Raw genomic sequence first — 72,089 nt, forward strand, 5'->3', positions numbered from 1 at the left:
ATAATAACATAATAATAATAACATAATCACCAGTGCTTGTAATCAAAGAATTAGTTCAATCCTCTAAATAATAAATACAGAAATCTTTTGATTTTCATTATTTTTCTCTCATTCTAAGAAATATTCCTTAAAAAAAAGAAAGAAAAAAAGAAAAAAAGAAAAAGGATATGAAATGACCCTCAGAAACTTTATGTCTTCCCACCATTTATCAATCACCTGCCTGCTTTCAGTTCCCGTGTTTTGGCGTTTTCTTCATCTCCTTACTTTCTGCAGTGCTATTGAATAAAGCCAATGGCTTAATAATTATTTTTCTATATTTTGCTGTATTTTTACTTTTATGTTTTTACTCAGAAATAAAGTTTTTAGAATTATATCTAATAATATCTATTGCAGTATGTTTTAGTAAAAGGTAATAGTTCTATGGGGTTTTTTTTCCCAAATACAGTCATACCTTGGAAATATTGCAGGTTCTGTTCCAGACTGTCACAATAAACAAATATGAATATCATAATAAAGTGGGTGGCGTTAATTTTGTGGTTTCCCAGTTTGTATAAAAGTTATGTTTACACTATTCTGTAGTCTATTAAGTGTGTAATGGCATTATGTCTTAAAAAACAGTGTACATACCTTAATTTAAAGCTACTTTATTGCTAAAAAATGATAACCATCATCTGAGCCTTCAGCAAGTAAATAGTAGTAACATCAAAGATCACCATCACAGATCACTGTAACAAACATAGTAATAATGAAAGTGTTTGAATTATTTCAAGAATTATCAAAATGTGACGGAGAAACTTGAAGTGAGCAAATTCTGTTGGAAGAATGGCACTGATAGATTTGCTTGATGCCGGGTTGCTACGAACCTTCAATTTGTAAAATATGTAGTATCTGTGAAGTGCAATAAGACGAGGTATGCCTGTAATTATTTTCTGCGTAATATATGTTCATGTTAAAATTTTGAAAATAACAAAGGAAAGTATAAAGAAACTGAAAATCATTAATCCCACCACACAGGGATAACCACTTCAAACTTTATGATTTTCCAGATTTTTTTTCTGTGAATATATACTTCTCTTCTGCTTCACAAAATTCATAACTTCTGTCAGTTATGTATACTGCTTTTTTCTCACTTCAAAATCTTAACGGCTTTGCACTTCTAATTAGAAAACACATAATGAGGAATGTAAGTGAAATTAAACGTACCCGCTACTCAGTAGTATTTCACCTTGAGCAGACGGCAAAGGGTATAGAATCAGAGGAACTCTGCAGAATCAAAAATCATTTAAAAAAAAACAAAAAGGCACTATGAAGTTCTAACGGCCAACTCCTAGATGCAAACCAATAGAGCTCATCTGGTGACTATAAATCTCAATTAGGAGAATAGCTAAAGAACTCCGTGGATCTTTCAGAGATTGAAATTTTAGCCAGTTCCTCCACAAGCAACATATGGATCATCCATTGTGTGTTACAGTTCTACAGAGAAGCTATACAACTTCTGAATTAAGTTTAATCTCTTATGGGAAATTAATGAGACCATTTAAGAAATCATTTAAGATAGGAGCTAATAATTGAGATAGCAATCTGAGATTAATCTCTAGGAAAAGGGGCTCTCTTCCACAGCTCATGGGTTTCTCTGCAATTGATAAACACGAAGTATGGTTTCGAAGGTAACTGAATCTGTTCAAAAGTGAAGTTAATTTTGAACATGATAAATTCAGGCATCAAGACTTGTAACAGGGAAGAGAATGTGGTTGTAAAATTGTTATCTGAATTGTTGGGGCTGAAATGAAGGCAAAAGCATACTAAACTTAAATCCTCTGACATAGATTTCTTGTAAATAAATCTCCAGGCAATCTTACAAACAGCTTGGATATTGGTTTACTTTAAGAGAAATATTGAAAGGAAAATAGGAGATTACTTTAATACATTTGAATTGGAGAAGGTAGAAACCATAAAGAAAATAAAAATGATTTATTTGACTATGTTAAAAAATGGTCTATACATTTACATTTAAAAACCTACAAAGCAAAAAGGTAAGATAACAGATAAATGAAACAATGTTTAAAAGTTTTTGTATGTTTATTGTATCACAAAGAAACAGACTTTTCACTGAGGGGTTTTGGGAATGTAATTAAGTTTGTTGGGCTCAATTTATTCTGAGCCTTTGACCATATTGGCCAACCAACTTGTTTCTGGGTGGGAGACATGGATCTTGTAGAGGTAGGCCTTTGCAACGACATCAAATAACTCTAACAAGGTTTTTACCGAATACCAAAAATTATACTTCATCCGGGTGGCAAATAAATTACAAGGATGCAGGCTAGCACTGCTCAAGGGCACGCATGGCTTGAAAGACTCACAAATGTAGGTTTAAATTCTGATCCTGCACTTGCTGGCTGGCAGGTTATTTACCTTTCTGACCCATAGTTTTTAATCTGTGAAATGGACATAAATACCTACCACACAAAGGTTTATATGATGATTAAATAAGATAAGGTATATTAGGCCCTTGAGAGAGTACGTGGCAAACAAAACATTTCTAAATACACGGTCACTACTAAGATGCAATATTTCTTTGTGGCAGTCAATTAAGGAACAAACTATAAAAAAGGAGCATATATAATGAAGCTTAGGAGTATGGCTTCCACAGGACAACACTAAGGTAAAGTCTTCAGTACCAAGTCAATTTCGTCTCAGTAAAAGTATAAAAGCAATGGGAAATTTTTACAAGAAAAGGAAGAAATAGAATTTATCAAATATACTAGTGCATTCAGTGAACATGTTCAGTTTCTAGAAAAAGTGAAATTGTTGTTATTCTAAAATAGAAATGAAGGCCTCTGAATTTTATGATTTTAGGTTTGGGACAGACACAGCAAGCTAAGTCAGAGGTATGAGTTTTTGCTTTATTCCTTAGGGATTCTCCATCAAGAGAACATTTTCCAAGAAGGTTAGCATCTAATTGAAAGAAATTTAGGTGTGACACTGATAGACTTCATAGCAGGAGATGAAAGCTGTGAAGGGAAGCATTCAGCTAGAGAAGGAGACAGAAGACTGCAGCCCACATCTGACCGGCCACCTGTTTCTGTAGGACTGGCGAGCTAAGAGGAGGGAGAAAGCTTTTACATTTTTAAATGGCTGAAAAAATATTTTTTCATGACATATTAAAATTATATGAAATCAAATTTCAGTGTGCATAAATAAAATTTTACTGGAACGTAGCTACACTCATTAGTTTAAGTATTGTCTATGGCTGCTTTCCCGCTACAATGGCAGAGTTGAGTAGTTGTGATAGAGACCTTCTGCGTGGCCCACAAAACCAAAAATATTTACTATCTGACCCTTTGCAGAAAAATTTGGCTGACCACCGAACTTGAGATAAGCTGACCCGGAAAGCAATGTAGATGGATATTTTAATGATTTGGAAGTGGAGAAGGTCTTTCTAAGCACACAATCAAATACAATGCAGTTGTTAAAATGATGTAGACCCATATGTTTATTAACATAAAAAGATGTTACTACATTTTTAAATGAAAAAGGGGCAGGTTATAAACAGAGTACATAATATGACCACATTTTAAAAAATATAGAAATAGATCAACCAATTGATTGATGGATTGGAGATTGGAAAACGTTGATAGTCTACAGATTTTGCCACCTGTAGGTATGAACACGGAACCACCAGACTGTTGCCATTTGTAAATCACTGATATGGTTATTTATCAGCGTATGTCCCTGAAAACCAGTCCAGGATATAGACATATCTGCATAAACATTATTTGGAAGAATATACAATACATGTTAACATTTATTTGGTAACACTGTGGGTAATTTTCATGTCTTTTTTTATTTACTCACACTTTTCTATATTTTTATATTTCTTAAACTAACAACATTATTACTCTTATAATCAGGAAAAAATACTGTATGTTTATTTGGAAAGAGAAATAAAGCAAAGGAGAAGAAATCAACCAGCTAATCAACTAAATAGCACCATTTCCATAAATTGTAAAAGAGAAATGATGTTTGTTTCCTAAAATAATAAGAAATGCTTTGATTCTTAATTTTTATTATATAATTTTCCGACTAAAATACGTGCTTATCAAAGAAAATTTGGAAAATATAGTAAAACATAAAAAAACTTCCTAAAGATTAAGATATTGGTATATTTATTTTTTACACAAAATTGGACACATTGTCCATTGTTTGTAGTTTGTCTTTATTTCTTAATATTTAGATAAGGTGATATGCTATTATATTACCAATGTTCTTTGAAAGCGTTATTAATGGGTAATAATAGTTAATAATAATTAACTAATAATTAATAGTGAGCATCTACCATAATTTATTTATTCCTACATTCTTGGAAATACAGGGTTTTTTAAAAAAATTCTTCTCTCCTATAAATAACACTTTGAAAAAGAAACTTGTCTAAAAATCATCTCTGCTGTGGCTTAGTTTTCTGGGAGTGCATTTTGGGGGCATGAACGTTTTTAAAACGACTCTTGAAACATATTACTTAGTTGCTTTCCAGAAAGCCTCTTCCAATAGTCCCAATCATCTCAACTTACTTCATACCTGCCAATTTAAGGTATTATAATTTTTAAAAATAAATCATCCATTTTCTAGAATGTTTTAATTTCTATTTGAAAACTAGTTACACTGACTTATTTTTGTATGTTTGTTTGCCATATAAATGACATTTTGATGGCAAGTGCCATTATCATAGAACTATACTGATGACAGTTATCTAATAAATTATGGGCCAGAAATTTTATTGAAAGTTTTAAAAAAACGTTTTTTTTTAACAATAGCTTTTTAAAGAAGAACTTTATCTATGACTCTTTTTCTGCATAATTTTTTTTCCCAAAAAAGTGGCGGCGTTCTATTTGTCTACAAGATGAAAGTATTCTGATCTTACAGTATTTTAATTTCAGTTGGTAAAGTGGTATAGAGTTTTTAGTATTCATATTAAGCCTAGATCATAACCATTCTTCTATTAAATCATTAAGGATAAAAAGAACTATATTCAGTTTATAGCTCATGGTATTTGCCATTGATCCACATGTTTGTAAATTAACATTCAAAAGGATTTTTTTATTTCTGTGGAATATTGTTCATGCAGTTAGTATGTGGTAGCATCAGGTAACTGCAGTGGCATGTTTGTTTACTTTTTTAAAAAAGTTTAACTTATAATGTTTAGGCTTAGATGCTTTCATACACAGTGAGTTAGAAATATCGAGGGGAAAAAGTTTTGCAAAGAAACACACATAACTAACCTTTCTCACCAAACCTTAACTGCTACCAATCACCATTGAACATAACCCTGGTATCATTTCCAGTCTTAATTATAATGTTTTTTTTATAATGCTTTCTACATTACAGAAAAGCATTATAATGCTTTCTACATTATAGAAAAGCATGACAATGCTTTCTACATTTCTGTACATCTTATCTTAGTATCACACAGTTCTTAGGTCAGTTTTTCTATCTCTACTTCATGTGGGCTACTAATACTAACTAAAACTCTTTCATGGAATTGAATCAACGGCTTTGGTTGTCTTTTTTTTTTTTTTTTAGCAAGCCCTGATCACCTAGGAATAGGACAACTTACAACTGGCTATTCTCTCATCTGACAAAAGTAAAAACCAGGAGAAAAAAGGCATGTGGAGCTCACCGTACACTGCAACCGTAGAATAACTTGCTAGTTAGTAGCACTACCCAAGTGTCACTGAACCCACTCACTGTGATTCACTCGCCAGCAATTTCTAGTTTTACAAATAATTGGAAAGAGAATGTATCAGAAATAGCTTTTAGGGAGAAAATTTTATTTATGTAGAGAACATTTTAAGACATATTCAAATATTTTTATGAACAAGGATTTAATGGGTTCCACGATAATCGTCACATGAAGACCATTCCAATACACTAATGTGTAATAATTTCACAGAAGGGATGTCTATCCATTTAAGGAAATCTAGATTTCAATAACAGTTAACAACAAAAAATGACAAGTTTTTTGTGCATTGAAAATTATAAATTACTTGCTACTAACTCTCCATATATATATATACTGTATTGGAAAAATTGGTTGGAACTGACAGGTAATTTCATAGCAAGTTCCTAAATATAGTCTTGGACCACTTCGATGTGTCTTGAGCAGGAAGTACTATGAGTCATTTTAAAAACGTAAAAGGAAAAAGTTTAATTGCACATAGCTTCCCCTGGTAAGATAGGGCACAGCACAGCAACTACTGGTTACCTCCTGGCGAGAACAACTGAAAAATCAGCTGGGGGTTGGGCACGTGTGTTTCTCTTTTAAATGTTTGGGCATCCACCCAGCCCTGTAGCTACGACATTCCTGGGCAGGGTATGCTGGTAGTGGAAATATTGATGGGTATCCAAACGACTGAATTCTCCACTCTACAATACGGAAACTGGCGGACTTTGCCTCAAACATAAGTCCTCCACCCTCTTCCTCACCACCTCCACCCCACATCTAACATATTAGGTTAAGAATATAAATTACTTTAGGTCTTTCTTCCAGCAGGCACTCAAAGAGAAGCTTAAAAAACCTTAACTATCCTGATTTTGAGTGTTGTATATAGTGTTTATAGTTATCAACTTATAAATTTATACAAATTACAAGCATATAAATAGAAAAACAAATAGCCTCTATTAGAAGTTGGCAAGAATGAGGATGGTACAGTTAGGGATTTTTGTTTATCAAAATTAGCTTCACTGTGAAAAATTACATCTAGGATCAAAGATAATTTGGTGTTTTTCTACTACCAATATCCAAACCAGCAATTGGCAACACTTTTAGACTTAGGGGAGAGTTCCTGATCAGAAGTGTGAGGTCACAGATATCTCATCTCATCTTAAAGTAGGGTAAGAAGATGGGTCTCGTCTTGAATGCCAACACCAGTGGATTAGGAGTGACTGCCCATAGCACCTTATGGAGAAGGATTCTAAGGCTGTGTTGGTGATCAGTGAGAAACACTGTTTTCAGCCATTAGCTCTGTCTGCCTTAAGCGTGGGAGCACAGGGTGGTGGCACACTTACCTTGTATTTACCATTCCTGACTTAAGACATTAATTGGCGCACCCAGACTTGAATCAGAGTCTGTCGTTTAGTAGCTGTGATCACTTGGGCAAGTTATTTGATCTCCTTAAGTCTCAGTGTCCTCATTTGTAAATAGGAATAATAAAAATGCTTAATCTTACAGGGTTGTTTTAAGGATTAATAGATTAATGTTAGAAAATACTTAGGGTCTGGCACATGATAAGCACTCTATAAACTAAAGCTACTATTGTTATTATTAATATTATCATCCATGAATGTTTTGAAATCAAGTCCGTGGTTTAAACTTTTTTTTTTAAAGTACTGGGCCCTGAAAGCATAAACAAGTAGATAAAAGTGAAGCTGTTGTAGAGCTCTGGCTGAAGGCCCAAGGGCCCTACCTACTCTGCATCAGCTAACTCCACTCAGAGGCATCTTCAAAGAACTCCTAGGATCCCAGAGCATAGTTTGAAAATCCCTGAAGAAGGTTATTTAGAAGTGAAAACAATGCTCCTCTTTTGAGGTTTGCTCTGCATTTGTTAGCCAGTTAGGCTTAAATAAGAAAGGTCATAGTCAGGGCAAAATGGCCAAATTTAAGGCAGAGAGGAATTCACTAGAAAGAAACTGTTCCTGGTGGTGAGGTATTAAGAATCAAGCAGTAAATTTACATGGTTACCATTAGAATAAGAAATATTTAATTGAGATTATTTTCGGCATACAGAATAGGATTAAAATTCACTTTCAGTGATTTCAAGGATGAACTGGATCCTCGGTTTCATATTTATATCGTAAAACATGGCTAGATTTAGTTAAAAGAATTTAGCTACAAAAGAGTAACTTCCAAGAGTCAGCCAAAGATCAGATGAAGGTAGCAAAGGGGCTAAAGTAGGAACTCAAAAGAGTGAGTGGAGAATGTATGGAATACCTGTCAAGCACCAATGCAAACAGGGGAAAGAAATGTGCAAACAAAATGCTCACTTTAAAAACTCACGTTGTAAATAAGTTAATTAGATTTATAAAAAATGAATACTGTGACTAGCAATTATCCTATAAAGTATACTTTCTCTTCAAGGATGTATTTTAAAATAGAAATGTCTTGGTGTGTTTGAATAGCTTATGCTAATTAGTCACTGTGGAATACAACAGCATATATGGTAATTTAGATCACTGTTTACTAAAGAAAGAACAAAGGGTCTCTAATAGAGCTAAAGAAATAGACATGATCTAAATGATAATAATTATCTAATATACCAAATGGACTGGATACATTAAAGGAAAACATTCTTTAATTATTTACCAAATTTACTTGCTCAAACAAGTGAAGTTCATATGAAATTCTATAGTTTATTCTGAAACCTTTCTATATCACATCTACAGATCATGAAGACTTTTGCTTGAGGAATACTCTTTTCAATATACTTTGCCTCATAAGACTTATGTAAGTCCCTTCTCTAATGACCATAAATGAGAAAGCCACATAAATGTGTTATAACTTTACTTTTTAGAAACTTTGGAAAGCTTTCAACTCTGAAACTCAAATATAAAAGGCCTCAAATATGTGCCACACTCTAACTATTAATCCCACAATGAAAATACTTTGAACATACTTAAATTATTATGATGGGACTCAATTACATAGTACAGTTTCAATTGCTTACAATTTTTCTTTAATGGTATGATTAAGTTTTGCTTTCTGTGTGTACATATGGCTAAAAAATAAATTGACAGTCTTTCTTAGAATATACAAAATGTCGGATTTTGCCTTTGCAGTTGCCTCATTAATCATCTCCAACGACAAATTATGTTAATAAAGGTGGGAATATAAGAAAAAAGATTCTATTAAAATGCAGGACGTTAATAACAGGATGATATATTGAAAACATTCTCAAATCTGATTTTTCAAGTCACTTCATTTCCATTATATATGCAGAAAATGGACTTTTACAGTGGCAAACCAGCTAATGCAAATTTATTCATTTTTTGCTTGCAAATAATATTACATCTGCATCATTTAAGCTTAGTTTCCCAAAAAATAGCCATTCTGAGGTCTAGCAGGTTAGAGTCACAATGATACTATAAAGAAATTGCTCACATTAAATATAAAAGTTATAACAAACTGGCACGATGTCAGTGAGTTATAAATGCTTAAAGAGTAAAAACATCCCCCTTTTTCCCTCTCATATTCGTAAATGGCTAAAATTGCAATGAAATTCATCACCTACACAGGCAAAATGTCCTCGGATTCTCAGCTCACGTTCTTGGATTTTGTGCTGAAACAAAGATGAAGGATATGGTGGTAACTTTCAAACAGCATGCAGTAAACCTCACAAAAATGCATTTTGGGGTAACTATTTTTATGGAATTTCCTGACTCATAATTTTAGAGTTCAAACATTGAGAAGAAATATTATGCCAATGAATACTCAATAATGTTTAGGACTTAAACTGGCTACCTAATGAAGACAATATTCTCATTCTTCCATCTTGGTGACATAAACGCACCAGGACTGTACTCATAATCTTTTTCAAACTAAGTATAAAAATAACAAAGTAGTCATAATTATAAACCTATCCTGCTGCTTAAGGAGAGGGATGGCTTGGGGCTGAAGGACCTGAAGTTTTATAAGAATTTAATAAAAATGAAGTATTTATCACTTCTTTTAGAATATGATCTGAAATGCAAATAAAGGAAAAAATAACTCACATCTTCCTCGTAATACATTTTCTAAAGGGAGTTCAATCATTAAATTTATACATGTTAAAACTGTACTGCATTAAGAAATCAATTAATTATGAAACTCTTGAAAGCCTAGGATTAAGCAACGTTTAAATTTTTATATCAAGCTGCAAACTTAATCTTATCTTGGAGAAGCAAGTTTAATCTTATGTTAAGTGTTATATACCAGTGCCAACAAATTAATATTCTACTTTACAAGAAATATTTCTGGGTGCTTTTCTTTAAAATCTTGTTTTGAGCACTGGTTATTCATATTAAATATTTGATTCTTAGCTTTAAAATGAAGAGAGAAACATTAAACTGGAAAAGAGTGAACACTATGGATTTCTGACATAATATTAATACTTACAGGAATGAAAACAGTTTTCTAGCAATGGAAAAAATTTAAGGCCCTAAGTACTCCTCAAATATAGTGTACACCCCTTTCAAGTTCCCACAGTTGCATAGACCATTATGTGAAAGGATGTGAATCCATGTGGCGTTGGGAGGTGGAATAAGGAGACTTCAACTCAACTCAGTCTAGAGAAGAACTAATAAGATGGATCTCAACCTAATATGGCTGCTACGTGAGCTGGAAATGAACTGATGAACTGATGGGATGAGTTCAAGCAGAGGCTGGATAAACAGGTGTGGTTTTTCTCAGGTTCCTTCAATTCGAAGATTTTATTAGTCTGTATAGTTAACAGAGATACATACATGTTGATATGACATGATAAAGTCTACTAGACATCACCTCATCAAGTAGTGTTTACATGGCTGGCATGCATTAAATAGCTTCAGAAAAATCAAGGTTATAATTTTTCTAAAGGTGACTTTGCTATGCTCATGATGAGACTTCATACACCAAAAACGTACATCTAAAGACCCCCGAGGTCATCCATGAAAAATTAAAGAACAGTGACCCAAATTAGGATGTGATCGAAAATCCTCTGTGCATCAAACAACAATGCATGGTGTCATTTCTACAAATCTTTGTGAACACTGAAGAGAGGTCAACCAAGTCATTGTGATCATTTGAGACTAAGAACACGAAGGGAAAGAACACTGGGAGAGTGCCCTGCGAAGAATTAAAAGAACACCAACATTTACAGGGTCAAGGGGAGGGCTGTGTGAAGGAAATCAGTCATTCAGTCACAGTAGCAAATGCTGCAGAGGTGAGGATCGTGGCCTTTAAGAGGGTAGTTTCAAATATTTAAGTCACAGTCTAGGTTGCAGTGGGTTGAGGAGTGAATGGGATGCCCAGACAGGAACGCTGCTGTATTCTCAGAGTTCCATCGTATGTCCTTTCTGGATATATTTGACACTTCTGATGGGACAGTACCACATAAGATAGAAGAGGTACCAAACTTTTTCTAAATCTCTTAAAATCAGACCATCTGTTTTGATTAATTTTAACCTTAATTATAAGGAAAAACTGTTGGAATTATTTTAGGTCAATGTTGAAATTATGTTTTAATAGAAATTTTGACTCGGAAGAATCGTGCTCAGTATTTGGTTCATTTGCCATGTACTCGGGTCTACTATTACAAGAGTCTGAGCCACACAACGAAGATCGTCCTCAACGGGACTTACAATGGGGAATTATGTGCGTCTGAAACAATGACATGGGCTTCTGCATCAGTTTGATAGTCTTTAGTTCGGGGAATTTTCTTCAGTGTGATAGAAAAGTGTTTTTCAGGGCAGATACTTTGGCTCAGTTACTCACAAGCTTAGCATTATCAAACTGTGTCCAAGAAGACCGACAAGTCCAATTTACCGACACCTTTTGTAAGTGCAGATATTAATGAAAATCTCCCAAAATAGTTTACATTCTAAAGGCTATGGAAAGTCAAAGTCATAGTACTCAACTAAGGTTGAGGTCTGATATAAAAGAATCTTTTAACAGAGGATAAAGATAGGATTAAGTGGCAATAGAAGGGTCTAATTTAGAAAGGTACACATTTTTATCAGCAAGTTAAGTCTCCTCTTTCAAGCTCTGAATGTATTTCTGAACTGGACATATCCTTTCTCATTTAGCAACTGGGGTTTCGGGAGAGGGAACACTCTGTGGACTGGGGTATGGTATTTAACTGAATTCCTGTTAAGGTCTTATTGCATAATCACAGACTAGGTAGTATCTAAAATGGTGCCATCGAAGTGTTAAATCTTGTTGCTGGATTTGTAATTCTGGAAAGGAAATAATTCACTGATGTTAAGAAGGCACATCATTCTTCAATGAATATATTGAAGTATTTACTGTTTGGCCCTATACAGAAAAGGTTTGCTGACTCCTATTACAGATTATTAGACTCCTGACCGAAAAGCAAACTGTAAAATACACCCCACACACACGGAACGTGAATGACTGGAATTTTGAACATTGACTAGGTTTTTGATATTAAGAGATTAATTTTAGTGAGGCATAAATATGCTATGCTAAAAAAAAGCACATCAAAATTGAGCAAACAAGAGGGGAAGTGGGGTGGGGGGGTGGTAGGATGAATTGGGAGATTTGGATTGACATATATACACTTATATACACTGATATGTATAAAATAGATAATAAAGAACCTGCTGTATAAAAAATAAAATTCAAAAAATATTGAGTAAAGATCTTATAACTTTCATTAAGAATAACTTGAGGTGGGGCTGGGGACTACGGAAGCCTGTGATTTCAGCCTTTGAGAAGAGGTGATATTCTTTCCCTATTCAGAAAATATGTGGAATGAACATTAGCCCCAAGTTCCTACAATTTTACTGAACTGCTTTGCTGGATACGAAACCTCTAGGTCAAAGTCTTCATCATCTAGGTCCCCCAAACAGTAGGTAGACTCTACTAAGGTGTCCGTTTCCCTGAGTACACAGATGGGTCTTCCGAGAAAACAAGAGCTTGTCTAATCCTACAGACTTGTCCAGTATAGCTGAGAGAATTGGGAGGCACCTAGAAAGTAATAAATTTTCAAGGTGAAAGTATTCTTTCTCCTCTTTACTACACTGAAGAGGGACAAAGCAAAGTGCTGTGTATGCATTACTAACTTAATCTGCACTGTTTTATATCTTCACTCCACACCTCTCAATCACTAACTTTCTTAAATTGCTGAAATGAAAGGCCTCTTTGATAAAGTTCCCTGATTGTCTAACTTTGCATCTTTTCCCACCCCAAATGTCTTGTAGAATAGAGAACTGAATATACACTGTGATCCCATTATCCATCACAGGTAACTTTTCTCACAAATTGGTGTTCAGTACATCTGCCAAATACATGTATGACCAAAGAGGAAAAGAGTCCATTGACTGAAATGGGAACTTACATTTTGAGTGTTGCGTAAGTCACCAAGTAGTAACAAAGAAGGGCCAGCAAATAGACTAGGGTGCTAAAGAGTCAGCGACCTTCAGAAGGCACAAATAGAGCAAAAGTTTAGGATGATTAATGGCTCAAAAATAACTGCCTGAAGTCCAAGGTAGGATTCTAATAAACACCCTTAAGCCTATGAAATAATAAAATCTCAGCGGCCATGGCTCACGGGCCTAGCTGCTCCGCGGCACGTGGGATCCTCCCGGACCGGGGCACGAACCTGTGTCCCCTGCGTTGGCAGGCGGACTCTCAACCACTGCGCCACCAGGGAAGCCCAATAATAAGATCTTTTAAGGAAGCAAATCAAAGAAAAACTATACCTACATATATAAAACTCTAGTTGTTTACCTAGAACTAAAGTAATTCTTAAAATAATTTCTTCTCATTTCCTTTGCCATAGATGAGAAGTATAAGACCCTGCGTTAGTAACTCCTGGACACTGATCCAGTTCCTATAATTGCCATTCTTTGGAATGAGCTAATTGTTTTAAGTGGCAATTACGTGAAAATTTAGTGTGGCAAAACTTGCTTTGGAGAACCACTCACGTCTCTTATGTAAATACCACCATCTCAGTTTAGGAATCTAGGTGCTACCAAAATCCAAGTGGATGACATAAGAACATGGTACAGATAAACACACATTTGTTTTCATATGGTAAAATATAAATGCAACACCCAACGTTCCTCTTCACAAATACCAAAAATTCGTATCAGTAAACTAAAACATCAGATCCAAATATCTTTATTGATGCATTGTTGCAGTCTACACTACATGAGGGAATAAACTCCAGTAGGGTTTTCTTCCTAGTTTTTTCACATCTTCCTTATATACACTGAATATCAGACATTTAGATGTTAGTGGTGGCTATGCCAGTCATTAAAATTTTGCAGCAAGTGGCTCATACTTAATCTTGCCACTTGTTATGGAGATGGTGTAGGTTAAAAAAGAATCACAGAAGACTACTTGCATTGAGATGTCTATGGTAGTATTAGCCAAAGGTTGGGTTTGGTCATTGTGCCTTTGGGTATGGACACCTATGGTGGTGTTGGGATAAAGGGCCCCGAGGGCTCAGTGTGATCCCTGTGCATGGCACAACACAAACTACTTCTAAACAAAATTAGCTTGAGAGCTACAAGCCACGAGATACTAGCAGGCAAAAGCCTTAAAAATGTTGAGGTCTTTAAATAATCATTCACTTAGAAATAATTCCGAGCTCAGACTATGTGCCAGGAATTTTATCTGAATATAATTTGTAGTCTCTAATGTGGAAGTTTTCCCAAATGTTAAATACTTATTGAATGAGTTTGTTACGGGGAAGATAACTGAAATGAAAGCTGAGGAGCCCTGGTCTAAACTTGACTGCAAAGTCCTTATAGTTCCCTCTCTGGGAATCAATTCTGTATTAATTATCTCCTAAATCTTTATATATTGTCCTCTCAACAGCTGTTGGGACATGTGTCAAGAAGGCTGTCTTTTGCATGTCTTTCACTAAGACTCTAAAACAGACCTAATGATGCGTGGAAAATTAGTATTTTCTTATTGCCAAACTGATTCTACTGGAAAAAAGAAAAAACATTCAGAAGGTAGTATTAATAGCACGTAAGGCACCATGCAACTACGGAGCCTATCTTTTATTCACTTCAATTAACTGAATAGATTTCCTGTAGTCCATTTTTAAATTTCCCTTAGTTCAAAATTCACTTAGGACATAGACTAAGATCTGAAGGACCTCTAATTTTCTTATCTAACTATATAGATAGATCCAATAACTGAATTTCCTACACCAGCTTCCAAACATTGGTCTGTGATGACTTGTAGTGAAAAAGAAAAAAGCTCAAGTAACAATTTTTTCCATAAAGATAAACATGATTTTCTAAGTTTCAACTGTGCTCATTTTGGTGTCAAAATATCCTTCATGAGATATTTACACAAAATTTTATCAACATTCTAAGCAAAACAAAAAGTTGATAACTACAGTGGTCAAAACAAATTACAACAAAAAAATCCACCTTGAAATAGAATTTTTTGGTCAATACTGCCTTAGCCAAAATGCTTCTCAGGTAATCTTTCATTTTATTTAGGACATCTCCAGTGGTGAGGGGTGGGGGTTGGTTTTTTCCGGGAGCAATCCCACTGCTTTTTTTTTTTTTTTTTTTTTTTGCGGTACGCGGGCCTCTCACTGTTGTGACCTCTCCCTTTGCGGAGCACAGGCTCCGGAAGCGCAGGCTCAGCGGCCATGGCTCACGGGCCCAGCCGCTCCGCTGCACGTGGGATCTTCCCGGACCGGGGCACGAACCCGTGTCCCCTGCATCAGCAGGCGGACTCTCAACCACTGCGCCACCAGGGAAGCCCCCACTGCATCTTTATTTATTAAAAACTGCTTTTTAACCTTGAGCACTCTGAGCAGTTCCAATTCTAATCCCTTGGAACCGTAGAGAGTCTATCTATATAAACCAATAGAATATATCTAATTCTGCCACATGACAGTTCTTTTAAAAGTTTAGATACTAAGAATTATATGCAATACAGGCATCCCATCCAGTAATTCACTGTTTTCCAAACTAAATCAAAACTCATTTCTTTAATAATTAAAAGTCTGGATATCTAGTTATTCTATGATTTCCTTTGGGCTATTACTAATACCACCACCACAAAAACCTTTTAAAAGTATGTTTTTTCTGTATTATTAAAAAGTTTCAAAGACTTGAAATTTATATATTTACTTATAATCCATTAATCCACTAGTATGCAGCAAATATGAGATGAAGTAGTTCACCTTTGCTTTTCAACCCATTTCCAAAAGTATGTACATTTCAGGAGGAGTATTTCAATGTTTTCTACAACCTGTAGAGAATTCCAAAAAAGTAATAAAGATGAAAGACAATATGCGGATTACAAATCACTGCTATTAATTAAAGCAGCTCTCCAAGCATTACTAGGAGGTAGTTTGGGTCTTTTATGCACTTCACATAAAAAGAGACAAACCAAAAAACCCTTAATAGTCTGCAAGTCAAACTTGTAAACCTTAAGTCCAGAGGTATCTGAATTATACATAAATCAAAATTTACAAAGGTGTTCCCGACCCCAATTAGTCTAAGTTAGTATACGTTAAAAGCAAGGAAATCTGAATTAAATGTCAGAGTCAACAAAATTCACAAAGCCAGAAGCAGTTCAGTGCTCACAAGTTTATATTTTTAGGTTTGATAAAGATTCTTGTGTATTTTCTAAATACACAGACAAAACAGTTGTGGAAGTTTACATACATGTCTTAGGACACTTATACTAGGTAGGTAAATTACATTAAAAAATTGGTCTTCGTAAAAGATCTTCCCAAAGAGCTTTTACAAACAGCAGGCAGAAGAAAGTGTTCTTTTATGTTTACAGTGTTTAAAATGCTGATTCTCCCATTTCATAATGGCCTCAACCATCCCTCTCCTAAACCCAAAATTTTGTTCTCAATAGCCAGCATATTCCAAATTTTAAGTACCCAATGTCATAAAATTCAGAGCTAGAAAACATCTTTTAAAGTGTGCTTATCCCTAATACGTTTTAAACTACCTTGAACAGTTCAACTTCACTTGAAAAGTAGGGATACAGCAAGAAAAAAAAAAAACCTTTCCATTTAAAATCCTAAAGTGACTAAGAAAAAACACCTGTTAGTTCTAAGCATGTATATTATGTACCATAGTTAAGTTTAAGGATCCGGGTGACTGAACGGCACAAAAACTGGGGTTCACATCTAGTTCTTCAGTTAAAAATCCTTTTAAAAATGAAAATGCTATAGCCAATTAACAGCATGTGCTACACTGAGGTTGGGTATCTTGTTTATAATCATGTGATACAACAATTGCTGTACTAGGAGGAAAAAGTATTAAGGATATTTGGGGGAGGAAGGATTAGACATTCAAATTGCTAACATAGCTGTTTCACAGGGAAAAGATGTCTCCACAGACAGACCCCTTTACAAGAGCTAAAATCCTACGAAAGTTGGGGCAGTAGAGCCCCCTAAAAAGAGCATGGGCTTCAGAATCAGACCTGGTCCAAATCCAGCTCTACCACTTAGTAACTGTGTTACATGAGTCAAATTAAATTAAGCAAATTTCAATGGAGCCTTTCCTCTTCTATAAAATGGAGACAATAGCACCTACTTATAGGGAATTTGATAAGATAATGTAAAGCGCATGGCATGTGCAGGCACTAAAAAAAAATGCTAGCTTTTGGAATTATTCAGAAAAGTAACTTTTTCATCCTATGTTAACATCCTAAAAACATAAATAAAACTTATTGGTTTTAAATTTTATGATTTTTAAGACCCATCTTCCGTCACACTCTCCCCTATTATACTACTCCAGTCATCTTCAGGCCTTTTACAGCACATTGTATTACTACAAATTTCTAAGCCCCGATCTTTTCATTCCCTATTTTCTCCCTATTCTCCACCCCTTTCCCCACTTCTTTTCGTCTTGGTTTTCCATGTATTATTAAACAACTAAGATGTGTCATGCCCCTATTATGCACCAGGCAGTGTTCTAAGCGCTTTACATGAATTAACTCCTTCATCTCACTCTTCCTTCAGCAGGATGGCTCTACCAAAACCAGCTCATGTTTTCCCCCCAAATTTCAAAGCTACTCATTACTGTTCAGTTTCCCCTTCCTATAATGTTTTTTTTAGCTCTTAATTGCTATGGTGTTAAAATTTAGCAAAATATCTAGTGAATATGAAAAATGAGGGCCAATAACAATGAAAAATCAGGGACCGTATGAAGTAACTGTCTCTGAGACTCGTAAGAAAGAACACATGATCTTGATTTATGAGGGTCTGTTACTACAAAATGAACAGGAAATGAACAGTTTATACTCTTCCTCTTCATTAAATAAAAGCTCTAAAATATTTTTCATTTAAAATATAAGTTACAAGAGAAAAATTCAGCAAATGCGTAACACATAATTCCGCCAGGGCTCCACAGACAAAATTTTGAGTGTTCCATTGTTACCTCTCTGAGACCAATCATAAGTTCTTAGTATCTATCAACTTCCTGAAATTGTACTGTAAGTCAGAAAAAGAATATACTTAAAAAAATAGAAACATCCAGTAGTATACCTTAGTACTAAACTATTTTTTTTAAAAAGATCTGGAAGGGAAAAGGCAGTCCCCTCGAGATCATGAAACAAAATAAGTTAGGCAGTCAGCAAGTAGAAAAATCTGTCAATTCTGTTTCTGGTAAAATGTTTACTTTAAAGACGAAATTTTTATATAGGCTGAGGCTAATATATTCAAGAGTATAAACATTTTTCCTTTGGATTACCTTTCTAAAAACAAACTCTTAAAGTATATTTCAGTTGACTAAAAATATAGCCAAATCTGTCACAACACAACATAAAAGGTAATGGACAATAATTATAGAATATTTTAAATTAACAGTAACAAGCCATCTACATCAAACCTTGTTTCCAACTAAAACCAAAACAAAAGCACAACAATCCCGTAGTGTACCAAGAGTGTATTTCAATTTACTGTATGCAATCTAACAAAAATTTGGTCATAATTTACCAGATATACATAAATGATTTAAGTAGTAAAAGAAAATTCAGTTTAAAGAGAGTAAGTTCATATCTTAAGGAAAAGTAAAAGTACATTAAGAATGTAAAGCCAAGTCCAGTTTCTATGCAATAAGTGAACTGTAGTTCACTTAAGTGAATCTAATAAAGCAGACTTAGGTGATTTTTAGATATATATCTTTTCTCTTTAATATATATTTATATATAGACAGATCTACCAATTGTAAACTATGGTTTATTTTAAAGGAGAGGGATAAATGGGATGAAAGAAATCTTTATACTATACTTACATATTCACAAAGCAGAACATTTTACGTTTAAAATACTTCTCCATTCATAGTATCTTTGCCCAACTAACGTCTACTTTGGACCCAACCAGAATTACATTTTACTCATTTGTCTAGAACATTGAGAAAAAGATGTACTCTTCAGTCTTAAACAAAAGTCAAACCAAAACTATCCATGTCGGTTTTTCAGTTTTGTAGAAACTATGATAAAGTTTAGGTGACAAATGATGCATCTAACCATGTAACTGTACTGTATCTTTCTTTGATTTATCCAAGCAGAAGCATCAGTGTCTAACATTAAACCATTTTTCTACTGAAATCAGAGACAGTAAGAAAGCCTGTCTCTTAAAAAACCTATCATCTTTTCAACTTTGATGGGATGGAGCACCAAAAGGATTATGTCTGCCAAAGTGTACTTTGCAATTTTCTCCACACGACTAGCATAATTTAGTTACCTGATATAAAATAGGAAAATATACTCAATTTCTATTTAAAAGAAAGCTGAAAATATGATATCCCTCAATCTTATATAATATACAATATGTTCCTGATAAATGTTGTGCATGTTAATATCAATTACGTGAAATGCTGCTGTGAGTCAATCAGCTAATTCATCTGTCATCAGGCTAAACAAGTCTGGCAATTTCAACTTAACACATCACCCCCTTGTACCCTGAAGAATTTAGTTAACAGAATAAAAATTGTAAAGCCTCTCAATGCTTTATTTGTAAGATTTTTGCAGATTGTTGAATCATGGTGACTACTAGAAAGATTATATATATATATCAAGATGTAGTGACTTCGAGGAAATGAAAAATAAATTAACTAAATTATCTATCATAATTTCAAACACTGAATACCCCAGTAAGTATGAAACAAAAGAGAATGCACTTTTTGTGTTAATTTTAATGATAAAAAGGGCACAGGAGTAAAAACCTGATATTTCACTTATATTGCATAACAAGCTAACCAAAACTGGACATGAAGGATAAATTATAAAACAAATCATTTTATCTATGACTTTTCTTTCGATTAGATTTGTCTTTTCAAATAGGACTGAGGTATAGTACACTGGCAAAAATAAAAAGAAGCAAACAAGAGTAGTGCCAAAGTAACAGATACCCAAAACCGAATGCCTTGTCAGAAAACGTCATATAGTAACCATTTATCAGATTAGAGCAGCAGGAGAAAGTTACTTCTAAATCATAATCATTTTAGTGGTATTTGTCAACCTCACCATGGTACTTTGCAACATCATTCTTCATTTGTAAAGTAGTATAATTCATGTCAAAAAGGAAAAGGGGAATGGAGGAAGTCAGTTAGTTCATTCCAATAAATTACCTCTCCAGTTCGTATAAACATGCCCATCAGCACAAAATTGAGAAATAATAGCTAAGACTAGAAGAGACTTGGTTTAAGTTATGAAGCAAATTAAAATGGAAAATACAGAAAAGTAGAACCAATGGGGTTGAAAAGGCCCCTCACTGAACATCTGTATTAAAAAAAATAAAATTAATAAAAATAAAAATAGAAACAAAACTCTACTAGTACAAACTAGCCTGAGTGGTTTGATGGACAGAGTAATTAGGTCAGCTGTCACTGTACTCTTAATAATGGATTTTCTTAATTCATGTTAAAGTGGCACATGAATGTAAGCTTTTTTAAGAACAGGTACTATATTTCCATAGGACCCAAATAGTTACTGTATATCCTATAAATAAAAAATATTTTTACTTTGATAACTGACTGAAGATGTGTGGACTCCATGTAATCCAACCACAAGGTTGTCTGCTGTACAGTCCTGTGCAAATATAAAAAAAAATTTTTTTTGCTATAAGGCTTTGACCCTACAGTTTTCACAGCAACATAACTACCATCCAGCATGTACCATATTTTGCAAGCCTTCAAGTTCAACAGTTCAAATTGTTGATTCATATTATGTCCAAATGCAGCATCCTTGAGGAGTATAGTAGGTCAGTTAGTCATCTAGAGACATACAAACATCTCCGGACTCATCCCATCGAGATGCATCATTCTGATCTTCTCCATCATCAGCCAGCTCTTCATCAGCTTCTCCACCTCCGTTCCCCTCATATTCTTCATCCCGAGGGAAATCTGTATCCTGTCCCTGATCTACACCTTCTTGCCCTCCTGGTTGTGATTTATCTGCACAGTCTACACAAACACCATAGCGTCGAGATCCATGTCTTATTCCAACACTGGCTGCTAACATGAAGATCTTCTTACACACCATACATTTGTATTTTTTATCCTTTTTATGCACCTAATTGAAGGGGGAAAAATCCAATGTAAGGATAGTACAGACAATATAATACATTTGAACCATTCAAATTAAACCTCCCATTTAACAATGAGTAAATACATCATCTTTCTGTATGAAGTTCAGTACTGGTTCATAAATCACATTCACTGTTTAAAGCAATTTACTTAATAATCTACCTTCCTTAAATGTGCAGGTAATAGTGTTAAAATATCTTAAGCTTCAATGACACAAATATAGTTTATCTCAAAGATCATTTACATTTAAAGTTACTTACCAGGGAATGTCTTTTTACATGTTCTCTGCGAGTAAACAGTTTCCCACAAATATCACAGCTAAATGATCTGACTCCCGTATGAATGAGCAAATGCCTTTTTAGTGTTCGTCTGTATTTGGCTACATAGCTACAATGAGGGCATTTTAACTTGTTCATGATTAGAGATGATTCACCTTTGAGAATTAAAAAACAAACAAAAAAAGCACTTATTATATATTAAACAGAAAACTGCTATCAAAAGCTTGTCTATTCTTGAGAACAGGGATCATTATAGGGCTACTACTATCTGAGTTTTTTAGAACCCAGAATGTGGAAGCTTTTAATTGATAAAAAGTATTAAATTCTATAGATGTTTGACTAATACTTGCCATTTTCCCAAGTTTCTTGTTTTGGCCAAGATTCAGGCAATAATCCATACTTGAAATCGTTAGAAGCACCTGGTATCAATCCATACTTGAAATCATTTGAAGTACCTGGTAGCAATCCATACTTGAAATCGCTTGAAGGGCCAGGCATCAGGCCATACTTGAAATCATGTGAAGGACCTAAAACAATTGAAAAGTGATCCTGATGTAATGATGGTAATTAAGATCTGTCTCTTATGAGGATTAAAAAAATCTATATTTTATGATAGAACAGCTTAATATAAAATAGCTGAATTAAAACTATATTTTAGTCTAAAACTGAGATGGCCTCATACCTTATTATCCCAATTTATAATATCCTGGTTGGCAGGCTATTAGAATAGAAAACAAACTAAAGTTTAAAATATAGTTCAACCACAGAAAAAAAAAATCAGTAAAATAAAAATACTATTTAATGGTATGTGGAGCCCACATGAAACTACCCTTTTAAATAGCTGCTGTTTCTAACTATACTATCACTTAAGACCAGTAGCAGCTGTGGAATGGGAAACCCAGCTGTGGAATGGGATCGTCTCCTATCAGTAGAGAAGAAATGGGCTAAGGATGAAGAATATAAATATAGGGTAATTACAAATGTAAAGTTCTTGTATTATTAGACCCTTGTTTGTTGTTTCAGATGCACTGGTGCAAGGTAACGGGGAATCTGGGGGTTCATCAACACCTCTCTAATGTCACCCTTAAATAAATAAAAGTCTGAAAGTAGACTCAATGAGCCTTAGGGAATTTGTGCCTGGGGATCTTCAGACAAGCTAAAGTAGGAATCATCTCCTCTGCATTTAATTCCATCTTGAATATGTATGTAATTCCTCGGATCCAGGAATCCTCTGGCAATGTGAAGATATCCAGAATCCCCCATAACTACTGCCATCCTATTCCAATCAACCATCAACTGCTGCCTCTGGATTATCTTCAATAGCCATCTGCTTGTCTCCCAGCTCACACTGTGCTGCCTTCCTAGAGTTTATTCTAAACAGCAATCAGAGATTCTTTCAAAACTTTAAATCAGAGCAAGTACTAACCATCTTACTCATAGTACAAGCCAAAGACTTCCAATATACTACAAAGCCTTACCTGATCTAGCCCTTGTTTCCAAACCACCCCCTTGGTTACTCTATTCCAATCATACTGGCCTCTGTGCTGTTCCACCATGATAAATTGGCTCCCACTTTAAGGCCTTTGCACTTACTCCTTCCCCTGCCTAGAACACTGCTTTCTAGGATATATGCACAGCACACTCGTGCAGCAATTTAATAATTTTCCTCCCATATACACGATTTTATAAAACAATGCTTGCCAAATGAGTTTTCTAAGAATTCAATTTCCTGTATCTACTTGCCAGATACACTGCCTCTTTTAAAAATTAAAAGAACTTAAGATTTCCCTCTTAAGGAAAAATTGAAAGTATCAATACCCAACAATACAAAAAGGTCTTAAGGTATTTAAAAATTGCAATTCATTACTACTATTGTAATTGTTTTGTACTTGGAATGCCTTCACCCACTTTTTTCTTAATGTTAGGAAAGCCCTCTGAATCCATAATTATATAATTTAACTGTAATACTGCTTGGGGTAAAGTTTCAGAATCCTAAAGTGAGACACCATATCTATGTGTGTGTGACAGAGATAAGGTTGGGAGTAGTAGCCTGTGAAAGTCCATCAATTTTCAGTTTCACATTTCTACATAAAGTTTGAGTTTTATGATTCATAGCTCTTGTCCAAATCAGTACAAAACAAAGTAAGCTCTAAGAGCAAGGACTGTGCCTGTTAATCACCTCAGTATTTCTAATGTCCAAAACATACACCATTCAATTATTTGTTGAATAAATGTATCTAGCAAAGTGCTAACGTACTATTTTTTACTTGCTCAAAAAACTTGGAAAAGTAACCTCATAAATCATGTTAAGTATGCTAATATCCAACAAAATATTATTCACTGCATAAGAATAAAGAGAGCAGCCCTAAAACAAGTGATGAATTGATAACTCAAGATTCAGAATTGAAGATTTTTAACACTTGCAATGTTTCTCTAGACCTACAGTAAGATACAATAAAAAGCATCCATGGTCCAGGTAAGAAAACCATATCTGGAATACAAAATGGTAATTCAAATTAAGAAAGCCTCATCTCAAACTTCTTTCATCTCTCCAGATTCTTATAACCAGTACAAATTACTTTTAGGAAGTATAAGAGCAACTTGAACCAAGGTATTGCGCCTTTGAGTGGGAGGGAGAAAAAGGATACTTTGGAGTTAGGGGATGCAGAAAATTAAAATACAATTGTTACAAATAAAGAACAGGAGACTTCAAAAACAAAAGAAAGCCACAACCCAAACAAACCAAAATTTAAATACCCAGAATTGGCAGTACCAACTGACTAGTATCACGGCAGTACCCGCCCACCCAAGAAAATTGTGCCAAAGAATTTAGAAAACAAATATACAGTAAAAGTAAACACACAAACAGCAAACTTCAGGTAACTGTTTTGGATTGCAAAGGATACATTTAATGTTCAAACAATCTGTTAAAACACCCATTTGAAAACTGAAAAAGGTATTTCCTTTGCAATTCATAAAACTGAAGGATCATTAAGGTTATTCAGTTCTATAATTGTGCTTACTGTTTAATAATCTTCTGGGTACATTATTCCATAATGGCAAAGTAAGAAGAAAGCACTTTTTTTTTGACGTCAAAACCGTAACACAGGGGCTTCCCTGGTGGCGCAGTGGTTGGGAGTCCGCCTGGCGATGCAGGGGACTGGGTTCATGCCCTGGTCCGGGAGGATCCCGCATGCCGCGGAGCGGCTGGACCCGTGGGCCATGGCCGCTGGGCCTGCACATCCAGAGCCTGTGCTCTGCAGCGGGAGAGGCCACAGCGGTGAGAGGCCCGCGTACCGCAAAAACAAAACAAAACAAAACAAAAACAAAAACGTAACACGAGGGATCTCAGTTGCAAAAATACTATTTTTTTTTTTTTTGGCTGCACCATGCAACTTGCAGGATATCTTAGTTCCCCGACCAGGGATTAAACCCATGCTCCCTGCAGTGGAAGCACAGAATCCTAACCACTGGACCGCCAGGGAATTCCCCCAAATACTCATTAATGGATTAGAATGTCCCCTAAAGAGAAAGGACTCTAAATCAAGGATTTGCTTTTTGAGAATGAAATAAATTATATGGACCATCCTCCACTGAATATGTTTATGTGCACAAATTTAAATTTTACATCTGAATTCACATGCCAAACTAAATAAACCCATTCTTGAACCAGATTTCTAAAACAAGAAAGCAAGTGCAATAAAGTACTCTTGGCACTATTAGTGATTTTCTGTACGAGAGACAAGTGTTCAAAATTCAATGCATCTAATCTGTAAACTGCTAACTTCAAAATCTTTGTAAATTCTTTTCAACAGTTAGGAGAAAACCACCTTAAGGCAGTTTCTTCAGAATTATGGCTTAATTTTGGTCCGTGCACACTGTATATTCGAAAGCCCCGGAGAGTTTTCTGTAAAAGCACAGTTGTCCCGGTCCCCATCAATTGTTTATAAAGATTTCCAAAGCTACAGAAACTGAATCACTGAATATCCCATATCCTTTTATGTATCTTCAACAAATGTTAGTTTTGTCACATGTGCTTTCGCTCTATGTATACATATACATACCTTTGTGTACTATTTGAAAACAACTTCTATGCTTCATCACTTCACCCCTAAACACAGCATGCATCTTTTAGAACTTCCTCCTATATAAACCATAGTGCCTTTATCACATCCAAGAATTTTAAAAATTGTTAAGACTATCATTTAACCCAGACTACATATTCACCTTTCCAACTATCCCCCAAATGCCTCTTCATTGTTTTCTTTTCTGGATCAATGATATAATAAAAGATTGACATAATGCTGGATTTGGAGAGATTTGTCTTTTTTTCTCCTCATGATTAAAGTCGAGTGAAACCTTCTGGCAAGTATACTATAAGACATAGGTGATGGTGCCAGCTAGTGCATCATACCAGGAGGCATACTAAATTTAATCACTTGGCTATGATCATGTTCATCAGATCTCTTTATTGTAGAGGTATCTTTTCTCCTTTGGGAATAAAAGTAACCTGTGGTATGATACTGAGACCACGCGAAAATGCTATTACAACAAAACTGTAAAATGCTATTACAACAAACTTACAACAAAATGCTATTACAACAAACTTATCCCAGTCATCATGGGATAAGCCCATCAATGGTGGCTTACTATCCAATGATGACCTTGAATTATTTCCCATGGACATTGAAAAATAGGTGTTTTTCCAATTTTATCATTCTTCTATGTTTATTAGCTTGGAATTCTTCTGTTAAGAAAGCTTTCTCCCTTTTTAATTTACCTATATTATTCTTTGGAATATTCATGGATTCTTTGTATTCATGTGCACTTCCCCCAAAGTAGTTGTTATAAATATCACTATTCAGAATTAACGTTTTCTATAGTCATCAACAACCACACTATTATTTTACATCAAAGCTAATTAAAATACATTAGTCAACCATTCTGATAGTTACCATTCTTATTCCATCTATACACTAGCAGAAAGCCACAAGCCACAAGTTTTAACAACTCTAAATAAATGACTCCCTCAAACAAACAAGAAATACCTATCCATTTGTATTTACCAGGCTTCTAAATTCTACAATCAACATAGCTGCCCAAGACTGAAAGTGTTTATACCTAATACTTTCCTTTAAGGAAAAGAAACTGCAGTAGGTCCTTAATAAACACATACACAAATACCTCCCAATCTTCAAATCCTCTTAAAGGTACTCCTGCTAAAATTCTATTGTACCTACCAGCATCACCTCCATCTTGACTGGAGCCGGCTTCAGCCAATAAATTTGTATTCACATTCCTATCACAATCTGGCCCTGAGAGTAGAGCACCATCCAGATCTGAAAAGGAGACACAGAATAATCTGTTATTTACAACCACACAATAGCCATCACCCAGAACACCACTCTTTTCTTGGAATTGTTTCTTATGCAGACTAAACAGAGGATATCTGCAAGTACTGAATAGCTACTATGTGCTTAACGCTACAAGGCACAAAAGCATACATAAGACATGCTTTTCAACCACAGGAACAAGTGCACACTCCACAGGAACACCAGCACACTGGATTAAGAATGAGCTTTAGAGCCTGGCTCCATTTGTACAAGCATGTGCCTCAGTTTCCTCATATGCATCTACCTATATCAGAGATTTGATAAAGAAATTTAATTAGTTAATGCAAGCCAAGTGTTACAGTTATGGTGTCTGATACCCAAAAGATAGCTGCTACTGCTAGTATTAAGCACTAAATGTATAAAACATTGTTTCTGTACTGGTTCAGAAGTGGAAAAGACCAATGAATACTAGATTAGTAAAGGAAGACTTCAGAGAAGAGGTAATTCCTAAGAGTTAATCCTGAAATATGGAAAAGCAGCATTAAGGGCATACTAATGAGATAGTACTCTTGGTTCCAATCTGTTATTTCCCTTGAATCTGTTCCATCTCTTCTTTTTCTCTACTGCTGCCTTAATCCAGGCACTCATCATTATTCTCCTGGATTAATCAGAGAATTACTTCAACAGTTTCTTGGTCTCCTTGCTGCAAAATACAGTCAGTGTTCACTCTTCATTTCCCACAACATTGCCAGAAAGATCTTTCGACAACATAAAACATGTTGCTCCTTTACTTAAAATCAATTCACCAGTTTTTAGGATAATCTTCAAACTCCTTAATTTAGAATACAAGGTCCTAATATTCAGGTTTCTATTTACGAATCTAGCATCATCCCACTGGTACTATCTACTCCTCAAATTAAAGTCTCAGAAGACATTTTTCAAATGCCACTTATAATAGGCAATCTCTCCTCTACCTCCCATTCAAGACTCATCTTTGGTGTCACCATCCTATACTACCAAGAATTCAAGATGGAGACTAAAGTATGCGTTACTTTCATTTCATTCAATAAATACTGAGTACCTTGGAGGTCACCTGGTGATCTTAGAGTGGTACTGGTGGATCAGCTGGCAAGTAGAAAGAGTGAGAGTGGCCTGTGCTGTGAATGGAAGACGAATTAGAGATACAGTACAGACAATCTGAGAAATGTGGCTGTAAAGGGCAAGAGTGAGATATAGGGTAAGAGTCTGGGTTTTTTTTTAAGATGGAATAAACAAACATGTTTAAATACTAAAAGGAATAAGTCACCAAGAAAGGGAGAAGACACTGAAGAAATACTGCAAAAAGAAGGAATTATCAATTTTGTAAGATTCCTAAGGAGTCTGGGATCCAGAAGCATTAAGACAATCAGTATATACAGAGAGAAGTTTGAAGACAGGCACTTAAAGACTAAATGTCTACTGGCTTTTATTTTCTCTGTAACTTAGAATAGTAGAACGTGAGGTTACTGCCTACAGTAAATGGGTTGGAAGTCAGAAGGAACAGTAAATAGACACAGACTCCTTTCCTGTTCCTTGAGAGCAGGGATACTACCTAGATTTTATTTTCCCAGTATTTATCATAATGCATGACAAATAAAAGGCTTTTCAACAAATGTTGTTAAATGTTGGCTTGAGTAGTCTGCCCTTTACAACCTGTGTTACTAATTTAGACTTATGAAGAAAAATTTCTCTGAAGTTCCCTGGCAGTCCAATAGTTAGGATCCAGCAATTTCACTGCCATGGCTTGGGTTTAATCTCTGGTCAGTGAACTAAGATCCTGAAAGCCACGTGGTGCAGCAAAAAAAAAAAAAAAAAATTCTCAGTTTTCTGGTATATAATAACACTAAAACATTGAATAACTGAAAATTAATTAATTGAAATTTAGTGGCTTTGCTTTCCTATGAAAAGTTAAATGTATTTCAATAATCAAAAAGTAAAATTTAAATCACTATTTAAAAAATGTCCCTTTCCCCAGCATCTCATTCTAAAGTGTACAGTCTGTTCTGAGGGCACTTCTTAAAATTCTGCCAAGCAGGTTTGTAAATACAGAGTGTTTCTATTTACGTAATATTCTATAGTGATTTGTTCAAGGCTTTCAAGTATTAGGATTTAATTTGTGATCTTTAATGCTACATGGACACTAATAGAGAATACGTCAACCTAAAACCTTAATAGATGGCAAATGTATTCTTTCTGTGTACAATAACAAAATCATATCCATGCTACAGATGTTAAAACCCATTTGAAAGGTACCAACTACTTGGTTCTTGATACCAAAAATAAATCTTAAAATAGATGAGCTTGTCCAGGTTGACAACAGCTTTCAAAAACCATGCTTAACTTAGGAATCAGTACATCATATCACTGCTGTACCTTATTTGAAATCAGCCAACCCACCTAGCAACTTATTTTTAATCAGCTGAGTTGATGTGAGTAAGATAGAAGCCAGGAAACCAACCAATCATTTGATACAAGAATATATTCTGGGACTTCCCTGATGGCGCAGTGGTTAAGATTCCACCTGCCAATGCAGGGGACACGGGTTCGAGCCCTGGTCCGGGAAGATCCCACATGTCCTGGAGCAACTAAGCCCATGCATCACAACTACTGAGCCTGTGCTCTAGAGCCCGTGAGCCACAACCACTGAAGCCCGCGTGCCTAGAGCCTGTGCTCTGCAACAAGAGAAGCCACCGCAATGAGAAACTCACATGCTGCAATGAAGACCCAATGCAGCCATAAATAAATTAATTAATTAAAAAAATATATATTCTGCTTCACCAGTAACTCTTGGTCATCATCTTTTTCTCAAAAAAATATAGGATTAAAAAATAAACTCTAATATACTTTGCTTTTGTGACATTCATAACCTTCCTATGGAAATCTTTCTCTTAATGTAAACTTAGCAAAAAGGGCTGAGACCTCTTTGCAAACAACGAAAGACCTTTTTTGAAGAGCTATTAAAACATTAGTTTTATAAGATAATAGGAAGTAAATGTACACTGTGTAATACCATTCAAATAATCAGAGCTAAATGCTAAGCCACGTGCAATTTCTTCTATTTTTACAAACGTATTTTCTTCAGTGAACAGATAATAGCTGACATCTTCCCTAAGAGAAAAAAAAAACAGGTTTTATAAAGTCCTTTTGTACATGCAATCTCATTTAAATTTCACTACATATTTATATAGTTACGAATATTCTTATCCTCAACCTTTAAGAGGAAACTAAAGCTAGTGCAGAGTGCTGCACTGTTTGTTAACTGTATTACACTGCCTCCTGACAACAGGAGCACCAAACCTGGCACTAACCAGGCAATTAAAAAAAAAAAAGTACAATCTGCAATGCTGGAAATGAGAGTGCAGAAGTATAAACATCTTAAACTTACTTTCCTAGTGATACTTGATATCTACTGCTAAATGCGCAAAAACAAAACTACCTACGCTCTGTGCCAAACCAGCCTTCACTTTATTAACCTCTTTAATAAAAGCACCTCCAAAATTTTAAGTGTACCTAGTTATTAGCTGTCATTGTTCTTTAACTAATACATTTTTGTCTATCTTCAAAGCAACTTCCTCCTTAGAATGCACTTTTTTATACTTCTCTGATTAACCATGAATTGCATTCTTTAAAAAAATGACATCTTATTCATGGGTTTTTTAAAAACCTGATTACCAAGCAATGCAAAGAGAATGAGATGAAAAAAGAATGGTGTAAATCTCAGTCTCTACCTTCTCCCAAATTTATAACAATCATAACTTGATTTTCTTCACAAGGAAAGAGTAGCAATATTTATCCACTTCACAAAGTTGCTATGAAAAATAACATTAGTAAATAAAAATATTGCATTAATTATAAAGTGCAACATAAATCATGATGTCCTTAAATGAGTTTAATCTTGGTGCATGTGGCTATAGGTTTCTCTTGGACCACACTGGGCTAGCATCACTTCCAAAGCATCTGGTGCTTAGTACAGCACCTGCCTGTAAGTGCTAAACAAAGCTAGGTTGGGAAGGAGGTCTCCCTGACCGTTTGCTTTTGGTTCCCAAAATTCCAAACATAAGGCAGGTGCAGACTAATCCAGATTTTCTTAAAACACAAATATTCTTTAAAAGAATGAAATATGAGAGAGGACATCAGAAATCAAGGTTCTAGAAATAACTACAACTCCATCCTACAAAAACTCAGTAAGGTCTATTCAACTTTTGTTTTCATGTAAATGTATACTAGCAACAAATTTCTCTTCTCTGAAGACAGTTTCAGAAAACTAAATCTGATTTTTTTTCATAAACAGTTATAGATTTTTTTCTCTTCATTCACTGTGTTCGAGTTTTTTTTCCCTTTCAGTGGAGAGTAAATTCAGTTGCAAATGAATTATACAAAGCACCCTTGACAGTTCTATAGCAGCCTAGAGACTCAACAAATAGCAGTTTCCCTTTACCCCCAAACTCGATGATTCAAATGACAGACTAGGCTCTACTGTTTCTTCTTCGCTTCTATTCAAACAAGGCTGTTATTTCTTCCATGACTGGGCCTTAACAGGTCTCCCTGGGACACTCCCCATTCCAATTCATGAACAACACCCTCCAAATGCCTTTGTGTTAAAGGCAAATATATACAGCTCGGATCTCTAATTTAAAACCTCTCACTGCCTCAGAGTCCGTAAAATAAAATTCACAATTTATTACCATGTCAAACAGAGAATTACAATCTGGCCCTAACGTTTGACCCAACCTCATCTACCCCTACGACACTGCCCTTTCTATTCTTTCACCCACTTACTCCAATTTCTTGCCACCTTGCACCCTCTCCTGGCAAACTCCTATATAATACAAGATCCAAATCTATGAAGCTTTCTCCAACTCTTATGAGCAGTCAGGAACCTCCCCCATTGCACCCTCTGCCATACTTCTGATTTTAACATTTATCACACTGCACTGGTATGTTTCTACCCCACAGCCATCCTACTGTGAACAAATTCTCAATCTTGACAGCAATATGACCTGACCTGTTGCTCAGTTTCTTGCGGATTTAAATAAAAATTTTATTACCAAATTTCCTCTTATGATGTGGAAAGTTTGGAGTCCCAGAAAAGTAATAATATGTGGTTATAAGATAAAATTTCTGGTCACCCCAGAATATTAAACCCCAGAATATAATATAATATAATATTTTGGTCACCCCAAAATATTATATCAGAAATAAAAAATTTAGTCTTACAAAAATTTTCAGGGGTTGACACTTACAGGGTGGGTTTAGACAACTTAATACCATCAACAGATAGAAGTCACAAAAATGCTTTTATAACTGATCCACACAAGGCTTCTTCAACACACAGCTTTAGTCTGGCCACACAAATTCTATTTCTTTAAGGCTTATAACTTGAAGAGAATGATCATTAGTGTAGCCATCTCTTGGATCAGATACGGCAGACAGGGAAGGGAAAGGAACACAAGGCAGAGGAAAGTAAAGGAGAAGGAAAAAACAGATGGCAGAATACTCCTATTACCATATAGTTACCTATTATCATCCTTTTAAGATTAAATATTGAGGAGTCTTATATATTAGTATATTTTGCAGTCCATTAGCTAGTGGTGGACATTCATTTTTTAAAATGAGCCTCAGGCCTTCAAACTACCATTTAATACCCAAATGTAACAGTTTCTAGAGAAAAATGACCTTAAATCACTTGTAGTTCATCCTTTGTAACATACTCAACCAAAAGGATGCCTGTAACGTAGAGCAGTACATCTGGAATCCCTTAAGAAGAAAGAACTAATCCAGGTCCATAAACCTGTTATGTAAAACACTTGGGTTAAGATGTACAATGCATAAATTTTCAGATTTTAGGCAAGTAATAACTACAACACCCCCAGTGGATGTAGGGTAGCAACCTGTAATCAAAACGGTATTTCTGCAACAAAACATATGGATATTCACATTTTAGGAAATAAGTAAAAAATATAAATAGGCGGTTTTGCTGCCAATTGATTATCAGGTTTTGTTGCCAAAATGATTTTTAAAAGCTTTGATTTATAGCCTCCAAGATTTCATAATTATGAAATTTTCTTTCCTTCTAATTAGACATATTATGTGTGATAAACTCAAGCCAAGTTAAGTGGAAACATTTTAAGTAGTTCATACAGTAACTTTATATGGCATGGCCAAAATATTGGAAAATCTCAAATCAGATGGCCAATTTTCAAAGTTGTAAAAATGTTTAAATTTTAAAAAAAAAGATCATTTAAGAAAGCATTTCAAGATTCTGCAACATCTGAAAGTGATGCCACGTATCAATTATCACCCCAAATATAGAAGGGCGTAAGTGCTGGTAATTCACTACTTCAAGTATGACTCATTAGGATATCTTAAAGATATATAATTTGAGCATTCTTTTCTCAAAGTTGTTTTCTAAATACTCGAATTAAATGCTTTTTAACCAATAGACAATTACACAAATTAAAGATGTTAAAGCTTAAACCTCAATTCAACTCTACTTGTAGGAATTAATAAAAATTCACAAATGCCACAAAGCTGTTTTCCTATCCAAAGTACAGATGAGAGAAAGGAACTTTTAGATTGTTTAAAAGAACCCTAAATTATATCCTTTGATCAACTAAAACCACCTTGCATCTGAGTATTTGTACGGCATCATGAAAAATTCAATTATCTAGATGAAATTTTACCAGCTTTTATTAGATAAAAATTAATTCTATAATCTACTGTTGCATTTACTAGAAAATGCTTTTGAGGAAATTGCCAATTATACTACTTAGTGTCAACTATACAAAACCCCACTGGAGAAATTCCTTTCAGAATTCAGTACCAGAAAAGTTTGTCATCCCACAGAACTGGTACGTTTCCTCACTTTGAAGGGTTTCTTATCATCTTAGAGCCAACAAAAAGCAATTTTAATTAGGCTAACCATATTAACACCCTTGGCTAGCACACTTCTTTATTGCTGTATTTTATTTGTATTTTGATAATTTGTTTCTTGTCAGTCATTCAAAATCTTTGTTCAAAATGAGGTATGTATTGCATGCAGATATAAAATGTATTACGTACAGAGTACAGTTATTTACAATGGGGCAACTTGCCAGTGTGACTGGCACAAATAATACAAAAATACAGATTCAGAAAACCCAATGTTCCATGAGTCCAGAGTAGATCAAAGATGGGATTAACATACCTGACTTGTTCTAACAGTACAGATGAACACACTGTGTAAAATAATGTAGGCATTAGTTATTTTTGCCCCTACAATTTAATTTCTAATCTTAAGATTTACATGTACTTTATTTATTTGGCTAAAACTTGTTTTCTGGCTGTAAATCAGGAAGATGAGGTTTTGAAATTTTTACATTATCAAAGGAACTCATTAAATGACTCCTTTTTTTCCTACTTTATTACCCAGAACTGTTTTTCCTAACAGTTTTAATTATCCAATAAACCCCAATAAGACAGTAAAAAAGACAGAAGTTTCTAACTTTTCTGGAGTTCCACTTCCAAATATCTTCATATTATCAAAAATGATTTGAAGGGAATCCCAGTAGTGAGTCAAATAATAGGTATACTAGCTTCTTTAAGATTAAAAAAAATACCATCTGAATACAATCCCTGATAAACCTTCCTATCTCAGTATCTCAATTATATTTCTTTATGAGGCATCCAAACACCACCGTCAACATTATATGACAAGAAGACAACAGTATTTAGAGCTGTGATTTACAAATAGTAGGCTTAAGAATCTGGGAAGTCACAGTTCCTACAAGAGACCCACAAATCCAAATATGCCAAGCACTGCTTATAGACTAAATGGATAATTCACCACGACTTTTCACATGTTTAGGTATAGAATTTTAAGTACGTTTAAAAGCATTTATTTCACCGAAAAATTTCACTATTTTTTCAATAAGTGAAAATGAAAAAAAGTATAACCATTAATGTGGAATTCATTAAAATGTTACAAGTTTTAAAATGGGCCTCATTTTTTAAGACTGGGTCACTAGTTTATTAACTGCCAAGCTTCTAATGCCAGACAGTCCTAAACATGGAACCTGCCTCTATTTTTACTAACTGAATGACCTTGAGAAAGGCCTTAACCTTGGTAAATACAGACCCACTGTGTTCTTTACTGGTCAGAATTTGCCTGTAGAGTTCTAGTCAATTCTGTGCATCAAAATTTCAGGGTGAAACAAACTGTCTATGGCTGTTAAGAAGGGTGTAAAAGGGTTTGGCATTCACAAGGTGGGAGGTACAGCACTTAGCCTAGAAGAAGGGGACTTCAGGGGAATTTTTCAAATGTTAATATCTGAAGGGCTATCAGGTTGATTAGAGAGATTAGAGGTTAGGCTCAGATTATACTACTAAAAATGGCAGAATTAGGAGTTAAAGAGAAGCAAATTTTAGCTCAATATAAAGTAACTTCCTAATAATGACATTCATTTTAACCCTGGAACAGGCTGCTTCAAAAACTATTCTAAGTATTAAAACAAAAGGTCAGACTGAGGCTATAATAAGACCACCTATCTAGAATTTGGTAGAAAGTACACTGCACTGGAAAACTGATTTTAAATAATCTCAATAGTCTGTAAGGGGGACTAAGATGACCATGCGAGCTATGTTTTTATATTTGTCATTTTTCATAATAACCCTATAAAATAAATAGCATATTCTAAAGAAGAGGAAACCGAGGGCACGAGTTTAGCTTAATTTGATTATGGTAACATATAAGTGGCAGAGCTCACTTCCCAATCCTGATTCAATTTGGGCTTTCCTCTACATCAGCAGATTTCAACCTTGGTTCACAACAGAATCACCTGCAGAGTTTATAAAAGTTTCAACAACCAGGCCACATCCCAGACCAATTAAATCTATATCCCTAGCAGAGAGATCCAAGAATCATGGTGGCCTGTAAAGTTCCCAATTAATGCCAACATGCAGCCATGATTAAGACCTACTGCTCTATACCAAAAGTTGGCAACACTAGAACACACCCATGTTCATTTGTTTACATACTGTCTGTGAATGCTTTCATGCTACAATGACAGACTTAAGTAACTGACTTTATGACCAACGAACCCAAAAATATTTACTGCTTGGCCCTTTACAGTAAAAATTTGCCAGCCTCTGGCTCTGTATCATATTATGTTCTAGCTCTTACGGGACCCATTTTCTGCCACTGAATGAAGGTGGATTCAGAGGCACTAAAAAGTTGTGAAAAGTTTGAACAGTTGGAATGTAGCACATCACTGATACAACCGAACTTGTGAGTCAAGCAAGGCTCATCAGATACTAATGTGATATCAACGACATAACAGAATTTTCATTTATAAGGTATTAGAGATAAGTTAAAAGCATACTAGACAACCAAAAATTAATTTATGATAGACCTAGTCCATTGATACAGCTAGGGGTGCTTGCTAAGATAATCACTAGCAATGTTATTTTTGAAAGTATGCACTGTGGTTCAAATTACTGCTTTTCTTCTCTTTGAATCACTCCAATTATGTGTGGCATTAATTTTAAGAATGGGGTTAGCTCTAATTAGTTTTGTCAATCAACTACTATACAAAAAAATCTGCTAACTCCTTATATTGCATGTTATCTATATAAATTAAAAAAAAACACTACAGGTTTCCCACCATACTACTAAATGATTAATTCATGCAGAAAAAGACAACGTAGCTCTAATTCTGAGAACTGCTTCAAGGTCTTCTACATTAAAAATTAAGACAAAACATAAAGTGCTGCTAAGAAAGTCTACTTACCATTAATACTTTAAAGAAACTACCTCGGGTTTTATTGCTAAAGACTTGATAAGTAGGAGGGGAAAGATCAGCAAATAGTATTCATTACACATGCATACTGATTTTCACATGATTAAAAATTTCTACCAATGAAAATTAAACCCAAACCTAAACAGCCAGAGGAACCATTTCACAGGATTATGGCATTTTGCCCTTTGGGAACTAACAACAATGATTCTCTTTAACAGAAAGTACTCCATCCCCAGATGATCACCATCATGTAACTCAGACACTGAACAGTTATAGAGCTCTGAAGCAACACAAGCACTAAATACGACAGTGGTAGAAAAGTCTGGGGTCCACATAGGAAAATCTCAAACCCACTGGGCTACTTCTTCAAATAAGTTAAACACAGACAATCAAATTAAACGTAAAGAAAAGTTTCAAATCTATTTTCACTCTTCAACAATGGTCCCCCACTCACTCCATTTTTTTAAAAACCTACACTACAAATGTGATATGTTGAGGTTCTTATATATATATTCCTTTGGGAATATATTGAAGAGAAAGGTCTCAGAGGCCTCTCTCTTACTTAACTAATGTAAATGAGAATGAAAATGAGGTAATAGTGGGACAAACTTAAAATATTCCAGCTTCTGAAAGATTTATGCGGAGCACAGAACAGTAACTCTAAACAAAGTAGAATAATCCCATTAACATTTGCAAACTTCTATAAAACAATTATATGTTTACGAAGAAAATTGAGAGTAAAGAATGTTAACTAGATCTCAAAAATGTCCTGAAATGACAAACGGATCACACATTACAACCAGAAGATTTTACCTTTTCCAGTACTGGGTACAAAAAGTGATCAGAGGCTAAAGATCAGGAAAGTCAAAGAACTATACATGGTGTCCACATTCCATAAAATATGGGCAAATTCCTATATTTAACACAACCTTTGAGAAACTCACATCTACATGCTTAGAGAAAAAACTAAGACACGCCAAATCTTACATTTAGTATAAGATTATGTAAGATATAATATGTGCTTGTTTGAGTGATTTTCACCCTTTTATTATAAGGACTCAAATTTTAGTATTACTTATATGTATTCTTTTTATAATGAAAAAATACTTTAAGAATACACACAAGATTATATCCAACCAGAATAAGAATGAAAACTGAAATACCTCTGTATATATAATATTTACCTGGTTCTTCCTTGATGAATGACAAATCTTCTTCTGGATAGGCAACAGGTGGCTGCATCACTGAGCAATCTTCTAAATTTGTTTCATTATTAGGTGGTATATTATAAATAAATCTCTTCGTAGCTTGGGTTTTCCTCCTTGTTTTGCCAGTCTCTTGAATTCCCTGGGAGCCCATATTATTCCAAATAAACACTTTTGTTTGACCTTGAGACTCATTTTCTGTCAATTCAGGTGAACCATCCTGGACCCAACTACTGTCATTCATTTGGTAGTTTTCTATTTGGCCCTCGTCGACGTTACAACCATCATTTTCAATTTTTACATTACTTGCCAAATTGGTAAGATTCCGTGTTGCCCAAAAACTGGCAATTTTTTGATCCCGTGATGAAGACAGGCCATCTCTGTTAACTGGTTTTCTATTATTATAGTCCACAACTACAGACTCTGGAGCTTCTGATTTAATGCTTATATTTAAGGCATCTTTAATGAAATTTCGGCAAGTTTGAACAACTTCACTCATTTGAAGATAGCTGGCCACTGTCATTACTTCAATGGCATTTTGGCTTGTGAGCACCAGGTTACCAGAATACAAGAAGTCCAAGATGACTGAAAAACCTTGAACTGCAGCAATATCTAAATGGGTAGTATTGTTTTGGTTAGGGCTTTCTTTGTTTGAAAAGCAATATAAAGTCTTAAAGAAACGGCTGCCTGCAACCAGGATGTTCTTATGAGCTTTAAAGATTTTTCCGCTCACCACAATGCTGACATCACAAAGAATACCCTTCTTCCTCTGTTCATTTAGTTGTCGAAGAAGTTGATAGCAATAAGAGTTCTCATTTGGCCTACTATTAAAGTCACAGTACCCCTCCTCTGATGGTATTTCTGACTCCTGTAATAGATGGAAAACATTAATATTAAATTCTATTTACTTTTTAAAGCCATCAGACCAAAGACAACAAATCATTATCAGTAACTTTTTAAAAAGCACTATGAAATACACTAATTTGTTAGTAATCATTACATATTGAGACTGAAGTGTTGACAATCCCAAATATTGAGAGGAAAGGAGTGAACAGCTTAGCTTGCTGCAAGCCACTTTTATCATAAAAAAAAAAAAAAGAAACATCCTGAGGATCAGCAGAATTTCATTTAAAGAATATGTATCACATATCATGTTATCTTTTCAAATATAGCTGAAGACATGGATTAAGAATTATTTAAGGGACTCCCCTGGTGGCTCAGTGGTTAAGAATCCGACTGCCAGTGCAGGTCTGAGCCCTGGTCCGGGAAGATCCCACATGCCACAGAGCAACAAAGCATATGCACAACTACTGAACTCATGAGACACAACTACTGAAGCCCACATGCCGCAACTACTGAAGCCAGCACACCTAAAGCCTGTGCTCCCACCACGAGAAGCCAGCGCACCACAAAGAAGAGAAGCCCCTGCTCGACGCAACTAGAGAAAGCCCACACACAGAAACGAAGACCCAATGCAGCCAAAAATAAAAATAAATAAAATAATAAATATGTAAAACTCTTGGCAAACATTGAGTCAAATAGTTTAGGTCAACAAAGTTAATTAAATCTAACTAATGATAAAGTTAGGACCCTAATAAAAAATGTGCTTCAAACTACAGGAATAACCAAGTATATAATTTCCCAATCAATTTTCAAAATGACTTATCTCTTTAGGATCATAAATACTATCCATCAGGTAAAATTCCTGAACTCAAAATTCTTAATGTTTATAATCTTCCCTCTTAGCAATCTTATAAGTACTCATTACAGTTCATTTTAGCATCACTAAAGCTATGGTAATTTCCTATAAAATAACATGTGATATCAACAGAAAAAATAAAGGAGTGTGATCTAGATTTGGAATGCTGCCTATGCTAGTTATTAAGCGTGTGTCCTTGGGCAAGTCACCATGCCTTCTTAAACTAGAAAGCAGTAAGTACTACAAATGTTTCTAATTAAGAACTTCAGGACTTTACTCACAGAGTGACTAGGTGTCTATTCTCTCAGCACCTTGCTCAATAACTTCGTAGATAACTGAAGTAACAACTGTTTTCCAGCAAAAAAACGTGCTTAGACATTTCTAGTAGAAAAGATAACTGACAATGCTGACCTTATTTAAGTGTTAAAGATTCATTACTTTCTTTGGCACAAAATATTAAATACAAGTCATTACTATAAAGTAATGAGATACATATATACAGATCCATGAATATATGAGCCTGGGAAAAACATGGAAAAGATACATGCTGGGAGGACTGATAAGCTTGGAGAGGAAGAGAAGGAGGAATTAGGGGGAAAAAGGGTGTAGGAAACAAAGCTGTTAGGACTGCAAAATATTTCTCATTGAATATTTTAAATGGTGGTGAGATTCCTGAAGCAATCCCACATCTCCATTTAACCCCACAATGGGTAGGGCTAAATTACAAAAATAACAGGTTTCATTCTGAGTCCTGAACACATGGGGTCATGCATATAACAATCCCAATTCTCTGAAACTAAACCAGATCACATAATCTATCTAAGAATTTTCGTGCTGCTTCCAGGTATGAGAAGTCAACTGAAAGAACCAAAACACTAGAATTCCGGGACACTTCAGTATTTCACAATAGTGAAACATTACAGATAACTGCAAATCTGGAGTACAAGATCACGACAGAATGAAGCGCAGAAAGTGGAGAATTTCCATTGCATTTCCAACTGACCCTTGGCAGCATCCCTATCACTTCCCAGAGCCTCAACTGCATACTTATACTTCATACTTATACTTACTGCATACTTATACTGCATACTCATACTTCATACTTATACTGCATACTTATACTTCATACTTATACTTACTGCATATTTATACTGCATACTTCATACTTATACTGCATATTTATACTTATACTTCCTGCATACTTATACTGCATACTCATACTTATACTGCATATTTATACTTCATACTTATACTTACTGCATACTTATACTGCATACTTCATACTTATACTGCATACTTATACTGCATATTTATACTTACTGCATACTTATACTGCATACTCATACTTATACTGCATACTTATACTGCATATTTATACTTCATACTTATACTTACTGCATACTTATACTGCATACTTCATACTTATACTGCATATTTATACTTACTGCATACTTATACTGCATACTCATACTTATACTGCATACTTATACTGCATATTTATACTTCATACTTATACTTACTGCATACTTATACTGCATACTCATACTTCATACTTATACTGCATACTTATACTGCATACTTATACTTCATACTTTTATACTGCATACTTATACTGCATACTCATACTGCATACTTATACTTCATACTTATACCTCATACTTACACTGCATACTTACACTGCATACTTATACTTCATACTTTTATACTGCATACTTACACTGTATACTTATACTGCATACTTTTATACTGCATATTTATACTGCAGTTTTATACTGCTTACTCATACTGCATACTTATACCTCATACTTACACTGCATACTTATACTGCATACTTATACTTCATACTTTTATACTGCATACTTACACTGTATACTTATACTGCATACTTTTATACTGCACACTTATACTGCATACTTTTATACTGCATACTTATACTTCATACTTTCACACTGCACTTATACTGCATACTTATAACTCTAAGCCCACCCCCACATTCTTGCTCTGTCAGACCAAAATATTCTAAATTGGCTATACTCTCCTACTGGAACACCCAATCCTAAGCAAAACCTGCTAACAGCCACAGTTGGAGTAAAGTAATCAAGTTATTCATGATTAAGTCCCAAATGTTTGCTTTGAGGGGCTGGAGGAAAGGAAGTGAGGTAAAAAACACATTTTAACTTTTAGATCTTGTACATAAACCAGTATGTTGTGAAGTTTCAAACTATTTAGCAAAGGGGATGGGAAATGTTTAGGACTTGTATGAATATACAAAGAACTAAACCAATACTAAAAATATCTAAAATAGTTACTGCTGTAGTATAATTTTCTACAGAAGCATCATACTGTTTACTTTTACTAAAAGACTTTTTACTAATTTGCTTATGCTCTCTATTCACTACAGCAAATTTCCAAACTGCATCTTTCTTTGATGCAAGCCTAAAACTAAGCTTTGCTATGCATGCCATACCTGCCCAGCAAAGCTCATTCGGTTCGAAGTTCTAACAGGTATTGTAGTAACAGTATGAATACTTGGAAGAAGAAAAAATTTTAAGCACTGATCAAAATTTAGCAGCACATCATGAAGAGTCTGTGAAGCAGTGAATTAGCATTTACAAGTCAAGAGGTGCCTAAAGTTTATACACTAGGCAGTTCAAAACACTTTAAAAAGGAGGTGGCTACGTCATAGCAGTTATTTTAGGCCATGGTGACTGTTCTGAATTTTCTGGGCCAGTCCTAATTTCTGTAATTCTCTGCCATTATCAGACCAAATGTCCTAATTTTTAAAAATAACTTAGACAAAAGCCTATCCATCAAAATATTTGCCCATTCCATTTTTGACACAAACTATACAAAACCAAACACGCTATTCAACCACTATTTTTTCTCATTACTATTGTGCAAGAACAGTAAAGTTACCTGTTTTTACAAGCAACACTAGCTGTTTCTCCTTCAGTATCGATCAGAGCACTATGCCATGTTTCTGTAGCACCTATTAAACATGCTCTTCACAATGAAGGGTTTACAAGTCAAGAGTATATGTATTCAACAAGTGGGAGTATTATTTGAGGATATGGGTAAAACAGTGCAAAATATGCACTAAAATAAACTGCCAATATTATTTGCTGAACCAAATAAATTCCTAGTACTAAAGACAAAAATCATAATAGATCCCTAAGAAGTCATCTCTCTCTCTAGTTCTTTAACATTCTATGTCCATTCTCAGTATATTGATAAACATGAGATATCACTGATAAGTAAAAATATACTGATAAAAAGGTTTAAATATTTCCAAAACTAGTCTTTTTAAAGACCAGTTGGAAAATTTTCTATTCCCTTTCCCAAAAAGGAAAACACGACTTAGCCCAGACATTAGTCTAAACTAGATAAACAAGGAGATTTTAAGGAAATGGACAGTCAGACTTCAAAAATCAGATAATTTGCTATACCAAAGGATCTATAAATATGAAAAGTCTTCCGTTATTTTATTTGTGAAGATGCTCATACGTAAAATTATAATTTTAGATCTGGAAGACACCTTAATTAACTTTTCCAAAATTAAGAAAATATAGAAAAGTATACATTTGGTTAAAATCCTCACAGCTTATTATCTTCAAATTTATTTCCAGAGAGGCCAAAAAATAGTAAATATTTTACTCAGAGAAAAAGCTGCTAAAATCTTGAAAAATCCTGACTTTACTCACTTATTTAATAAGCATGAAGTGAATGCCTACTTTAGACAGGTTGTACACTGCAGACCCAAAATGAATTAGTTCCCAACCTGCAGTTATCACTACTGAGCAAGATTCTTAAGGTACTGAAGAGTATAACAAGCATGTTATGAGAGCAGAGAGGAAGTGCATCTAATCCAGTTTTTTTGGAGGTGGGGGAGGAGATGCTTTTTGAAAGAAAGATCTGAGCTGAACCTTAAAGGATGCAAGAGTGGAATGGCAGGACGAGCACTCTAAGCAAATGAGATGGCATGAGAAAAAGAACCAAGATGGTCTACAGATCCTCACAATTCTAGATTTATGAAAGACCTTCAAGGTGATCCCAAAAAAGCCCAAGAAATGCAAATATGCTCTTATGAATGTTTTTGGAGCTAAGTGTCTATAAGTTGCATCAGATTATCAAGAGATTTGAATCCTGCACAAGATTAACCACTGCTATAGGTGCCTACAGAGCTTTAGAAGTAGTGATCTGACTGAATTCGCAGATAGAGATGACTGTGGCAGCAAAGTGGAGGATAATTATCAGGGGATGAAGACTAGAGATACTGTGACCAGGGGAATCTATTGTTAATAGTGCAACACACTGCACTTGCCAAGAAACAAGGACCTTAATTAGGTAAGAGAGATAATAATGGGGGAAGAGGTAGAGACGCAGAGCCTGGAAAAAAGTTTGGAAAGTAAAATCCGTACTTGAGTGATTAACTAGATTTCAAGGTAGGGGTGGGGAGGGAGATCAAAGGGTCTTCACAGCATTCTAGCTGGGGGAGCTAGATAATGCCACCAACCTGTAGAGAATCCAAGACCACACTACCCAGTCTCCCCATCCTTCTGAGGGGTACAACGGGAGAGGGAACTTCAGTTGCAGTGAGCTCATCTGTAGTCAATCCATAAATTTAAAAATGCTATTTGGCTAAAAAAATCAAGTAATTAGTATTTACCTCCATACCCAGAATTACAGTCCTCTTTTGATAAATGGATTAGTAGAAAACACAATTTCCAACACAAACATCAAAGTGTAAGCTAAAAGCATTAAAACCAAAAATCTTTACTACTTTTGCTGCAGCAACCCACTGGAACAGTATACTGAAAGATTTCAAACATCAGTGTCCACTTACAAACCCAAATTCAATTTCTAGTAATGAGGACAAACAAGGCCACAGCGAACATGATGCCAAATAGGTGCCTGCTAGTAGTACTGACAAATTATGTAACAGTCAGTAGAGAAAGAAAGGAAGATCTCCTTTGCAATCTTCTATCACTTCTCTGATCTCCTTGAGAGATGGCATCTTTCCTTGCAATTTAAGTACTATCCCTAGAAATTCTAAATCTATAGGCCTGGGGTATTAGCCTTCAGGTGATTACAACTTCCAACCAATTTTAGATGCCAAAAATATGCTTTATTACGAGCTCTCCTCAAAATCCACACATACACACTACACAGGTGCTTCTAAACAGCAACTTACACATATTTCATCGTGGTTCTCCCCTGCTTAAAACTGCTAAATAGTTTGCCCATTGTTAGCAGAATAAAATACCAATACAATCATTTCAACATAAAAAGATCATCCATAACCTGGAGTCTGTCTACCCATTCAAACTTGATTTTTCATCCTGCTCAACAACCAAATCATCTAACTTCTCAGACACATCAAGACATCAATTTCCACTATGCTCAAGCTGCTTCCAACTGCAATGCCTGGAATGCCCTCCCCTCTTCAACACTTATTCACTTAACACAATTAAGTCAGGAGCCAATTCTACAAGCTTCTCCCAACCTTCACAAATAGAATTGATGACTTTCCTTAGTGTCTTAACTGTAACTTGAATATACTTCTAACATGGTAGCTATCATTTTATGTCTGTCTCTCCTTACTAGAGTACAAGTTTCTTGAGGGCAGAAAAATGTCTTATTTATATAGGTTTATCTTCAGTGCCTTGTATCTACCTAATATGTGTACGTAAGTTTAAGAGGGAGAAACAAGCCAATTCTAGATACACTGTAACATATAGTAAAAACCACAAGGGAAAGGAACCAGCTTTTACCAAATCAAACACAATGAATGACTGTTCGAACCTATTTAAGTATTATACAAACTGATTACTTAATGGGCCATAGGCTCCGCAGTCCTCTGTAATACCTATTTCTCCTTCCTAGTGAAAGGTTTTTTCAGTCTTTCTTCCAGTCTTTTGTTTGTCTTTAAAACAAACAAACAACTTATTTTTGCCAAATGCAAAGAAGGCTGGTAGATCTGTCTCACCTTTGCTTTTGTTGCTCACCAACATATTCCAATTAGTAATTTTAATCAGATCACTGATCTGAATTAAATATTTACTTTCTGGAAAGGTTAACTAAATTTATAACAATAACACATTTGAGTGCATGTTTTAAGCTTACTAAACTGGAAAGAGTTGACAGAATGTGTGATTTAGGCTACGAAAATTTCACAACTGGGTAGAAAGTGATCTGAACCAAGATACAGTGGTAATCACTGTTATTAAAGCAATTTTAAGTCCTCTGGGCCGAATGGTCAAATCCTACATGAGCTAATCACTGAACCTGACTCTTAAGATATAGGCAGTTGTTACTCAAAACAGAAACTACATGTTGTCCCTTACATCCTTATAAATACAAGGGTATTTCTGAAATAGAAGGCTCCAGAACAGATTCTGAAAGCATATTTATGGACTCTCCCATGAGCAATCCTTAACAACCAACATCCAAATAACAGAAGAATATCAAAGGTTTTAAGAATGTGCCACAGGGAATTCCCTGGCGGTTCAATGGTTAGGACTCCACACTTCCAATGTAGGGGGCACAGGTTCGATCCCTGGTTAGGGATCCCACAGGCATGAGGTACAGCCAAAAAAAGAGAATGTGCCACAGTTTTTTGGCCACCACCATGGAATTAATGGAAAATAATTTTTCTCTTACAGAAGGCATAAGAAACAAAAAGTAAAGTAACCCTTATTCACATACTGATTTGGCCAAACTCTTAAAAAAACAGGCCTCCATGTGCTCCTGATTACGTTTAAATAAGAGAGGATAAACACACAGATGCGTCTATGTGCAAAGACTGTGGAAGTAGATAGAAGAAATTGTTATTGGGAGGTGAGGGGGAACTAGGTAAGAGGGAGACTCATCTATTATTTATCCTTTTATACTTTTCCAATTTTTGAAAATAAGCATGTATTATTTTCATAATAATAAAACTATCTTGCTAGTCCTCTGGGTTTAAAAAAAAAAAGGGAGGGGAGGATAAAGGGAGTGAACTACACCCTAGCCTCAAACTTAATTCTTGCCGGAGGAACTCCAAAACTCTTATTTCAGCATTTTTAAGACAGGACAAGGCTAATGCAACATACTTCTTACGAAGGTAAGAAAAACTGCATGTATGATGAGAAAGTCTCAATGTGCAAAGAACTGAATGGCCAGAGTCTCTAAAAGTATGAAGAAGAGAACTGGTTTGCTCTCTAGAATCAAGAGTGATTCCATGAGATAAAGTGGCTCCCAAACTGAGAAAACTGGTAACACTGAGACATGAGGTACCAAGTCCCCCAAAAAAGTGTTGTTATAGTTACCTACAACGAAAATAAGTAATGATGACAATAACAGTTATCATTTACTGAGTGATTACGTCCTGGCATATATACTTTGCATACATGAGGAAACTAGAAGTTAACTAACTCATTTTCCTGCCAAGAAAGAGGATTAGGACTCAGGTCCCCCTTCTTTAAGCTCCAGAATGCTCTTACAGATTGTGTTATACTGCCTCCTACAGGTAATCAAAGGCTACATGGAATGGAAAAAAAGTGATTAACTCTGCCCATAGGAAAAAATAAGTCAGTTCTTGAACCTGACACTCATGTAATAACAAGACAAAAGGATTCTATAGGTGGTACCTGGGGTCAATCACAAGGTAACACCTCAAACTAAGGTTAGTTAGAATGAAAACAAATAACATCCAAAATCCAAACAAGGGAACCAATAAATAGTCATGTTACACAAACATGACTACTAAACTTTATTACTCTCAGTCTAATGAAATAATGTCCTAAGAGAAAAAAGGTGGTCTAAAGATTATATCTGTAAAAAGGGAGTTTAAGGGGGCAAAGGGTAAGGGAGGGGTAACTCACGGATTAAGTTCAGGAAAGGTTTTACCTAGGAATGAATTCCCTAATCCAGACATATGCCTAGGGGAGAAGGATACACCACACTAAGTCTATCATAAAGTTATCCAACTAATTCCCCTTCCTCTGATTTCAGGTTCACTAAGCAGCTAATTATAATTTGTACTCCCATTCAGATCTGCCTACACGTAGACTACGCTGAAGAAGATAAGAGTAACTGGTCCACTGGATTAGGAAAATTCATTGATTGTCTTTTTAAATGTTTCTAAATAACCAATTTACCATTTAGAAAAGCACACTTTCATTTTCACAAGCCTTCCACCTCTCCATCATACTACTAAATAACCTCAGGAATATATAAATCTTTAAAACCTCTAGACTCCTCTTCTGAAAAATGGGAACAGAATAATTACTTGGCAGAGTAAGGGACATCTGTATTCGGCATACAGAAGACAAGTTTGGCACTCCAGTGCCCGAGCTCACAAAGCTAGTAATTGCAGAAAGCTGAGATCTGAACGTAGATTTACTCCAAAACTTTTTTTTTCCATTGCAACATTCCTTATAGACTTCAGTCTCATTTATCACGAAGAACTGTAAGACTTGGGACAATTTACTTAACCTTTCTGGGCCTTATATCTTTAAGTGACCTTCCTTCTAGGGCTTAGGCAACTAAAACTTGTGCAAAAACTGTTGCCATTGCCCCCTGAGAAAAACAACCCTATGCTTTAACGTTAAAGCCTCAACTTCTGAGAAACTTCTGGGCTACAGGGTTATTGGATAGTGCCTAACTAACTCCAGTATAAGTGTTCTGAACAGCAAGATCACTCCAATAAAAACACAAAGGGACTAATATCCGAAAGGTGACTTTCTAAAATCAATGGCTAGCAATACAAAAGAATAAATTCCATCCACCACCACAGGTTGTCTAAAAGTCTTCGAAGCACTGATCAACATCTGTTTGGCTTGAAAAAGGATTATCAAAATGGTAAGACTATTATCTTTAGACTAGAAATATTAAAACAAGAGCTAAGAACAGCTAAAGTATAGCTTGTTTTATAACTAAGAACTTATGATTTTAAGGAATCCGGTAAATACATGCTCTACCAGTCCAAATCAACTACTTGGTATAAGTAACTTTACATTAAACATCTCAAATATTCTAAGTTTAAAGTAAACTGCATTTATAAGAAACTTTTTGAAAAGGGGGGATTACAGAAAATCTCAGCACAAAAATCTGGGTAGAAGGAAACAAAAACTACCACAATTTACCAAAAGTATGCCTTTGGAAAGAGAAGTTCAACAAGTTTAATGGAGATGAACTTAGTAAAATAATCCACGAAAAAGGAGTTATGCACGTAGCTTCCCCTACATTTACATACTGCTCTCATATTTCACATTATCCTGATATGATAAAAAATATTTTTCTCCGCTGGATGTTCTCCTAAAAGGGGTTGCGTCAAAGATTAAGAAAATTGTTTAATTCATTCTTCAAAGAGTTACCAGATTTGACTTCCACCGGCAAGCTGAAAGACTACCAACATAAAGCAGCTTTCCTAAAACCACAGCTAATAACATTTTGACCCCACAAAGCTAACCTTACAGGGTTAAACCCTTCCACCTCGCGTATTAAACTTTCCTTTTGATTCAATCTGATGGGCAAAGAAATCTGCGTCATGAAAAAATTAAAACAAATTCAGCGCTACGATTAGAAAATTGTTATTCCCCCCTCCCCCGGTAACTTTTGAAAACTTGTTCCCAGGTTTTCTAACCCCCCCACGCGTAAGCTCCCGACACCTCTCTCCCAACAGGAAAGATGTCTTCACCCAGGAAAACGGGGTAATCAGCTGATAAACCTTTCCCCCGAAGCAGACGCAGAATACACCGTACCTGGGCGTTGGCTTCGTGGAGTTTGTGCTCGGTAGAGACGTGGTGCCTCAGAAGGAGGGTTTTCTTGTAGTTGCGGGTCCCTCGCGAAAGCTCGTCGTGCCCCACAGGAGGCAGGTCCCCGCTTACCCCGTCCTCGGGGGTCTTCTGGCACCAGCCGCAAGACATAAGGCCAGTATCCTTGGAATAGCGCAGCCAGGGAAAATCTTTGAGCCAGGAGGTCTGAAAGGAGCACTGGAGCTTCTGCATTAGGGACTTGGGCCGCGCGAGCGGGAAGTGCTGGACAGTCTCTCCTTCGCCAGCTCCCACTCCGCTGCCCTCCGCTTCGTCCCCGCCATCGCCGCCCGACCGCCTGCTGCTGCTGCAGCTGCCGCCTTCCGCCCCGCTGCCGTCGCCCAGGCTCGCCCCCTCCTCTTCGTCCTCGGTGCTGTCGCTCAGGGACGCGCCGTCTGGCATCAACTCCTTCCCCTCCAGCGCGTCCAGCTCCAGCTCCACGGCCGCGGGCCCTCGCCCATTGAAATGCCTCAGGGGCCACGCCGAGGTCTCGGGGCGGCCGCGGCTACTGCCATTGTTGCCGAGCCCCCCGCCGCCGCCGCCGCCTCGGAAGGCCAGAGTCCGACGGTTCCTTTCCGCTAGCAGGGGGCCCCCTGCGCCACCGCCGCCCAGCGAGGTGGGGCCGCCCGCGTCTTGGGGGAGCAGCAACTCCTTGGTTTCCTCGGCGGCGGCGGCCACCCCGGCAGAGGCCTCCAGGTCTTGGGGCTCCAGGCCCTCCAATTCCACTTCCTCGTCGGCCCCCCGCCCATTGAGCTGCTGCGGCGCTGGCGGCTGGGGTTGTCTTGGCTGGGGGTGCTGGGGCCAAGCCGAGGCCTCCCCGCCAACGTTATTGTTCGCGGAGCCGCCGCCGCCGCCGCCGCCGGTGACCAACCCGCCTCCTCGGAACGCCAGCGTCCTGCGGTTCATTTCACTGAACGACATGGCGCGCGCCGCCGCCGCCGCCGCCGCCCGGTGCCCCGGCTCGCGCCCGGCCTCGGGCCGCGTCCCGCGCGCTCCCCCTCCGCTTCGCCCCCGCCCCCACCCCGGGCGTTCCGGTCTCGCGGGGCTCGGCCTCGCCCTCCCGCCCGGCTCGCGCTCGCTCCCCGGGGCTGCCTCACGCGTCCGCCGCCGCCGCCGCCGCCTCCCGCCGGGCCGCCGCCTCCGGCCGCCTCCTAATCCTCCACCCCCGCCCCGCTGCGCTCCGGGCAGCGTCCCGCGCGGAGAAGGGGGCGGGCGGCGGAGAGGTGAGCAGCGAGCCGGGGCGCGTGGGGCCTTCGAAGTTGAGAGGCGGAGTGCGGGGAGACCCTCCGCTGCCCCCTCTTTAAAGCCGCGCGCACAAACCGACCCTCCAAACAGATATCCTTCCTCCGGCGCGCCGAGGAGTCCCAACCCGCTGCCGGCTTCCGAGGCGCTGAGGGCAAGAAGCACGTTAAACTGCCGGGCTCCGCCACATAACGAACCGACAATAAAGCCGGCGGAGCGTTTCCGTCCGACCAGGCCCCGGCGGAGGTCGAATGGCAAATGAACAACGGACCGTGCGCCCACAATGCACCGGGGTAGCAGTAACCGCTGGAGGGGGAAAGGGTGGGGGCCGAGCTGGGGGAGGGGGGCTGGGCTTGGGGCTGGGCTGGGGTGGGGTGGGGGCGCCAAGGGACCGGGAAAGGGGCCGGGCCGCGCCTCCGGCCTGGGGGCGGGGGTGCGGCCGCGGGGAAGGAAGTCGGCCGAGGAGCGGGGGACAAAAGGCCGGGCGGCGGGCTGGGGGTCTCGGGGAGGGGGCGGGCGTGTGCGGCCGGGGCCGGGCTCCGCGGAGGACTAACAGCTGGCGAGTGTCAGGGTCTGGCCGTCTCCCCGCTGCCCGCACGCACCTACCCGCGCCCGGGAAGCACATTTTCCTTCTCTCGCCACGAGTTCACCTGGGACTTTGGAAATAACTGTGCGGTGGGAGCTGCGCTCCAGCCTTGTCATTTGCTGGGGGTGGGTGGCGGTGCCCAAGGAAGTGAACTTATTTTGTTCCTTCACAAAGACTGAACCAGGCTGTGCCTTTCACGCGAGGAGGTTGCAACCACGGACACCTCCTCGTCTGATGTATTGTGTGTGCGAGGCAGCACCTCAGGCCCAAGGCAATAATCATTTCACAGAAAATGCACCGCCCCGAGTGTCTTATTGCTGTGATGAAATGGAAATTTAAATAAAAGGTCGAACACGTGCGTTCAGTGGGAAGTATTGACATGGGTGTTACATCACCAGCAGCCAATCAGATAACTCCAGTCGTGTTTATACTTCTACAACCACCTTGTGAGTATTACAGTATGTCATAACGTTATAAATATTAGGCAGGGTTTTCCCCAAGAGTGGGGAGGAGTCTGCTTATACAGACGCTGCGTGCGACTCCGAAGATCGTGTGTGTAAAGGCAAGAATTGATTTGTAAGACTTGTTTTTTTTTAACTGTTTACACTGCATTTGGAATTTAGAATGATTAGAAGAACAGATGGAGCTGGAAATGAAACTCTTACAATAATAATCGTAGTCAAGTTTTTCAGAAGATTTTCCATCTTAGAGCCCTTATACTCCTATTTAAAATTTTTTAATATGCTAAATTTAGCAAAATCTAAAGTGCTTAGATTCATTTTACTATTTTGAAATGTGAAACAAACTTGTAAAAACACAAGAAGAAAAAATAAAAGGAAAAGCAAAAAAAACAAGAAGTGTGAAATCTTAAATTATTTTTATTCAAATATATTTCAGGTTAAAAGATTTTCAAACTATGGAGGAGTTTTTACTCTCTTAAGAAATATAATAAGAGGACTAAATGAAACAGTGTATGTAACCTTAAAAATAACTCAGTAAATTAAAAATTTAAAAATATATATTAAATTTTAATCACAAACTAATGTAAAATATGTTCAAGATAATTATTGAGTGGGAAAAAATGATATGTTACTTCTTACATTAATATATGTCAGGACGTGCATGGGGAAAAATACAAACTCTACAGTTGTAGATTATCCTGTGTTAGAGATTTTAATCTTCTACATTACATATTAATGAAAATTGTGTATGTTTAATAAAGAGCATGTGTTACAATTTTTAGGTTCTCTAGTCTTGTGATTCAGAAATTTCTTCTTTTAAAATAATATTTAAAACTTTGAATATACCATGTGGGATATGGAATATGCTATGTTTTTCAAGATTAACTTTAATAAAAAAGCCAGATTTTCCCAGACATAAAATACCATTTGTCTTTATATATATATATATATATTTTTTTTTTTTTTTTTTTTTTTTTTTTTGCGGTACGCGGGCCTCTCACTGTTGTGGCCTCTCCCATTGCGGAGCACAGGCTCCAGATGCGCAGGCTCAGCGGCCATGGCTCACGGGCCCAGCCGCTCCGCGGCATGTGGGATCTTCCCGGACCGGGGTACGAACCAGTGTCCCCTGCATCGGCAGGCGGACTCTCAACCACTGCGCCACCAGGGGAGCCCCAGTTTGTGGGTTTTTAAAAAATTTTGTCCAGCTTTGTTTTAGTTGGAAAGTTTAGGACAGTGGAATCTGTGATGGCCTAATTTGTACGTTGGAGAAATGAGAGGATTCTGCCTGCTTGGCTGTATGTATTATGTGCTTCCATGTAATATATGGAAGAATGTTATAATAATACTGTGCTTTGTCCTTAATGCATTTTTTAAAATTCCAGGCACTTTGCAAATAAATATATATACACTATTTATTCAATTTTAACCACCACTGCCTCCTCCATAAAAGGAGGGAACAGTTACTGAAGTTAATTGCTTATCTAGGGTTAAGGTGATGGGAAGTAAAATGTACTTAAGAATTTTTAAATTTCAATTTTAAAGATTATTTTCATTCCCATACTGTTAAATTCATATCTTTGCTTCTTTTCATCGTATATGCCTAGTACATAGTAGGCAATATGTAAGTTTATGCTAGTATTATTATTTTTGCTGATTCCGATAGCACCAGAATCACCAGAAATGCTTGAATCCATAAAGTTGTTAATTGTGTCCGAACTGTATTTTTCTCAGACATATATCTTACCTTGTATTTTGTAAAATTCACATCACCTTCTGTCTGGAATTATGTTTAAACATGCACCGATGAGGAATGAACAACACTAGATTCAAGTGGTACAAATAAATGACTTAAATTCTAGGGCCACTGACCGCCTAACAGCCAAACAGTGGGAGTGTGTGGTGTATGTGTGTGTATGTATTTATATTTTTATCATTTTATATGTATAAATATATACTCAGGTGTCTTCTTCTAAACCCTGAAGGAAGATCAAATTAGAAACAAAGTTCAAGAGGATAGTAATCCACAAATGGCTACGAATACCCTGTACAAGGGAACTTTGAGTAACAAAAGGGGATCTCCTGTTCTGTAAATGGAGTTTTTAAGAATTCCCCCACCCCTTCCAGCCTCCTAGCAGCAAGCCAGGATCTGTTCTCCCCTCTAGCCCCTATATTTACTGTTGGGGTTCTACCATATTTAAGGGGATTCCCCCTTATGCTTACCAGGGGAACCCCTTCAGAATGGGGCACCCCCAACCAATTTGTCCCCTAATTTCACTTTAGGCTATGTGGAACTGCTGCAGGTTACCTTGATAACTCTTCCACTGTAACTCTGTGATGAGGCTGAGCTCCTAGACCTGGTTCAGCTGATTTCTGACAGTCGAACTTGACTGCCTTTATTGCCTTGGTAAAGGCACTTTGCCTCTGTCAGCACTTTGCCTCTTTAGGTTCTAGGGACAATGGTCTGTGATTCCGTCTGTGGCACTGACATGAGTCATCCACCGGAATAAAGTACCTGCGAATAGAGACTCTGTATTATTCACTCTTATTCTCCCCTACCCCTGCACCAACCCAGCACAAAGTAGACAATTAATAAATGTTTACTGGATAATCATCTTCCCTTGCAATCTGTTTTGGTAGGCCACCTTTTTCTTCTGTTTCTTCTTTCCCTTAGATAATTAAAAATACTCTTTTTAAAGATATTGACCTACCATTTCCATTGCATTTACATTAAAAGCAGCAATAATCATATAACACACGATGGGTTCCATCTTTTTTTTCCTTAAAAAGAAGGAAATCCTGCCATTTGCAGCAACATGGATGGACCTTGAGGACATTATGCTAAGTGAAATAAGCCAGACACAAAGGGAAAAATACTACGTGATGCCACCTATGTGAGGAATCTAGTCAAACTCATAGAAGCAGAAGGTGGAATGGTGGTTGCCAGGGCTGGGAGGAGAGGGAAATAAGAGGTATTAGTCAAAGGGTACAGTTTCACTTATACAAGATGAATAGTCTTAGAGATCTACTGTATAGCATAGTGCCTATAGTTAACCATACTGTACCGTACACTTCAAATTTGGGGAAGCGGATAGATCTTAAGTGTCCTTATCACAAAAAAAATCAGTAAACAGACTGGGCTGTAGGAAACTTTGGGAGATGATGGATACATTTATGGCATAGGTAGTGGTAATGGTTTCATAAGTGTATACTTATCTCCAAACTCATCAAATTGTGTACATTAAATATGTACTGCTTTTCATATGTCAATCATACCTCAATAAAGAGGCTTAAGCAAAAACAATGATAATCGTGGAGTTGAATATAAATAATATTAGCACCATTTTCTATGTTGCTTACAGTGAATTACAATTTACATAACTTCCTTGTGAGTTAAATCGGGGTAGGTATTATTATCTTCATTCAACAGATGAGAATACCCAAGTACGAAAAGGTTAATTCACTTGCTTAAATTATTGTTATTGCTTAAGTTATTGGATGAGGCAAAATTTGCCTTTGCAAGTTGAAGACAAGGATAATGCTCTCTAGTCTAAGGCCCCCTTGGCTACTAAAACACAAATAACACACTTCACGATGTTGTATCTGCATAATTGTAGGCTACACTAAATTTTAAATATTTTTATTGTTCAAATACTCTCATAGAAGAAAAGAAAAAGAAAAAAGGTCATCAGTGCCCAGAACTAACCACTATTGTGCAAATACAGTCTTCTTTTTTTGTGCCTAGCCAAAAAGTTTTTTTGGTGTTTATGAATTGGACTTAGCATATTTCTGCTTTTAGTTTTTAATATGTTTTAATATGATTAAAATTTTTTTGTATTTTAATGGATATAGATATACCATAATTGATTTAACCAGTCTTGCATTGTTGAACATTTCATTGTTTACAGTTTTGGGTTTTTTGCCATTATAAATAACTCTTTAGTGAGTATCCTTGAAACTAAAACTTTGTATCTTATTCCTTTAGGATAAATTCTAAAAGGGGAATTTCTGGCAAAGGGAATGAACATTTTATAAAGTCCTATTAGTATCACCTGATTGCCCTCCAGAAATGTTCTCAAAGGTGTAAAAAGTACCAAAAGAAAATGTTATTAGGGAGGTATTTTTATAATACTGCGGAGTGAAAGACCTAGTTCTAAGCAGAATACATTGGCCAGAAACCTTAAAGGAAAAGATTGTCAGAACTGACTATATAAATTATAAAACTTTTGTTTTCCAAAGATGTAATAAAGATTTTTTTGGAGTGAACTAGGAAAAAGAAATAGGGATATATATGACAGAAAGAGGCTTAATATCACTAATATCCAAAGGGCTCTCATAAATCAATAAGATAAACACATATCTAGTAGAAGAAAAAGAAATGTGCAAAGGACATGTATTAGAAAATCACAGAAGAGAAAATACAAGTGGCTAGTAAACTTATGAAAAGACGTGCAGATCTGGCCAATAATCAGAGAAATGTGCATTAAAAACACCAGGAGATGAAATTTTTTAACCCATCAGAGGTGTAGGAAAATGAATACAATTGAGAATGGGGATAGGAACAACTTTTCTGGCAGGCTATTTGGCTATAGGTATCAAAGTATAAAATGTATATATAACTTTTTACTCAGCAACTTCAGTTCTAGGAATTTATCCTAGACAAGTATTAAAATGTCTGTGCCAGGATGCTCATTGAATCACAGGGATGTGTTTATAAGCCTAAAAATCTTGAGCTTCCATCAGTGTGGGGTTGTTTACATACCTTATGGCATGCCTATAATGAATTATTGAGCCTTTAAAAAGGTTGATGTGATATTATGTAAGTCCAGGGCTTATTATTGAGTGAAAAAAGCAATATGTATATTAACAGATATAACAGCAATAATTAATGCAATTAATAGCTACTGAGCACCTACTTTGTTAAGTACTGGGCATATATTCGTTACTGAACAAAACAGCCATGCTCCCAAGAGCGTATATATACGTTTGTATGTGACTACAAGCATAAAAAGTAGTTTAAAAGGATGTACTTTCCATACTGTCTTATACTGATATTATAATTTATATTGAGTATATAATCCAAAAAATAAAGCTGTTTTCAGTTTTGGGGAAAAAGTTAACTTTGATGATATGTTTTTCCCCAGGTCTTCTGGAAAATACTGTTCTTTCTTCTTTTTCTCCATGTATCGTGAACCAACTGTGCCCTGGCCCCCAAAAATAAACACAAAGATTTAAAAGATAAAAACCAGTGATTCTTTTCTTAGAAAATTCTAAATCCCTTTAAAACATGATTTATATTTCAAAAGCTTGTGTTTACATGCATATGTTCAGGGTAGCATCTATCTCACTAAACCATACATTCTAGCCCTGCCCTCTAATCCATTCTTACTGTGAAGCCAGTAATCTTTTTAAAATGCCAATCTGATTTTATCACCCCACCCACATTAAAACCCTACAAAAGTTTTAATTTTCTGTTGGTCTACATATCAAAACACTTTAAAGCCCTGCAGAGCCCAGCAAGTCTGGCTGCCTTCCACCTCTTCAGGCTCTCCTTCTTCCTCTAACCCTCTCCTCCAGAAGCTAGCCTCCTTCTGTCCTTCAGGTTTGCTTTGAGCCCTGTCTGGCCTTTTAACTGTTCCCTGTCTATAACGCTCTTCCTTCCCTTTTTCTAATGAACCCACATTCATTCTTTTTTTTTTTATAAATTGATTGATTTTTCTGGGTGCATTGGGTCTTTGTTGCTGCATGTGGGCTTACTCTAGTTGTGGTGAGCAGGGGCTACTCTTCATTGCAGTGCGTGGGCTTCTTATTGCTGTGGCTTCTCTTGTTGCGCAGCACGGGCTCTAGGCGCGTGGGCTTCAGTAGTTGCAGCACGCGGGCTCAGTAGTTGTGGCTCGCGGGCTCTAGAACACAGGCTCGGTAGTTGTGGCGCACGGACTTAGTTGCTCCGTGGCATGTGGGATTTTCCCAGACCAGGGCTGGAACCCGTATCCCCTGCATTGGATTCTTAAACCACTGTGCCAACAGGGAAGTCCCCCCACATTCATTCTTACATCACTTCCTCAGGGCAGCTTTCTCTGACCACCCACACTCCCCAACATTCAAATATCCTGTTGCAGATTCTCCCAGCACTTTTTCCTCTCCTTCACAGCACTTGTGGCAACAGCCGTTTTTAAACATGTCAAAATTGCAGTTTTTATTTTTGTATATATATATATATATATATATATATATATTTTTTTTTTTTTGCCACACCCTGCAGCTTGCGGGGTCTTAGTTCCCCAGCCAGAGATCAAACCCGTGCCCCCTGCATTGGGAGTGCAGTGTCTTAACCACTGGACTGCCAGGGAAGTCCAAAATTGCAGTTTTTAAATGTGTATAATTATTTGATTACTGCATACTCCGCCAACAGACTGATAGCTCCATGCAAGAAAGGACCATTTCTGGGTTTGCTCAATATTGTATTTCCAGCATCTAGAAACAGTGACTATGACATAGCATACAATCAGGAAGGATTTGTTAAATGAATCAATATATGAATGTGCAGATTGACAGGCACTAGGTACACACAACCTTGAACTTTCAACAAAAGACTAAAACAGATTTTTACTGAATAAACTAGTAGAATAGAAATATGTTATGGTAGGTTTTAAGTGTTGATAATATTTGCATGTTATACAATGTAAGGCATTTCCATAAAATATGTAGTTGTAGAAAGGTTGTTTTGCAATTTTTTTAAATTAAAGCTAGTGCATAAAAATTCCAATTTCAACTACTACGTCATTAAAAATTCACACAAAACCACTTTATCTGTGACGTTATCCTTTTTTTTTTTTTTTTGGCTGCATGGGGTGTTCGTTGCTGTGCATGGGCTTTCTCTAGTTGCGGAGAGCGGCGGCTACTCTTCGTTGCGGTTCGCGGGCTTCTCATTGTGGTGGCTTCTCTTGTTGTGGAGCACGGGCTGTAGAGCGCAGGCTCAGTAGTTGTGGCTCACGGGCTCTAGACCGCAGGCTCAGTAGTTGTGGCGCACAGGCTTAGTTGCTCTGCAGCGTGTGGGATCTTTGCAGACCAGGGCTTGAACCTGTGTCCCCTGCGTTTGCCGGTGGATTCTTAACCACTGTGCCACCAGGGAAGTCCCTGAAGTTATGCTTTTAAATTCTAAATTTAATGATAGCTAACCCTTTTGTGATTGCAGTGTCTATATTCTAATTAATCACAAAAACGAGTTAGTTCACTCTATTCTCAGAGAGAGGAAGTAAAAAGTAAAATGCCTCCTTTGTATATATGAGTTGCACAAAAATAGATTCTTTTTACAATATGAATTTTTATATAGGCTTCAAGGGATGAGAACTATGGAGTAGGGGAGGAGGTCGACATTTATTTTTATTGAAAACTGAATTATTAAAACCACATATAGAATACTGATTTTTGTAGGAGTTCCATCCCAAATATTTAGTTTACAGATACTGTTTGATTCACAGATTCATGTTCCTGCTAGGCTGATTAACTAGGCTCTATTCAGTAGCCATAGATTCCACACTAACCCACCTTTTTCATAAATTTGCAAATGCAAACCAATTACCTTCAGAAGGACCAGGTGAGAAAACACGGAAGACAGAAAGCTGGCCAGGCCATAAAGGTACAGTGTCATGAAGAAATACACTAAAGCAGGACTTTCTACATAACTTCAGGCAATAACGTCATAGGAGGCTTACATTCTGAATAACGTAACTCCTTTCTCCCAGAATTTGAAGGTCATGTCAAGGTCAGAAAATACCACACTTTGAAACTAAAGCTGAGAGAATCAATATCAATCATGAGATCGGTCTTTACAGAAGAAACATACCATCCCAAAGCGGTGATTAGGGTATCTCCCATGTGTTCAAGATTGAGGGTACATCTCAGGATTGGAATGTAACTGCTTCAAAGAAAACACTTAATACTTTCAGGTCTAGTCCAGTGCCCTTCAAACTGGGGTGTGCTTAGCCCTGGAGGTATACACAGAATTTCCAAGGGATATGTGAGCACATAGATGGTTTTTTAAGATAATGAGCTGTCAGGCTTTCAACTTCCATATGCATTCGTTTTTCAAAACTGAACTGCGGGAGAATGTTCCTCTCAAGCTGGTTTTCCTTTCCCACCTCCCTTTTCACAATAACCTTTCTTCCACTTCACCAAAAGAGGCAAGCGGTCCGCCCATCACTGATCTTCCTGTTTTACCTTGCCCAAGGATGGAAAAAGAGCACCAGAGACAAATAGAGGAAGTAAATGTCATAATTATTTGGTAGCTACGCTTTTGCAGCTCTAATAGATTCCAGCTTTTACTTTCATCAAAACTCAAGAAGGCCCTAATTGAAGTGTCAGTTGATCATTAAAAATAATTTTCAACGATAGATCACTAGGGGTTTTTTGCACATATCTTGGAAGGAGTTTAAAGAATTTTGTGATGTAGTTGAAACAAAACCCTTTCTATTCCCATCATCCATATTTTTTTGTGAACAAATGTCCTCAGTACGTATTCAAAAAAAGAAGAACATTTTCACTATAGAAAACAATGTTTTTTTGGTTGCACTGCTCGGCTTGTGGGGATCTTATTTCCCCGACCAGGGATCGAACCCATGCTCCCTGCAGTGGAAGCACCGAGTCCTAACCACTGGACTGCCAGGGAATTCCCTAGAAAACAAATTCTTGGCACATTAATTAGTTGAAAAAAACTCAGCTAATTAAGGAATGTATTTCCAATAAATGTTTATGTCATATTTAATATCAATATATTTATGTTCCTTTGACCAAATATGCACTAATAATTATAATGGTAACTCATTTCAGGATATTTGATAACATTTAGGGTCATAGAAATTTTTTAAATTAAATTTAAATTGATAATAGACTTCTGAGTATAAATATTATAAAACTCTGTGGGGAAGTAGAATGGAAATAAAGGAATAATGTAGATTTTCCATCTGTGTGTTCATGTATTTTTTTAATGAGATCTTTCTTCCTTCTTTTTTTTGGCTGCATGGCATGCGGGATCTTAGTTCCCCAACCAGGGATCCAACCGGTGCCCCCTGCCGTGGAAGCACGGAGTCTTAACCACTGGATCGCCAGGGAAGTCCCATTAGATTTTTCTTTTAATTGAAGTATAGTTGATTTACAATACTCAAATGTACAACAGAGTGATTCACAATTTTTTAAGATTATACTCCATTTGTAGTTATTATAGGGCTTCCCTGGTGGTGCAGTGGTTAAGAATCCGCCTTCCAATGCAGGGAACACGGGATTGAGTCCTAGTCCGGGAAGATCCCACATGCCGCGGAGCAACTAAGCCCGTGCGCCACAACTACTGAGGATGCGCTCTAGAGCTCTCGAGCCACAGCTAATGAAGCCTGCACGCGTAGAGCCCCGTGCTCTGCAACGGGAGAAGCCACCGCAATGTGAAGCCCACGTACCACAACAAAGAGTAGCCCCCGCTCACTGCAACTAGAGAAAGCCCGCGTGCAGTAACAAAGGCACAACTCAGCCAAAAATAAATAAAAGAAAATAAATAAATTATAGTTATTATAAAATATTGGCTATATTTCTTGTGTTGTATGAGCATGTATTGATATATTTTTTAAATTTTTTGGCTACCTTGGGTCTTCGTTGCTGCTCATGGGCTTTCTCTAGCTGCGGCAAGCAGGGGCTACTCTTCGTTGTGGTGCACAGGCTTCTCATTGCAGTGGCTTCTCATGTTGCAGAGCACAGGCTTTAGGCGTGAGGGCTTCAGTAGTTGTGACATGCAGGCTCAGTAGTTGTAGCTCTTGGGCTCTAGAGCGCGGGCTCAGTAGGTGTGACACACAAGCTTAGTTGCCCCGTGACATGTGGGATCTTCCCGGACCAGGGATCGAACCTGTGCCCCCTGCACTGGCAGGCAGATTCTCAACCACTGCACCACCAGAGAAGTCCCCAGTAGAGATATTTTTAAGTGAATGATTGTGGGTATCAAATAAATATGGTGTAAAGATTCCATTGATTGGATTTTCTAAGAAGATATAATTGTATTTTTTAGTGTCAATATTTACAACATGCCAGAAATGACACTCATTACAACAATTTGAACTTACAAGGAAAATATCTCAGATGCTACCTTAAGAATGCATAAAAGGAGGGCTTCCCTGGTGGTGCAGTGGTTAAGAATCCGCCTGCCAATTAAGGGGACATGGGTTTGAGCCCTGGTCCGGGAAGATCCCACATGCCGCGGAGCAACTAAGCCCTTGCGCCACAACTACTGAGCCCTCGCACCACAACTACTGAAGCCCGCACACCTAGAGTCCGTGCTCCGCAACAAGAGAAGCCACCACAATGAGAAGCCCACACACCCCAACAAAGAGTAGCCCCCGCTCGCCGCAACTAGAGAAAGCCCGCCTGCAGCAGTGAAGACCCAACACAGCCAAAAATAAATAAAAAGTAAAAAAAAAAAAAGAATGCATAAAAGGGTACTTAATTCTTCAAAATTATTTTGGGGAGGACACTGAACTATTTCAGCATTTCCCAAATGCTATTTTTCACCAGTTGGTGGTAAAATGAAAAATAAATACAACCTACAGAACTTTTCGTAAAGTTAAATTTGTTCAGTTTAAGACTGTTGATTATTCTGAAATTATATCCTTTCTGATGTTTTAAGGTATATATTTTGAAATTAAGATGTTAACAGATGGTAGCTTTTTTTTAATGCTCTTTATTGCTCCCCAAAATAGTTAAAAAAATTTTTTTACTAACTCACAAAATTCAGAACCCTGAGAGAACCACTGGTCTAACAGAATGTAAAGGGGAATATGTATAAAACAGAATATTCTGGAATTGTTGAGGAATTGAGACAGCCAATTTACCACCTAGTTTAATGGACATAGCAACAAGCATTTTAAAGTTTTTTTTCCCTACTGCCTGCCAAACACTAGAATTTAATAGATAAAGAAGATTGTCCCAACCCCCAAGAAACTCACATTTCAGTGAGGGAGATTAATATGTAAATTAACAATTATAACAGTTAAGTATTGATAGGGATATGTACAAAACGCTATGAAAACATGGAGGATAGAATGACTGTTTGAAAAATTGAATTGCTAAGGAATATAGATCCTTGAGCAGGGTTTTGAAATATAGATATGAATGTCGCCAAAATGAAAGGAAATTTATCATAAAAGTAAGGAAATTTTTAGTCGTTCAGTGTGTGTGGACTATAAAAATGCTTGAAGTGAGATTTGAAAAGAAAGGAGGGGGAAAGATCAATAAATAGTTTGTATTTTTTCCTGAAAGCAATGGGGAGAATGAAAGTTTTTAAGCAAGGAAATGACTAAATTGGATACTTTTTTTTAAATCTATTTATTTTGGCTGCGTTGAGTCTTCGTTGCTGTGCGCGGGCTTTCTCTAGTTGCGGTGAGCCAGGACCACTCTTCGTTGCGTTGCGCGGGCTTCTTATTGCAGTGGCTTCTCTTGTTGCACGCAGAGCACAGGATCTAGGCGCCCAGGCTTCAGCAGCTGTGGCTTGCGGGCTCTAGAGCCCAGTCTCAGCAGCCATGGCGCATGGGCTTAGTTGCTCCGAGGCATGTGGGATCTTCCCAGATGAGGGCTCGAACCCGTGTCCCCTGCATTGGCAGGCGGATTCTTAACCACTGCGCCACCAGGGAAGCTCTGGATACTTCTTAATAACATTTAATTCCTAATTGTCGCTCATCCAAAAATCTGATCTTTAATTGGGCCTTCTATGTAGTCATCCACTAGGAAGAAATTCCCTTAGTAAATGAAATGGGTTATCCTGCCAGATAAATGTTCCATAGAAAAACAGTGAATTGGCAGTCTCTTCTAAATTTGATTGGTTTGAGGTAGTGTCCAAAATCTCATAGATTTTAAATATAGCAATCAAGCCCAGTTTGGGGATGCCCATACCTGAGCTGGAGATCTGAGGTATTATTGAGATCTAGTTATTGCCACCTCTTGAAGTCCTGCCTGAGAAGCTAATAAGACTTCTAACGACATCCTGTACAGTACCCTGAAGAGTACATACCTATCAGCCTCCCACCTCTCAGGTATACTGAGAATTCCACAGTCACACTGGCAATAATTTCATAAAAGATAGTGTGATACTTTAAAAATCCTTAACACAACTTCCAGAAATGAAGATGAAATTCTTATAAACATATGCGATCAACTAACATAAAATTTGCCTCAAATTTTGAGTTATTGCTCTTGTAACAAGAGCCATTAAGAATAGCCATGCTGTCATACCTGTATTCTCATCTGGGTGGACCAGATGGTGCGGGGGGAGAAGGAAAAATCCCTGAGTACCTTTGCCTAGACTGCTCAAAGTAGTTGCACTGCTTACAGTTGCTCAGTAGTGTCGTGGGCATGTATAAAGACGGTCAACGTAAATGAGGTAACTTGTTTTCTTGTTGGTGCGATGAGAATCAAGTCACTAATTGTGGCTTGATGTGTTTTTTCACCGCTTTGAGATGTGTTTCCCAGGCCAGTCATAGTTAGTGTTGGGGGTGTACTGTGCAAAGTTATTATGCCTCACTGGTCAGTGAAACAATTAGACTCATTGAACAAGTACAATCCAGGTACAGCCCACTTTTTTCTTCTGTTTAAGTAACCTGACCTAACAACCGTGGGATTCTGTTGTTGACTCTTAAATATTTCAGGATTTTCAGGTTTGCTCAAGAGACATAAATGATCAATTTGTGATTCAGAGATTTCTTCCTTTTCACACACTCAATAATGGTACTTTAGTTAATATGTTTACATCTACAAAGATATCCACAAATGATGGATAACAGTCACGCATGTAGTTTTACTGCCGAGGACTTCAGTGTTCATATTGTGAAACTTGGGAAAATCACCTAATATCTCTAGATCCTGTTTTACTCATTTGTAAAATGGAGCTAATAATAGAATGGTAGTAGCCTCATAACTCTGTTTTAAAAATGTAATGAGATAATATATGTAAAGCACTTAGCTCAGTGTGGGGCAAATATCAACCAATAAATTAACTTACTCAACTTTTCAAATACTTACTATGTGCCAGGTGCTATACTCAGTACTGGAGGTAAAATGGCGATTAAGAATAGACACAGTTCTTGCTTTCATGAAGCTTACAGTCTAATGGAATGGAGGAGGTTGGCAATCAACTAATCATAAAATAAAAAGTAAAAAGAAGAGAGGGGGCAAGAAGGAGAAGAAGATGGTGCTTTTGGAACTTATAATAGAAAAATATGACTCAACTCCAGAGGGTGATTCTGAGCAGATTTCTCTGGGAAAGTGTCTCTTGAGCTGCTATCTGCAGGTTGATGAAGAGTTAATTCAGTGATATGGAGAAGAAAGATGGCTTTCCAGCCTGTGTCGAGGCCTGCAGAGGAATGGGCCACCACAGGTTTGAAGGTTGGAAAGCAAGGCTGAGTGGCTGGAGGAGTTGAGGGAGGGGAGAAGGATGTGAGACAAGGTGGGTTTGAGATGAAGTGGCCGGGATCCATTGTGTAGCAGCTGTAAGTTTGTCTTTTTGATAAAAACAACGAGAAGCTGCTGACTGGCTTTTGAATGAGGTGGGAGGAAAGGGCAGCGTGAAGTACCATGATCAGGTTTGGATTTTGAGACCATCTTGGCTGTAGAATATGTATAGGAATAGGACCAGAGGAAATAGAGGCTATTACAAGAGATGATGAGGGAATTCCCCGGCAGTCCAGTGGTTAGGACTCTGCGCTTCCACTGTAGGGGGTATGGGTTCAGTCCCTGGTTGAGGAACTAAGATCCCACAAGCTGCATGGCATGGGCAAAATTTTAAAAGATGATGAAAGCTTGGACTGATCATGGTAAAGGTGGAGAGAACTGGACACATTTGAGAGATATTTAGGAGGGATAATTTATAGGAGTTGGTGATGGATTGGATATAGGGATTAAAAAGGAGCAAAGTGTTGGGGCCTCCCTGGTGGTGCAGTGGTTGAGCGTCCGCCTGCCGATGCAGGGGACACGGGTTCGTGTCCCGGTCCGGGAAGATCCCACATGCCGTGGAGCGGCTGGGCCCGTGAGCCATGGCTGTTGAGCCTGTGCATCCGGAGCCTGTGCTCCGCGACGGGAGAGGCCACGACAGTGAGAGGCCCACGTACCGCAAAAAAAAAAAAAAAGGAGCAAAGTGTTGAGGATCACTCTTAGGCTTCTGACAGCGTTCCCTGAGACAGTTAATGTCAGAAGAACAAAGTTTGGGGGTAAAATTATAAATTCATTTTTTGGAAATTTGATTTTGAGGGTTTTTTTGGGCTATTCATGGCTAGAGCACAGAGGATATATATGTATCATAAACAAGTATAATGTATACACACACGCACATACACTACATATGTCATCTGCGTATAGGTGGTGACATTTTCACCCGTAAAGTGGGAATACTACATCTGCTTCATAGGAATGTTGTATGATGAACATAAAGTACCTAAGCATATGTGAATGACTGTGCTGGGGTAACAGAGAGTAAGGAAATGGTACTTTGTCCAGTAGCGGAAGAGTAATATGGAAATGCCTGAGAAGATCCTACAAGGAGTATCAGACGAGCAGCATCCTGTATCCAGTGTGATGAGAATAGTCTGATATATACCACGTCTGAAGGTCACAAGATCTGTTAGTGGGCTACTTAACTCAGATGTTTTCTAAATAAGCAGTTATTGAATCTGAAGCCTGGAAGGCTCTTATTAATAATAACTTCAACATTAAAGTATTCAGAGGAAGCTTGCATGGAAATTCATGAACATTTATTGAGGGTCATGAGTCCAACGTGGTAAGGTTAGAGAAAAATCCCTGGAACTGAAGTGTAGAAGTTGACCATAAAAAGAAGTGAGAAAGTATGCTCTAGGAGGAGTGAAGAGTACAGAGACTTTAAAAAGCCCAGGTACATAAAAAGCACAGCGGGATGAAAGAAGTGAAATTATCTTGGAATTAATAACATTTGGGGAGTGACAGGAGATGATATTGGCTAGGTAAAGGGACAAAATGATGGAAAGCAAGTGAGTAATGGGACTCATTAAAAGATTGTAGTCAGGGACTTCCCTGATGGTGCAGTGGTTAAGAATCCACCTGCCAATGCCGGAGACATGGGTTCGAGCCCTGGTCTGGGAAGATCCCACATGCCGCAGAGCAACTAAGCCCGTGCGCCACAACTACTGAGCCCGCGAGCCGCAACTACTGAAGCCCACATGCCTAGAGCCGTGCACCACAACGAAGAGTAGTCCTTGCTCACCGCAACTAGAGAAAGCCTGAGGGCAGCAATGAAGACCCAAGGCAGCCAAAAATAAATAAATAAATAAATAAATTTAAAAAAAAAGATTGTAGGTAAAGAAATGACATACTAGACTTACTTTTAGATAGAAATGTTCAGACCATCATATACACCAGAGAATGAAATTGGAGATACAGAGGTATCAGTTATGTTGCTATTGCGATAGAACAGGTGAAAGATAAAAGCCTGACGTCCAGGAGGTACTTAGAAAGTAGTCTGGACTGGAAATATTTAGAGATATATATTTGGTAATTGTCAGGTTATAATGGGTAATTAAAGTCAGAATAAATGAAATAAACTAAGGAGAACATGTAAAGTGAGAAGAGATATAGAATTTAAAAAGAACCAGTGAGGGGCTTCCCTGGTGGCACAGTGGTTGAGAGTCCGCCTGCCGATGCAGGGGTCACAGGTTCGTGCCCCGGTCCGGGAAGATCCCACATGGCGCGGAGAGGCTGGGCCCGTGAGCCATGGCCGCGGAGCCTGCGCGTCCGGAGCCTGTGCTCCGCAACGGGAGAGGCCACAACAGTGAGAGGCCCGCACCGCAAAACAAACAAACAAAAAAAACAGTGAAATGGCATCATTTAAGGAAGACGTGCAAGAAGAGGATCCTGAGAAGGTCTCTCATCCAACAATGCTCATTCTCAAAAGTACTTCTTTATATCTAACTTAGATCTGTCCTACTGTAATCAATGTCTATTTCTTCTGTCCACTCTCTAGCTGAGACAGAAAGCAGCAGTTCATCATCTTGTGTATAACAACCCTTCCTTTGCTTGAATACTGTTATTAAGAAACCTGGTAGTCATCTCTAACTTAGGCTAAATAATTTCTAGCTCCTATTTTTCCAACCCTTTAATCATCTCTGTGACTCTGTTGAATCCCTTCCACTTTCTCCACAAACCTCTTTAACTTGCAGAATCCTTGGGCATTGTACTTTCGAGACTCACTCTGAGGATTATGGAAGAACTTTCTTAAATCTCTTATATGGTAACTTTATGTATCTCAATGTTATGCTTGGATCTGTTCCATGTGAAATACAGGATTTCTAGTAAGCCAGTTTATTGTGGCTATTTATGTCTAACTAGCTTGTATTTATTATTAACACTAAGTCCCTTTTGATTGTGATGTTTCAGAGACATAATTCTCAATACCCTGATGTGACCAGATGAAATAAGTTATCTGTCCCTGGTCTCATGGATATCAGTTTGGGCAGGAGGTAAAAGCTTTGTACTCCGTGTACTTGCATAGGATGACATAGATTAAGAGCATGTTGTTTTTCATCTCTCCTTTCTCGTTTACACTGTGAAATCAGATTAAACTCTAAATGTGAAGGAACCTCCCGTATTCCTCTTATCTCACATGTCTGTCTCCCTTACTCCACTGAGAACTCCTTGAAGGAAGAGCACAATTCTGATTATATTCTCAGCCCACTTTTTTTTTTTTTTTTTTTGATGTGGGTGGCCGGTGCTGCACCACATGGCATGTGGGATCTTACTTCCCCGAGCAGGGATTGAACTCATGCCCCCTGCAGTGGAAGCACGGAATCTTAACCACTGGACCACCAGGGAAGTCCCTTAGCCCATTTTTTATCTCAAGGAAAATCACATTTGATGCCTACCTTAAATCCGGTGTAGAAAAGGAAGGTCTTGACCAGCAATGGCCCTTGACTTCCATCTTGCTTGTCATTTCCAATTGATTAGTAGTAATTTACTTATTCCTGAGCAATGTGATTAGAAGGACTCTGAAGCAGAGTCCTGGATCATCAAAACCTGCTGTGGCCAATTGGAACTGTTGGGACTTAGAATTGTGAATTGCTCTAGCAAACTGTTTACCGTGGACATGGATAATAGAAGAGGAGGCGTGGGTAGCCCATATTTGCCACTAAAAGCAATACCAGGACTATGCCTTCATTTCTATACAATGTCTTGGTTCCAGACTAGTCATGGACTACTCCTATAAGAAAGAAAACAGCACTTTGTTCCGTTTATGGATCATAGCAAAAACAACAGAAAGTCTCAGAGGTCATGGCCCTACTTTAAAAAACATCTATCCACCCACTCATTTTGCCCAATTGCACAAGGCCTATTTTTAGTAGCTCTTGGAAATTGTGTTAGTGCTAATCTGCAGGTTGCCACACATGGTTCTGAAATGTCATTACAAGAGTTTTGTTCACAGTTCTTTCCTGGAAGCTGCTCAGAAAATAGTTCTGATTTAACTTAAAAGTCAACGAAAATAATAGAGGGTGTTTTGTTTTGGTTTTTTTGAAGTTAAAGAATTCCACTGCCATTTTAAAAGTTCCACAAATAATCTTATGGTGTTATTGCTATTGGTTACTTTGACAGCATATTATCAGGAGATGTAGTACTAGACCAGGAACTCGATCACTGAGACTTTAGTGACGTCTTTGCCAGATGGGTAGAGTTTGGTGTAAAAGCTGAACTAAGAGGTAGAACAAACTGAAGAATTAGTATGTTAGAGGACTTCCCTGGTGGTGCAGTGGTTAAGACTCCATGCTCCCAATGCAGGGGGCCTGGGTTCAATCCCTGGTCAGGGAACTAGATCCCACACGCATGCTGCAACTAAGAGTTCACATGCTGCAGCTAAGGAAGCTGGCGAGCCACAACTAAGGAGCCCGCCTGCCGCAACTAAGACCCGGTGAAACCAAATAAATAAATAAATACATAAATTAAAAAAAAAAGAATTAGTATGTTGGGGCTATTGTCCAGTGCCTGGAATATAATAAATAGTCCTGAAGAACTGTCAGTACGTTCAACTTTTTTTTTTTTTGCGGTACGCGGACCTCTCACTGTTGTGGCCTCTCCTGTTGCGGAGCACAGGCTCCGGACATGCAGGCTCAGAGGCCATGGCTCACGGGCCCAGCCACTCCGCGGCATGTGGGATCTTCCCGGACCGGGGCACGAACCCGTGTCCCCTGCATCGGCAGGTGGACTCTCAACCACTGCGCCACCAGGGAAGCCCACATTCAACTTTCAATACTTTTGTTTGTTTGCTTCTTTGTTTTGGTGGTATTTTTCTGTGCTTCTTCACTTAACATGAGCCTCCATGTCTAGGCTTTGGAGAATAACCCCAAAGATATATAAGTTAATGATAAGTCAAGCTGGTTGATCCACTCATGATAGGTACTGCATCTAAAGTCTACGGTTAATGGTGGAGATAAGTGCTCTAAAAGTATAACTTCGCAGTGAGTTGAGAAGCATTCTGTCACTCTACATTCTTTCTGAGTTACCTGAACCTTTGACATGATTTTAAGTATCACTTGGTAATGACACTAAGTCTACAGCTACACCCCAAAACTTTTCCCAGAGTTGCTGCCTGCTACCTGAACCCTCTGGGTACACCTCAGCCTCAACAAGTCTCAAATTATTAAAGTCATCACTTCCTGTCAAACTTCCTTCTTGTCTTATAATCTCTATTGTGTTTGGTATTGATGCTATGCTCCACAGTTGTCTTTAACTCCTCCATTTTCTGTATTTCCCACATTCAATCTATCACCAAGTCTCTCCAGTCCACCTTCTAGCTAGTTCTTGAATGCTTTTCTTACTCTCTGCCTCTGCTATCACTGTCGTATCTCTCATATCCTGAATACTGCAACAGCCACTTAAATAATCTTCCAATCTCTGTTCTGGCCCTGTCTATATCTTACCATTTTGACCCCTTATTTTAAAATTTCGGCGACTCTTCATTGCTTGTAAGATAAAGTTCAAGCTCCTTAACCTGGAATTCAAGAATTTTGTGATCTGGCCCCCACCTAACTTTCTATTTTAATCCCTCATCATCTCCTTATACATCTTGTCTTTCACTTTCCTCTCTAGCAATGGTGCTGTTTCTTTTCTTCTCTGTCTCTATACGGAACACCTTCCCCCTTTCAATGCTCTTCCTCATCCTTTGGTTAATTCCTAATTATTCTTTAATAAAACCAACCTCAGTTACCATCTCTTCCTAGAAAGTATTTTTCTACCTACCTACACACACACACACACACACACACACACACACACACACACACACACCCCTTTGTGCCTTTATGATACCCAGGATCCATGTCTACCATTGCCCTTAGCACATTATATTAACATGCCTGTGCATAGATTTGTCTGCACCACCATGCTATGAACTCTCTAAAGAGACATCATGTCATATTTACCTTTGCATCCATAACACACTAGCATAGTGCCTTGCACTGGTAATCTTTCTATGGATGTTGACTGAAAAAAAAATGACAGAGTGTATCATTATTGGTGCATGCAATAGAACACAAGTAGAAGCAATAATATCATCAGCTTGAATTTGCAACTGATTAACCAAAATGGATAATACAAAATACAGTGACTAAGCAAGGACAATAAATCTTCATGTACTTCAAGTCCCCTAGAAGTCATTGAAGCCTGTAATGCTAAAATGAATATGACAAACATGAATAAGTATAATTATTTAACTTTAGTGCCAAACTCTCATAAATGACTAAGTAATATATTTAAAGATTGCTAACCAAATCAGGATTGTTAAGTAACACACTTCTAAAGGAAAGTATTTAGACCAAAAGAACATTTTTTTTTTTGGAGGAGTACAAACCCCTCTTAGAAGGAAAATCCATAAAAATGTATGACTGTTTTTGAAAGCACAGGACTACTAGAATGATCAGTACTATAAGAATAGAAAGAATGGCTAGTTATGCCCCATTTTCCCCTTCAATAAAATAGATCAATTGAATTCTAAAAGTGTACATATTTTCTCCCCATAGTACTATTTCCATATTGAATGAAAAAATTTAAATACAGTCCATATCCATCACATTTTTATTTTTCTAAATTATCTCCTAAGCCTCCCCCTAACCCCCCAAACCGCCCCCCCAAAAAAATTGATAACCAAGATTCTAATATAAAATGAACAAGATAACAATTTCTCATTTGTGGCTCTCAGAATCTCTGCCTTTCTTTGCCTAGTAAGTTTCCCTGATTATTCCCCAGGTTAATTACTTATTTTCCCCACTAACATGTTTTATGGTTGACTTGCACAAGGATTTTATTGAAAACCTTAAATATTACAAGACAACTATAAAATTAAACATCAGGTTTGAAAGCTTTATTGAT

The 72,089-nt window shown here is 37.4% G+C and overlaps 1 protein-coding gene across 3 annotated transcripts; it reads right to left on the reverse strand.

Annotated features, from left to right (window-relative positions):
- Positions 1 to 16,299: 16,299 nt before the first annotated feature.
- On the reverse strand, positions 16,300 to 51,356 carry ZBTB10 (zinc finger and BTB domain containing 10). 3 transcript variants are annotated; one of them, XM_067711998.1, is made up of 6 exons: positions 51,246 to 51,356; positions 37,884 to 38,772; positions 26,792 to 26,890; positions 21,902 to 22,078; positions 21,534 to 21,706; positions 16,300 to 21,259 (listed from the first exon to the last, which is right to left on the reverse strand). In XM_067711998.1, the coding sequence occupies exons 1-6, from the start codon at positions 51,339 to 51,341 to the stop codon at positions 20,954 to 20,956; spliced, it is 1,740 nt and encodes a 579-aa protein (XP_067568099.1). In that variant the 5' UTR covers positions 51,342 to 51,356; the 3' UTR covers positions 16,300 to 20,953. The 3 variants fall into 3 exon arrangements, with proteins under 3 accessions (XP_067568099.1, XP_067568098.1, XP_067568097.1); XM_067711997.1 differs by lacking the exon at positions 51,246 to 51,356 and adding an exon at positions 49,347 to 50,371 and having other exon boundaries at positions 22,007 to 22,078; XM_067711996.1 differs by lacking the exon at positions 51,246 to 51,356 and adding an exon at positions 49,347 to 50,370.
- Between the last annotated feature and the right edge of the window lie 20,733 nt (positions 51,357 to 72,089).

The sequence above is a fragment of the Pseudorca crassidens genome, chromosome 17 (assembly GCF_039906515.1).
Source record: "Pseudorca crassidens isolate mPseCra1 chromosome 17, mPseCra1.hap1, whole genome shotgun sequence".
NCBI classification, from domain to species: domain Eukaryota; kingdom Metazoa; phylum Chordata; class Mammalia; order Artiodactyla; family Delphinidae; genus Pseudorca; species Pseudorca crassidens.

Coding starts and splice junctions, on each gene's coding strand:
- ZBTB10 (XM_067711996.1), bottom strand. CDS start 50,318: ATGTCGTTCAGTGAAATGAACCGCAGGACGCTGGCGTTCCGAGGAGGC. Junction 22,079..26,791: donor TCAAGATGGAGGTGATGCTG/GTAGGTACAATA, acceptor CAATTGTTTTAG/GTCCTTCACATGATTTCAAG. Junction 21,707..21,901: donor ACAAGAAACTTGGGAAAATG/GCAAGTATTAGT, acceptor TAATTCTCAAAG/GTGAATCATCTCTAATCATG.